The sequence below is a fragment of the Ailuropoda melanoleuca genome, chromosome 11, assembly GCF_002007445.2.
Source record: "Ailuropoda melanoleuca isolate Jingjing chromosome 11, ASM200744v2, whole genome shotgun sequence".
In the NCBI taxonomy this organism is placed as follows: domain Eukaryota; kingdom Metazoa; phylum Chordata; class Mammalia; order Carnivora; family Ursidae; genus Ailuropoda; species Ailuropoda melanoleuca.
In genome coordinates this window covers 26,532,497-26,604,585 of record NC_048228.1, presented here as the reverse complement: position 1 = coordinate 26,604,585, position 72,089 = coordinate 26,532,497, and the positions used below count along the sequence as shown (strand labels likewise).

Here is a 72,089-nt window from a genome sequence, read left to right as displayed (position 1 = left end):
GTGTTTTCATGTTGCTAATTAGCATCCTTTTATTTCAGCTTGAAGAATCTTTTCAGCATTTCTTGTAAGGCTTTCTAGTGGTGATGAACTCCCTTAGCTTTTGTTTGTTTGGGAAAGTCTTTCTCTCCCCTTCCTTTTTATTTTTTTAAGATTTTATTTTTAAGTAATGTCTACACTGAACATGGAGCTCAAATTTACAAGCCTGAGATCAAGAGTCACAAGCTCTACTGACTGAACCAGCCAGCTCCCCGCCCCCTTCATTTCTGAAGGACAGCTTTGCTGGGTAGAGGGCTCTTGGTTGGCAAGTTTGTTTTTACTCTTTCAGCACTTTGACTATATCATTCCACTCTCTTCTGGCTCATAAAGTTTCTGCTGAGAAAAATATGTATAGACTTATAGGGGTTCCCTTGTAAGTTACAAACTTTTTTATCTTGATACTTTTAAGATTCTTTCTTTGCTGTTTTGTTTGTTTGTTGTTTTTGTTTTTGCTTTGACAGTTTTATTATAATATGTCTTGGAGAGGATTTCTTTAGGTTGATTTTGTTTGGTGACCTATGAGCTTTATGAATTTGGATACCCAAAATCTCTCCCCAGATTTGTGTAGTTCTCAGACACTATTTCTTTAAGTAAGTTATCTTCTTTCTTCTATGTCTCTTCTGGGACTCCAATAATTCAGATTGTTTCTTTTGGTGGTATCCCATAGGTCATGTTAGATTTCTTTACTCTTTTTCATTCTTTTTGTTGTTGTTGTTGTTCTCCTCTGACTGGACAATCTCAAAGGTTCTGTTTTCTAATTCACATTTATTCTGCTGATCCATTGTTTTTGTTGATGCCCTCTCTTGCATTTTGCATTTCATTCATTGTATTCTTTATCTCCAGAATTTGTTTCTTTCCTTTTTATGATTTCTATCTCTTTGCTAAGTTTCTCACTTTGTTTGAGTATTGTTTCCTGATTTTGTTGAATAATCTTTCTGTGTTTTCTTGTAGCTCATTGAACTTACTTAAAACAACTACTGTCAATTATTTATCAGGTAAAATTGCAGATCTCCATATCTTTGGGGTTGGTTCCTAGAAGATCATTGTGATTCTTTGGTGGTGATGTGTTGCCTAGATTTTTCATTTTCCTTGAAGTCTTGTATTGTTGTCTTTGTATCTGAAACAGCAGTCACCTCCTCCAGTCTTTATTAACTGACTTTGGGAGAAAAATACCTTCCATCAGCTCTGTTAGGGATTCTTATGCTCTCTCAGACTCTCTATGGATATGCCTGCTCAAACTTCTTGCTACCTCTTGGAACAGAATTCTTAAGCATGTATGCCTTCTCTAGATCCTGTGATGTACCCAGGCCACATGCTGACAGCTTCCCTGTTGCTTTCCCAATGGCGAAGAAAAAACTCAATTTTGTGGTCTCTCTGGCCTGCAAATTTGGGCTGATTTTCTGTGTGTGCTCACTAGTTATCTGTCTAAGATCATTCTTGTTGCCACTGGGAGTATGCACAGAGAGCCAGCCATAGGGTGGCAGTGCTTGTGGGTGAGGCATGCAGAATGCTGGGGATGCTCATTGTACAGCTGGGGGATTCTGTGGGCAAAGCATTCCACTTGATGTTCTCTCATGATGCAGTTAGTAGAATTTATGTTTCTTTAAGGATCTTCAAGAGTATTACCTGCTGCTCTCCCACCCAAACCTGAATAGTCTGAATGGGGTAAGAGTCTTTTTGGCAGTATCCACACGGCTGGGGAAGCCTAGTACTCACTCATACACTCTTCGCCATGGGAGAAATCATGGGTTGAGAAGATTTCTCTTGGCACTGAGCACCTTGGGGGAGGGGTCATGTGAGTAAACAGTTCCTTATATACATCCAAACTTATATTTGGTGTGTCCAGCTGTGTGCTGGAACTTCTTTCCTGGAATCTGAACTTTCATAAAGGCTCTCTCATCTGTAGGTGACTGTTTAAAATAGTGTTTTCCAGGGGCTTCCAGATCATGGCCAAGAGGAGCTGGAGCTAGTTCACTGGCCACTTTGGTGTCCTCAGCTAAGACCAATGTCTATCTGACTATTATCCAATGTCAGGTATGTGAGACTTCTCCTACTTGCCTTGTTGTATGATGCTGGATCCCACAGATCCCACAAAGACACATTTATTCATGTATGGATGCCAAATTATTGTTGTTGAAGAGCATATTATGAAGGACATCTTATTCAGCCATGTAGCTAATATTACTCCCTTAATGACTCATTTAAAGTAATTTTCAAATAATAGGATGTCTTAGTCTGCTTGGGATACTACAACAAAATATCATAGACTAGGTAGTTCAAAGAACAGACAGGTATTTCTCTAACTTATGGAAGTTAGGAGGCTCAAAAGTAAGGTGCTTGTTGATTCAGTGACTGGTAACATATCTCTTCTTGGTTTGCAGTAGGCTGCCTTCTTGCCTTCTTACATGTTGGAGACAGGGAGAGTTTGGTGTCTTCCTCTTCTTTGAGGGCATGATTCCCACCACGGTGGTTTCACCCTCATGAGCTTATCTAAACCTAGTTACATCCCAAACGCCTCAGCTCCAAATTCCATCACTTTGCATATGAGGGCTTCAACATATGAATTTTGCAGCCACACAGACATTTAATCCATACCACAAGGAAAAAATATCACCCATCACCATACACTCATAATGCTTTCTAGAAGATAGTGTGGTTGTTGTTGTGGTGGTTGTTGTTTTCCCAGAGCACTTTGTTAGTCTATTTCATTCTAGACTTCGTCAGCACATGACAACTGCAAACTAAGGTCATCTGAATATGGAAAAGGGTTTAGCAGGGTTAGGATAAACAGAACAGGAGTCAGAAACTAAAATAGGTATTTTCATTAGAAGGTAGATGGCTGTGCTAGCAGATATACTCTTTCCTGCTCATGCTATTCTATGCTTTTCTTCCTTTGTCAGTACTGATATCTTATATATCAGTTACATGGTGCCACGCTAATGCTGTTTAACAAACCACTCCAAAATCCAGTGACTTAGAAGAATAATAGTCTGTTCTCATACATATAAGCAGGTCAGCTGAGGATCAATTAATCTAGATTGAATCCAGCTAGGTGGATTCAGTGTATCAGTCTGGTTGGGCTTGGTTCACTCAGTTAATTCTGGCTAACACGACATCAGGGACACTCTTCTGTGGAGATGGCAGATATACAAAGACAGCAAGTACAGAAATAATAATGCCCCTTCTGGTCTAGGCTCAGAATGGGCACACTGCCACTATTCTCCACATGTAATTAGATAACGCAAGCTACATGGCAAACATCAAATTCAAGGCAAAGGAAAGAGCGTCATCCTCCAGATAAGGTCATAGAAGAATATGGATTTAGAAAAGGATGAAAAACTCGAGACAAAATTTTGATCTACCACAGTCCACAGTCTGGCCACAATTACTCATTTGCAAACCCTCCCCCACGTGAAAACAAAACAACAAAAACCAAAACCAAAACACCCTTTTCCCAGAAACCTGTAAAAATCTTATGCCACATAATTCTAGTCTCAAAGTCCAGTATCTTGTAATCAACATGAGTCCAGATAAGGTCCTTTTAGATCTAGAAACCTGTGGGTTAAAATGGCCAGTTATTTCCCCTAAACACAACACACACCACTGGAACAGAGAAAGAATAATTGCAGTAAACCTTCCCATTTGAAAAGGGGAAGAGTGAAGAATGAGATATGGTAGACCTATGGTCTATAATAATTTTGAAATCTCATTGGGAAAATGTTGTTAGGCACCTCTCTTCTAGGGAAAGGTGTTGTCTTCGATAAAATTCCAATTCTGCTTCCAGGGAACAGTTCCCCAGACCATTATTCTCCTTGTTGCTCTACCCACTTGGCTATTCTTTCTCCAATTATCTTTTTTGGCCATTTCTAAAAAGAACTTTGTCTCAAATGCTCTTTAGGGAAGCTGAGCAGCTTTCTCAAACTCTTTCCTGGTTGTGGACAGTTGGGAATCCAGAGGTCTTGTTACATTTCCAGCAGGCCCAGTCCCCCTCAATCCTGGATTTCAGTACTTTTGCCAGTCAGATTTCTCAAAAATATTGGGAGTCTTTTTTTTTCAGTATATATCATGGGCCCAAAAAAAGCAGTCACAATTTTCTCTAATGTGCACTTCTCTTTCTATTCTTAATCTTGCAGACACTAGGCTCCTGTGGAACTATGCCTGTAAACTTCCATAACGTAACTATTTTCCCCAAAATACTTTTTTTCATAAAAAAATTGCTCCTGAGGGTAAAAACCAAAGTATTCTATCAAAAGTAAAATATTAACCCTCTAAAATATATGACCTGATTCTTTTGTATAATTCAAAATGTGTATGCTAAAAATTAAGCTCACCAGATTCATATAAAATTGTTATTAATGTTAGTGTTTTCTATGTCATAAATAAACAGTTGAAAAACTTCAGGCTCTTTTATCCGGAAAGCCTTTCTTCAGATGCCCCTTTCTATAGCTGAAGGAGCTCTATTAGGCACCTCCTTAATTCTCTCAGACATCTTAACAAAAGCGTGAAAGCCAGACTGTGATTCATTCCATGACTCAAGACTGTATACTAATATTGATTTAATTTTCTCTCCCATCCTATAGCTTAATCTGAGAATCCTTGACTGGCTGGAGAAGCTGAAGATGAGGAATAGTTTAATTTCCAAAGCCAGTAATCTCTGGATTTATAACATTTTGCTTACAAAATGGTAAATTCTTTTCTGATCTCATCTCTTTCTTGTAGAAATAGATTACAGTTGACTTTTGAACAACACAGGTTTGAACTGCAAGGGTCCACTCATAATGTAGATTTTTTAAAAATCAATACAGTACAGTACTGTAAATGTATTTTCTTTCCTTATGATTTCCTTAATAATATTTTCTTTTTTCTGGCTTACTTTATTGTAAGAATACAGCATATAATTTATATAACATACAAAATATGTGCCAATTGAGTGTTTATGTTATTGGTAAGGCTTCTGGTCAACAGTAGGTTATTATGAATTAAATTTGGGGGGAGTCAATAGTTATGGATTTTCAACTCTGCAGGGGGTCAGCACACCTATCCCCTGCATTGTTTGAAGGCCAACTATATATGCAGCTAAAAAAGACCAGCTCACACTTTTTTATATTTTGCTTAGAAACTATCTTGCCGAAGTCTACAAAATGGTGAGATACAATTTTTATTTTCCAAGTTATAACAGGTTTAAATTTTAACTAAATGTCTTGCTTCTTCACTATTTGTTATTATTTTTCCAGATATAAATCTTCAAATATATTTCAATTTCTTTACCACTTTCCCAACCTTCACCCACTGCTCAGTCCCAAATTCAATGGCACATACTTTATGTTTTAGTTATAGCAGCACCCCATTTCCAGTACCAAGTTTGTATCAGTTAGTTATTGCTACAATGAGGCTTCCAAACAAACAACCCAGATGCTCAGAGCTTAAAACAAAGTAATCATTTATTTTCAGAGATGTGAGTTTGATGATCTAGGTTGGGCTTGGCTGGGTGGCTCTTACATTAAGCTGCAAGTCCAGCTAAACCTTGTTCCTTATTCAGGTCTACTGCACATATGATCATTCCAAGACCCTGGCTGAAAGAATAATAGCTACTCCGGGGAAGCTTCTCTTATGATGGTGGCAGTGGCACAAATAGAAGAGTGAGACACTTGAGGCCCTGAAGGTCTACTCTTGGAATTGGCACTTTGTCACTTCTTTCCCCACATGCCATTGACCAAACATGTCCTATAGTTAAGCCTAAAGCCCAGTAACAAAGAATTATATACCACCTTTGATGAGACCATGCACAAATATCCATGCAGGGAAGGACTGGGGTTCAATATACCACATTTTGAGTGTCACAAATAGCTCTGATTGCCACCCTACACATAATCTCGGGAATTATAAGTGGTTCCAGCAGAAACAGCATTTGCTTCTTTATTCCTAAATCCTTAAAACTAGAATTATAATCAGTTGGTGCACCATTATTCTATAGCTTCTAGCTTAACCCTGGTGAATAAGTAAGTTATTATCAGTGCACTCTGAAAAGTATCTTTCATTTGCTACTCATTTTTGTGGTGGAAACTCTAATTTGGATGAACAAGATACTATGGGCTCATGATGAAAGATATCTCTCATTGTCACAACATTGGAACATTGGAACTGACACTAGACCCTCGAAATGCTCGTCTTATCTGCAGTCGCTTAGATGGAAGCTCTAATAAGTCTAGGTCACCCTCATAAATGCTCCCATATTTTGAGAGGATGAAGAACTCTATATTCCTATTGCTCTTGAAACTTCCACCAGCCTTGATCTGAGAGCCCTATTTACACCATTCATTGGAATGGCAACCTTGACAATCTTTGCCAAATGGCCTATGGAACCAATTTTCTCATCTTCCTCCTTAGTATTTGATAACTTTTGCTCTGCCATCTTGTACCAACGCCCAGAAACTCACAAAGAAATCACTGAAGTCATTCTAAATTTGGGGTATTGCTTAGCAATGTATTTTTGTGGACTTATGCAAGGTACAGTAATCTACACATCTATATCTTGGTCAACATGTTTATTTTACCATAAGATGGTTGCAAACGGGCTACTCAACTTGGAAATGTTGCAGTTTACAAGCAAGTCTTTCCTGGTCTAACTCTGTCACCATGGGTTTTGTTACTTAATCCAAATTATCTAATTTTTTTGGCTTAGAAGATAATTCAAATGATAAAAAGAAAATAATTAGAATAAATTAAACAAAAAATGTGTAAATCCTCTGTACTGAAAAGCACAAAAATTTGCTAAGAGAAAGCCACGAAGATGGAAATAAATGGAGAAATGTAAAAGATTTATAGACTGAAAGACTCAATATTTTTAAGATATCACTTCTCCCCAGATGGACTGATAATATTTGCTCTCTCTGCAATGTGGTATGTCTTCTTACTTTGTAAATAACATCTCTGATTTTCTCTAAACTGACGTGTTGGTAGTTTTTCAAATGAGCCACCAACTATGCTCCAGTAACAGAGATAATATCAAATTCAGCCATCTCTGAAAGGTTTTTTTTCTCATTTCTATCCCTACAGGGGGTAGTAATAGTAACCTACCTCATGGAATTTCTGTGAATTAAATTAAATGAAATAATGCAAGCTACTTAGCATAGTCCATGGCACATAATGAGAATTTAATAAATCTGTGTCATCTAACAGGGGAAAAAGAGTAATAGATGTAAATGTGTGACGGACACAAACAATGCTTTGGTGCCTCACATAAAATTGGCTGTGAATTTATTAAACAAGATCAGTTTCAGGGCCTCAGATATAGAAATTTTACCTATACAAATACAAAAAGAAAAAGAAAAAAAAGACTACTTTGGAGAAAAGTGAGCCACTTACCTATAGCATAAAGTTAGGATTCAATCCAGCAAGAAGAACTACTGTGACTGATACAGAATGAGGGATATATTTTAGAACTTACTGAACTGTGAGAACTGGTAATAACATCTATGAAAAGGTGTTGTCTCTGTGTCTGGTTGGACTGGCTGAAGTGTAGGATGTAAGCAGGGCATACATATAAGATAAAAACCTGGGCATGAAGTGGGTTGAAAGCAAAGGCAAATTGGAATCTGAAAGAATAAAGAGGAACCAACAAGACAAAGTGGAAACCACCCATAGCTTTCCTTTCTCTCATTTCATCTAAACCAATAATGATCGATGCTTATCTATATTCTGGGCAACATATCTGTAATACCATAACGGGGGTGCAAAGGAGCTACCTAACTTGAAAATTTTGCCACATGGTAACCTGCATATAAAGCTTGCACACTTGACTTCAGAATTGTATGTGTTCCTGGCCTGGGTCTCAGAAAAGCTGAAGGAGAACATCGAGCAAAAGTCAAAGGAGATGCAGACCCTGGAAATCAACAAAGTAAATCTGTACAGCAAAGACAACGTATGTAAATTGCAGCCGTTTGGGGTTTTGTGCTGACCTTCCGAGCATACTAGCTGACGTTTCATTTCCGCATAAATTTTCTTATGGCCAATCCTAACTTGAAACCATACAAGGAAGAGAATTCTGGGAAATACATTTCAACTTAGCTAAATTGTCATTTACAAAACCATCACAAATGGATAGAGATAGACTTCAATACTTTTCAGTAAGACATTTTTCATCCCCTATGGTAAATTATCATGTCTTGTTTTCATCACTGAATATTAAATCTTGTGACAAAGATTTAGGAATAAATGCTTTGCATGAGTTTGAGATATTAAGAACTATCATATATTGACAAATATAAAAGAGAAGTTAACTTCCATTTTATTATGTATCAGGCATATTTCTCAACACATTCCACATTATAATCCTCAGAACTGCATTGTAGATTTTTCTCAATGTCTTATGATTTTCATTTAAAAACCAGGCTTGGAGGTGATAAGTTCCAAAGAACCCAGAATACAGGCTGAAACTTGAATCTGAATGGGTCTTTAATATCCAGATCATGCATTTTGTACTGGATTACAGTGAGAAAAAAGAGGACACTGTGGTTGAAACGTTAAGAAAAAAAACATCGAGAATTTTCTACAAGCTTGGACAAGTTAGTGACAGGTATGTGGAAGCGATGATAATTAAATGGTTTTAAAATAACTCATTTTAAAAAGACATTCCACCTGAGAAGAGAAAGTTGAAAGGTAGAGTGGTCTTCACGTACATGAAAGAGTTTTACTTGTAGGATTGCATGGCTGTCAAAAAGGTGAAGACTCTGTGATTAACAGAAGATACCAACTCATATACGCAAAGGATAGAAGTTCTCTTAACGCAGGTAAAAGATACCTAGTTTACTACAAGCAGACAGCTATACAAGCCAGACAAAACACTGCCACACCCAGTCAGACAAGTCAACCCCCTGACTCAAGTCCCTGAAACAGCCTTTCTTCTTGCATACTACCTAATCTGAGTGAAGATTCCGTCACATCCTTCAAACAGACTGATTTGTCGTTCTCAAAGGTTTTGTAACCTCTGGCTGTTTTTAGGTGTTATCGCTATGTGCTTGACTCCTCACCAGGTTCAACGAGTTTGTAAAAACCTCGGCACATGTCTGAGTTAAATTTTTCCAGGCATAGCACATTCCTAGCTTGCCCAGGTTTCAGGCTTGCCCATGATCCATTCTGCTAGAAGAGTTTCCATATCCAAAAATGAGTGGGCAGAAAAGAGGAAATGATCTTAAACTCTCAAACTAGAGGTCTAATGTAGATATAAAAAGACATTTTATGATAGTGAGACTTCTAAGAGACGGGAATGAGGATTATAGAATCTATGACGTAAGTCTTTTTAAATAGAACAGGCCCTTTTCTCTCTGGTTTGCTTTAACTTCTCCAAATCCCTTCCAAAATTTTATTCATTTACTTATTTAATTACTCATTTCAAAGAAAGTTATTGAATGCTCACCATGTATAAGGTACTGTGTGGATGCCAAAAGCAGAAGACTTGACTAACTAGGTTTCAGGAAGAGAATATAACCCCTCCAGGTCGACACCAAATAAAAGTATTGATATTTGTTCCGTCAGAACGCATCTGTAATTTGATACTTCTGTTTCCTTTGTAAGCAACATACCTTTTCCCTATAAGAAAGTTTCATAAATTTATGTATAATTTCTTTGTTGCCTGCAAATGTGGATTCCATGTGCATTAAGACTTGGCTACCACGATGTTAAGTTTATCAGCAAATTGTTCATAGAAAAGGCATTTTCAACATTATGGGGACAATTCAGAAATTTCTTTTTCTCAGTAAATACCTCAAACACTTTGATTAGCAATCTGCTACTATTAATTTTTAAATTCTCTGCTCAAGCAAAACATAGCAGTCATGTTCTCACTACTCATTCTAGTAGTATGGAAATTTCCTGCTTTGAATTTTTCGCCATGAAATTTATAAATAGTTCCACACAGTTTATAACAATAACATCAAGAGCAACAACAACAAAAAAGCAATCTCTCAACTGCTTAAAGACAAATGCTTCTAATCATTTTAACTATTTTTTTTAGTATTTTCTTCCACACGCCTAAATATACATTGAAAAATTTCTTGATTTTACAGTTTTAGATATTATTTATTGACTTCTTACTCTGGAAGATGAAAATCTATCTCCTTTATATCACCTGCAACTTTTCTCTCCGCATGCACACACATCTCTCTTTACATCAGCTTCCTAATAACCATATAATAATTTTTGGTTGCAGTAATATTCAATTTTAACATTAAAGCTATGTAAATAGTATCATGGTTCAGCTGTATAATATTATAATGATCCTCTGTACATTCTTTTATAGCTACTTTCCCCCTTGTCTTCTTTCTTACTTTTCTTTCTCTGCATACTGCTCTCTTAATACGGATTTTAGTTTCTCACACCCCAGATCTGCCTCCTACTTCATTCACACCCTTCTGTTGGTAAACACAGATTCTTGTAACTTCCTAAGAGCAAATGGGAGGCAGGTTTCTTTAGATTTTGCATATCCAATGTTGTCTTTATAATTACACTTACATTTGATTGAGAATTCAACTGCATATGAGAATTCTATATATTCCCTTTTAAAATGATTTCCCTGGGGCGCCTGGGTGGCTCAGTCCGTTAAGCATCTGACTTCAGCTCAGGTCATGATCTCAGGGTCCTGGGATGGAGCCCCACATGGGACTCCACATTCAGTGGGGAGTCTGCTTGAGATTCTCTCTCTCCCTTCCCCTCCCCCAGCTCATGCCCTCTCTCTCTTTCCCAAATAAATAAAAATTTAAAAAATAAATAAAATAAAATAAAATAAATAAAATAAAATGATTTCCCTCAGGGTTTTGAAGGCATCTCTGCTTTCCCCCCCTAGTTTCCAGAGTTAGTTTTGAGAAGTCTGATGCTACTATGATTCCCAATCCTTTTATGAAATCTGCTTTTTGTTTTTTCTCATAGTTCTATTTTTATTTTATTTTATTATTATTATTTTTTTTTTTTGAGAGAGAGAGAGAGAAAGCACAGGAGTGAGGGAGAGGCAGAGGGAGGGAAGAAGGGAGAGAGAGAGAGAATCCCAGGCAGACTTCACGCTCAGCATGGAGCCAGATGCGGGGCTAGATCTCACCACCCTGAGATCACAACCTGAGCCAAAGTCAAGAGTTCAAAGCTTCACCGAATGAGTCACCCAGGTGCCCCTCCCATAAAGTTTTAGAATCATCTTTTTGGGACAGTTATGTGCCAAGACCTTCTTAACAGTTCCTTCCAATCTGAAAATTATCTCCTTAAATTCTAAAAAAATATTTTAAAATAATGTATTTGATAATCTTCTTAATTTTTTTTTCAGCTGTCTCTTTTTTAACCTCTATTTTTTGAATGTTTATCTTCTACAGTGAACTCCTAATTTTATTCTATATCTTTCCCATTTTGGGAGAGATTTGCTAAACTTCATAATTTAATCCTTTAGATGCTTTGTCCCTGTGGTTATTTCCAAGAGTAATCTTATGTTCTTCTCCCATTTAAAATAGCCTCCTCTTCTTATTTCAAGGGCACAGCATCTTCACTATTTATTGAACACCCCAATTACAAATTAAAAATTTCTACTCTCTGAACTGTTTCATGATTCTTCAAACCTTTTATGTCATTGACTTATTTGTGCTCTGTCTTCCACCTTATGAGAATTTTTTTGCCTTCATGTTTCTGGGGTGCTTGGTTTTCTGTTGACATTTCAGTTGGGGTGCTAAGAAGTTGCTTGGATGCTCTTCTTCCACCGCCTGGGCTTATTTACTGGTTCTCTGCAATGTAAGGCAATCAGCCTGGACCATTATGCTCAGTACTTCTAGCATATCTTCTACCAAAAGGAATGCTTCACTTTCCTATCTGGGAGATGTGGTCTTGCCACCCCTGTTCTCAGATTCAAGTAGGGAAGGAGTCTCATTCATAATGTAGATTTTAATCTCACTGTTTTCAGCACAAGACTCTCCACCTTTTTAGTATAGACTCATTCAAGGATTAAACCTTTGTTTCTCAACCACTGCAGAGGATGTTACATGACCTGGCTTCTAGGGTTGGAAATGCAAAGTATACTATAACGCTTATAGCAGAACCATGCCTTTCCACATAATTGCAAGGTATTTTTAAGTAGAACTGCAATTGACTTGATCTCCAAACTGGGGAAATAATGTCCTTGAACAGCTCAGCATGGGCAATTCCAAGTTCTTATAAAAGAACATATAAGATAGTTGCTAAATTCATATAAAATAACATCAGTAAAATTTAGAATTATATAATGCAATGAACATCAAGTCACAAAAATACCAAATTTTTTACAAATTACCCTAAATCCCTCATAATGATTTCCAGTTCTATTTCTATGATCTCTGTGGTCCTACATCATCCTGCAATCCTACTCAGTTCCCATAATCTCACTGGTTTTAGAGCTTTGAACTTCATTCTTTCCTGCTAAATCCTTTGGTGTCCCTCCCAGATATTGCTTTTCCTTAATCCCCAGGAGATGCCAGCTCTCCCTTTCTCTCATAATTTCCATCTTAATGAGGACATGTTTCTTCATTCTCTATCAGTATCATATTTATTGATATGCTTAAGAAAGAAAAATCTAATAGTGCTCCTAGAAATAGAGGACAGAAATCCCTCTCAATTTCAAGACAGGACAATATTTAAAACAGATTCACTGCATCTTCCCTTTCTGGTGAGGTTAGGTATGTTTTGTGAAAATATAAAATTCCCTTTCCTTGGAAGTCTTCAAGCAGAGAGTTGGGCCAAGCATTAAGCTATCTCTCCTCCTGAAATCTCTACCCTAGAGTTGGGTGGCTGATCCAATTAATGGTCCAGAGTACATAACGTAGGTAACTGCCAATCTACACCATGGCTTCTGGTATTCTTTCAGGCCATTTCAAGTGCCCACTTAAGAAAGACCCTGAGTTCAAATCCTGTGTAGAGAAAAACTTATAAATATATTAAAGAGGATGGGTTGGGAAAGAAAATAAGTAGACTCTGTCTCTGTCTCTCTCTCTCTTTCACACACCCCCCTGCCTTTGGCAGTTAAAAATCTGACCAAATGCTTCTTAGTAGCTCCTAGTTGCTATGAGGGTGTAAAGGAAGATCGCTGATCTCTAAGGTAACAAGGGGCCAAGTCAAATAAAGCCTATAGGTTAAAGTCAACAGTTTTACATTAAAGGGAAATGGTATCCTGCACTGGCTCTGAAGTACAGGTGTCCATAATCTCTGTGCCCAACAGCCGTAACTGAACAGGTTGTGTTTAGCGCATCGCAGTTCAAAACTCTCAGCCAAACTCTCAATTTGTTCTCCCAATAAAGCTTGCTTGGAATTATATAAGTAAATGTTTCAAATACAAGAGAAACTGAGACAGAAAAGACAAGAAGTCTTTGAGAAAGATACTTCTGTTTGTATCTGGGCTGGTGGGTGAAGGCCAGGAGTCAGGGTCATGCTTTTCCCTGATGTGTATTTTATTTTATTTCATTTTAATTATTTTATTTCATTTTATTATTTTATTTATTTTAAGAGAGAGAGAGCATGCATGCGGGAGGGGAAGGGGGAAGGGGAAAAAGAGGGAGAGAGAGAGAATGAGAGAGAGAGAGAAAGAATATCCCAGGCAGGCTCCGCACCCAACATGGAGCCTAACGTGGGGCTTGATCTCACGACCCTGAGATCATGACCTGAGCCAAAATCAAGAGTCATATGCTTAAACAACTGAGCCACCCAGGCACCCCCCTGATGTGTCTTTAAATAGAACTAGGGCCCTGACGCTGAATATTTCAGATGTTAGGGTCTATGGTAGTTTCCTTTCAACAACGTGTTTCTGACGATGCAGGGTACAAACACAAATAATATATTATTCTGCACATGTATGTATTTCCTTCCTTCTCTCTTGCCACCTCATTCATCCTTTCCATCTTTCCAATCTACGTCCCACTCAATGCCACATCTCCCATGGAGGAAACACAGTTCCTAGTGAGAAAGTGCAGGATTTAAAATCAGAAGACTTACGACTCCTCAGCTTTTATCTCTTAACAGCTGTGAAAATGAACCCCTGTGAGCCTAATTCCGACTCTGTAAAATGGGAATAATCGCCATGCCATCTGAACATCAGGGCTGAAGATCAAATATGACATTCATGAAAGCATTGTGCATGATAAAGTGTTATTAATAGTCTTCAGAGTTTGAAGGAAACAAGGATTTATAGGCGTATGAATGGCAAAAGTACCAACTTGACCTCACCAAGGTACAGAGATGTCTTTGTTTAAGCTCGTTTTTTAAAATACAAACTTTAGGTTGGATTTTCTACCAATTTTGATAGAATGTGGAAAATGTCAGTCCCAGTGATACTTAATACTAACCAAATTTGGTAATGTCACAATAGCAAATAGTAGGAAGATGAATTTTAATTACCAATTCTTTCCTCCAATTCATCAAAAAGAATATTATGACAGCCAATGTTTCTTGAGTGCTTACTATATTCTAGGCAGTGTTCTAAGTGACTTATGTGTATCATCTCATTAAGCCATTATAATAGCCCTAAGAGGTACTGTTTCCACTTTACTGATGGAGAAACTGAAGCACAAAAAAGCAATTACTCACCTCATGGAGAAGCAACAGTGTCGGGGCTGGAACACAGACATCAGCCCCCAGAGTCTGGATTCATAACAAGTGGACCATACGACCTCCCCGTTTGCCTGGGCCCTGCATCCTGAGCGCATAGTTAATCAGGGGAAAGTCGCAACGAGAAGATGCTAAGACATGATTTAGTCTAGCCTCCCTCAGGTGGAGAAACGGAGGCCGTCTCTTACAACATTGCTGAGAGCTTGTCACCCGGCCTCTGTCACGCTGACATGTTCAGAATTCAGCTGGTCAGCCTGAGCCAGCTCTGGGTGGTATCAAAACAAGGTGAAGGAGGTTTCCTGGCAACTAGAACAGCAACCTTGGCCTAACAGCCCCGGCCCTCAATTTTTCTTTCCCTCAATTCCCTCATCCATGTCCTTCTTTCCTTTCCCAAGTATCTGCCTCCTGCCTTCCACGAGATAAATAAAAAGAATTAAAGCTTGTTTTCTGAGGCCCGAAAGAAGTTACCTTTAGAATTTGATATTCTCTGGTTCCTTAGAATTCCCCTCCCCCACTCCGTCTTAAACAGATGTAGGTCGCTTGTTTTCAAAAAGTAAGTGAAAATTCCGTCCCTTTCTGTTGCATTATCACTTTGGAAAACGTGGGCATACCCTTTGAGAAGAGCTGCTCTGTGAAACTCGGGTCAAGGGTCCCGATTCCAAGTTCCACCTTCGCCTGGGGGACCGGGACCCCACTTCCCCGGGCTACCCGGAGGCGGCAGGTGAGTGACGATGCAGTCAAGCATCAAGGACAAAGAGGCACCTTGCTCCTGACGCTGGTTTTCTCCCAGGTGAAATGAGAAATCAAACGCTCTCCTCTCCCTGCAGCACTGTCCTCTCTGAGCAGGACATTAAGTGCCCGCACGAGCCTGGCGCTCAGGGGTGGCGAGCTGGGCCCTGCCAGCCGGGCTCCGGGGCCGGGCCGGGTGGGGGAGGGGCCCAGGTGGGGGAGGGGCGGCGTGCGGTCCGCCCGCCGCGGAGGAAAAGCTTGCGGAGGTGGGGGCGGGGCGGGCCCAGCCTGGAAGCGGCGGCCGCAGACAATCCAGAGCCCGTCCTAGGTTTTCAGGATTTCCTTCGGACGCAGGGCTCTGTTTCTTTTTAAAATATGCGGCCATTTTCTAAGGTCATCGGCTCACAGGCGACGTGTGCGTGTATCCCTGATGATGTCCTGGTCACCGTGTGTAGCTGCTTACCCAAAGTGCTCAATTATGGTTTAACAAAACCCTGTTAACGTTAGCACATGAATCCTGGGGCTTTATAGGCCCTTTAATGACGACTCTGTATGAAGGCACTCATATTCGTGAGAATCAGCAGAAATGAAAAGATACGCGGCTTTGTTTACTGGGAAATTTGATAATTCCTGAATGACAGTTTTCTGAAACAAGCCATGAGGAAGGACGGGAGTTACGTATTAGAAATTGGTTTAAAATGTGGTAACAGTAATGTTATAAGCTGTCTCTGCAGAAATGAACTCTGAAATACCACGCGCACATACAGCAAGAAAAGGGCAGGGTGGTAACAGTGGAAGATTTTAATTACCTGCGCAAAGGACAGGATTACATCAGGTGGAGAAGCAGGGCTGGAGCTGGTGCAAAGCTGCTTTCTCATTTAATGTGTACCTCAATCCGAAAGGGGACAAAAGAGGGCCACAGTTAGGATTAAATAATACTTAGGACTCAAAGAAAGGAGAGAATAAGGAAAGCAGTGATTAAATCTCATTACGCGTATGATTTAATCCCAAATAGAAGCTAGAGGTGTTTAGAGACAACACGGAAATTTAGGAAGACAGAAAATAAAATACAGCATGTAATCATTAATTCAAAAAGAGACAAGCCACTGAATTAAGGTCAAGGTACATTGCAAGGAAGTGGTTTTTAAAAACATAGCATCACCCAGAATGCCAGTCCCACTAATAAGTGGTAAATTTGTTTAGCATTTTACAAGATCAAAGTGGAAAAGTAATGTCTCTAGAATGATGCCGCAAAGAAAAGTCTCCCCCTCCGTTTTTCAAGATCCAGAATTTTTAAAGGAATAGAAAATCAAATCCTCTCTACGTTGGAAGGGAACTCTAAAAGGACCCAGGGGAGAAAAAGAGGCAAAGAAATTACCAAATCAGAGGACAAACCTCTTTTTTGACATTAAAAGCACACAACCCAGCAAGGCATCCGTAGGGCCATTAAGGGGATGAGTGGGAAGCCAGTGACAGATGAGGCTGCCGTTGCTGAGAGCCTGAATGAATTCTCTGCCTGCGTATTTACGAAAGAAGCTGAAGGTCACGTCCCGGAAACCGGGATACATTTTCTTGAGGGGAAAAGTGAAATGTTAAAAGGATTTTATGATCACACGAGAGCAGATAGTTGGGCAATTATAACTATTAAAAGTTGACAGGGCACAAGACCCAGATTAAGTATGTCACAGAAATCTGAAAGAAGTGCAGAGGAAACAGGAAATGCCTTCAGCAGCGTTTCTCAGAAGGAGAGTGGAGAATCAGTGGAGCTGGGGACTCCTCTAGGACTAGTGTTTAAAAGAAATCCTCGGCATCTTTAGCAATCTAGCCACCAACAGCTGAGTCACGGTTGAAAAGTGGGTAGTGTCAATCCTCGTTTTGCAGTCTGCGGAAATACATAATCTAGTGAAGAGTTAACACTAGCTTGATAAATCACAAATAATAGGCATTTTCACAGAAAGAGGGCATTTAGGCACCATTCCACACGGGCCACAAAGGATGTAAGCACTGCTTCCAAATTTCTGAAGTTCCTTATGATACTGAGTTTCCTCTGTACTCCAGCTGCGTTAAATGAGGTCGTATAAAAGGAAACCAGAGTAAATCCGAACTACCCTTAGACCCAGGGAACGTGTGTATTGTGATATGGAAAGGAAGGACTGTGGGAACTACTGCCATTGCTGCTGTCCTCATCACCATCGTCGTCAGGCCGACTCTTAAACACGCACTTGTCTAGGAGACACTTCAGCAAGGGAGCAGGCTGCTGGGGGTGCCTTTCTCTCCCCGTTGCAGGGTCTGGATTTCACACTGGTTCATCTTGTCCTTTTCCGTCATTATGTTACCAACTATCATGTCAGCATATTACTTTTAAAAACCAAAATAAAAATGTTCCACTTCTGAGGCTGTGCTTAGAGTAGATAACTGCTCCATCCACCAGCCTCCGGCTGTGTTTTGATGAACCAATAAAAATAGTCACAGCACTGTGGAGTTAAAATCTGAAGGAAAAATGGCATTACTTAATGTTCATTAATCACTTACAAACTGTATTTTCTTTTTCTTCCATCTTTCCTTCCTCCCTTCTTTCCTTCCTTCCTTGCTATGTCTCTTCTTACCTGCAAATATTTAATACATTTCCTTACCAAACTGTAAGATTTAACAGTAAGGCATGCAAACATGTATTATTGCCCTCGAATAATTCCCAGTGTTGTGGCAATATCAACAGTGTGATGGCAGTGAAAATAGCACAAAGCCCAGGGTACCCAGAACCACTTAAGGAAGTATGTAAGTATGTAATTAGCACTGGGTGTTACACGCAACTGTGATATATATATATAGCAAGATATATATATATAAACAAATATGACATTATTTGTACATTATACAAACTTATTATCTAAAATGATTTTTTTAAGACTTTATTTTTAAGTAAGCCCCAGGCTACTCAAGGAGAAGGTGGGGTGGAGAAGAAAGCTATAGGTGTTAACCAAGTGAAGGAGACTGTGAGAGAGGATATGGTAAACATGAAGAGTGTATTTACAGGGGCTGGGAGGGGAAATAACACAGTGAACTACAAAATGACACGACTAGAGTATTCTCTCATCTGTATTTTTATATTTCTTTTCTACCAAACGCTATTATACCAACTACCTTTCTTATTGAACTGAAGATCTTGTATCTTCTTAGAAAGAAAAGAACAAAAGCAGGAAACAGAACAAAGTGAGAGCTGGCTGATAAAGAAAAAATATACAATAAAAGTGCTCATAAATTTCAGAAATATATGCACTTCAGTTTAACCTTTTAATTAAGGACCTGGAAAGCCATAATATAAAAGTGAAATTTCTGTGGCTTACCAATAAATGAAAGAAAGAAAGAAAGAAAGAGAAAAAGAAAGAAAGAAAGAAGAAAAAGAAAGAAAGAAAGAAAAGAAAGAAAGAAAGAAAGAAAGAAAGAAAGAAAGAAAGAAAAAGAAAGAAAAAGAAAGAAAGAAAGAAAAGAAAGAAAAAGAGAAAGATGGTGAAGAGAGGTAGCAATATTGACATGTTTCATAGCATCAGGCTCTCTAGACCTAAAGGAGCAGGAAATAGTTCATGCAAGAAAGAGGACTAGCTGGGGCCAGCTATCATAACATTGAATAAAAGAGTGACAGCAGAAAATATGGGACCAGAGTCACCATGGGGGCCATCGTAGGAAGGTCAACATGAAAATAATGCTTCCTAATTTTTCTTAACAAACATCACATTAGATTCAGGTGTAGAATTTAGTGATTCGTCAGTTATGTATGACACTTAGTGCTCATCACAAGTGCCCTCCTTAATCCGCATCACCCGTTTTTACCCCATCCCCCACCCACTTCCCCTGCAGCAACCCTCAGTTTGTTCTCTATAGTTAAGAGTCTGTTTCTTGGTTTGCCTGGTTTTTTTTCCTCCCCTCTGTTCCTTTGTTGCCGTTGTTTTTAATTCCACATATGAGTGAAATCATAATCTGTTAGAAACTAGTGAAATCATTCTTGCAAAGTACTCAACATCACCCCCTTCTAGTTCTAAAGCTCTGTGAGACTTGAGACCTGAATACACAGCCATTGTTCTTCATGGAGCGCCTACAGCAGAGTCCTGCCAGGAAGCTGGCTTTGCACCATCAGCTTGAACTACCTTTCTTTCTTTCTTTTTCTTTTCCTTTTTTCTTTTTCTTTTCTTTCTTTCTTTCTTTCTTTCTTTCTTTCTTTCTTTCTTTCTTTCTTCTTTCTTTCTTTCTTTCTTTCTCTTTCTTCCTTTCATCGATTTTATTTATTTATTTTGAGAGAGAGTGAGAGCTTGAGTGGAGGGAGGGGCAGAGGGAGAGGGAGAGAAAAATCTCAAGCAGATTCCACACCCAGCATGGAGATCCATGTGGGGTTCTATCCCACGACCCTGAGATCATGACCTGAGCCGAAATAAAAAATCAGAAGCTCAAGCAAATGAGCCACCCAGGCACCCTAGCTTTAACTTTCTTACCATCTTCACCTGAATGGATAGCGGAGTCACTGTGCTTACTCACATTCCTCAATCTTAGCGGGCATCAGCAAGCAGGATTCTCAGAAAATGGGAACTCTCTTCAGTACCCCCAAGTCTCCTTTTTGCTTCCTGCTTCCACATCTTCGTTTTATCTGGTTTCCTTCTAACCATGTATCAAGCCCTGCATCTTGGAGAAACGCCTCTAATCACTTCTGTACAGCACATAATGTGCCAACTCTACCTGGGTTACTTCCTATTAAGTAAGTCATCACTAATCGTAGAAGACAAATCTTTATCCCTAAGTAAGGGGAATTTAAAAGCACAGGGGCGCCTGGGTGGCACAGCGGTTAAGCGCCTGCCTTCGGCTCAGGGCATGATCCCGGCGTTATGGGATCGAGCCCCACATCAGGCTCCTCCACTATGAGCCTGCTTCTTCCTCTCCCACTCCCCCTGCTTTGTGTTCCCTCTCTCGCTGGCTGTCTCTATCTCTGTTGAATAAATAAATAAAATCTTTAAAAAATAAATAAATTAATTAATAAAAATAAAAGCACAGTAAGCAAGATGAAAGAAATTTGTCTGGAAGGACCGGGAAGGGGCTGCTATGGGACTTATCAGAGGCCCTGTAAATATGACATTAAAAATATCGAATATCCATCACCACACTGCTGCAATGCTAGAGTCCTGCAGAAACTGGCCAATATTTTTTTTTTAGTTGCTAGATCATAGACTGTCCATGTTTATAAATCAAAATACATGAAAGCAACTTATTTCATCTACCTGACTCAGAAAGTAGGCTCCCTACTGAAAAGAAAAAAAAAATGTTTGCATGCCACCTATGTTATTTCTCTGCTGGTTTGATTTCAAACCAGAGGTGGGTTATACCAAATAATACTACATTTTTAGAAATCATATGCACTAAATGATTAATTAATTGACGAGTTGCAAATAAAAATAGGATCTACGAGTCACTTTAATTCTCAGACAGGTAATCGAGGAAAAAAATATCAATTGATCAATACATATAAGTGATTAAGAACACTGAGCTGATTTCAGCAAATTGGAGCTCGGGTCAAAGACTACCTTTGACTTGCTTTCTGACCTTTGGCAAATCAATCAAAATTCATCTTTACTCACATGCTACACCTTTAAAAATGAAGACTTTTATTTTTAAATCTCCCTATCCGCCCAAACAATTGCTGAAACTTAGGAGATGAACCTTAAAAACAAGTACCATATGATGGGCATTACTTTAAAGTAATGCTATACATGGCAGAGCCCTATAAATATTTGTGAAAGAAAGGAACATTTCCGGAAAAAATACTTGGATAAATTAAGAAATTGTCTCTCCTGGAAGGAATGGAAGCCTAAAGCCAAAATACAAGAGTGAAAATGTTTGAGATATTGACACATATCTAGGCATGGTTTCTGAAAGAAAAGTTTCCATTAACTGTTGTCAACATCCTGTTCATGTCTCTCCCTTGTTTGCAGCCCTGGTTGCATCGCTGCTGATGTTAAGGCAAAAGCCAGAATGATGCTTTAGTAGGTGTATGTTTGTTCTGTCAAAAGAATGGTTTTCCATCAAGTAGCACACGCTTTGATCATTCCGAAATCTCTACACATTTAATGCACACTTTCTTTCCAGACACATTTTAGTCTGATTTTCTCAAGCAACAATTTTTAGATATTGAATCCTATGTGTAAATTGTAAAAAAAAAAAAAAAAAGTAATTTTTTAAAAGACAAAAAGTAATTAAATAAAAGATGCTTTATAAGTATTTCAAAAATAATTTTATAAATTCTCCATAATTTTTAGCATCTGGATATACATAGTCCACCTCCAACCTCCAGCGCCAAGTGTCAATTGTGTCTAGGAATATTCATCCCTATGCAATTTACAGGTATTTCTGAATTCAAAAAATATTAGAGAAATGATTTATAACCATATTCCTAAAAATAGCTAGGAATAGTCAGAGAAATGTTTTTTTAAAAGTCCAGATTTGAGATTAAGCCTGTTCATATGGACAAAAACTGAATTTTAATAGCCCTCCCCCTTCCCCACAAAGATCATTTGGGTTGGCTGCTATTCTACTTTAAACATTATTTTAATTTGCATGTGGTATTTTCATAAAAGTACCTTTGGAATTAACCAAGCATAGTTGCCACTATAATATACTTGAAAATGTATAGAATATATGCTCAATCATCTGTGTTTGGCTATACTACCTATGATTACTCTGTAAGGTTCCATGGTACTGATGTTGTCAACCCCAAATTTAAAAAGTTATATCAAATTTTCCAAACTCTATCACATTAGATAATGTCTAAAGTCCTTACAAATATACCACCACATGGGAAGTTTTCACATTTGTCCAGTTTTAGAAAGACCCCAGTGTGAGGAAAGCCCAAGGAAGAGGCTAATGTAAGTTGTAGGAATAATGGTACACTTCCTGCCCTTGATCTAGGTCTCTATCTGACAGATCAGAGTTCTCTTAGATTGACCCTGTAAGGGCAGCAGGACTAGCCACTGATCTTGAAAACAAGGTGGAGAATGCCATTAGATAATATTTATTAATGTGGGAAGTCATTTAAATGCATTGTTAAAATGGAAGAGGCAAATTATAAAATAGTATGCACAGCAATTCATCATTTTTCTGAGCAAGGAATAATAAAAAAATTTTAAGTACCTATAAGCGTGGCTGAGTAAAGATTATCTCTAAGTGATGGAGTTATTAAGATTTTTGCTTTATATGTAATTTTTAATATTACTACAACAAACATTATTCTGTCAGAAATGGTATTTGTAACTTTAAAAATAAAATTTTTGTTCTCTCCTCTGAGATACTCCTTTAACATGCAAATTTGATATTTAGATGTAAATTTCCCTTCATGTTTCATGTGTATTTATTTGTAATGTATAGATTACATAAATAAATATATCTAGTAACTAAGGACAGATTTATATGTATATAAAATTAGCTGTATCTTTTAACCTAACTATTCAATAGCAACCAATTTTGCTGAGACCCTTAAGTTAATATTATAACATGCTAATAATAGGGATATACTTTTGACTTTTTTAACTAATAAGCTCATCTAAAACTAATAGTTACTGGTTTGTTTCTCCAATTATATGCAGAGATTCTTAGAATCATAAAATTGTTTGGGACTGAAAGAGATCATTCAGCGTAACCCATTAATTTTACAGATAAGGGTGCTGAGGTTCAAAGAGACTAAGAAATGACCCAAGGTCACTTATTTAGTTCACTGCAGCCACGTTTTCTGATGTTGAGTCCATTTAAGGTCATAGTGTATACAAAAGAGCCAGAGAAAATTTACTTTTTCCCTCTGAAATTGTTTGCTTTACTTTATTTGAAATTCTGAAGTTGTCTTTATTTAATTTTAAAGTACTTAGTTTATCCCTTTAAAATGTGTCTTTTAATCTTAATAAATTGCTTCAAAGGAAACCACATTGAAGGCACTCCTGGTTGTAAAAATGTATATGAAATATAAAGCTATGGCTTTAAAAAAAGTTTTGATCTTATGCTCTGATCCCATTTTGCTGATTTGTTGAATTTTCAAAAGCAAGAGCAGTTTTAAAGATTTCAATTTAAAGGTCAAGTGGTGTAAATGCATGTGTCTGACAGTCTTACATATGAATGGTTCAAAAATAACTTAGTGTTACACACACAAACACACACACATACATATAGTTACAACCATACATTTAGCTCATTTTATAATAAGTGATATGGAGTATGATAATCTATTTTAACTGTTTTACATGAGGAATAACTTGAAACATTGATCACATCTAGGAAGCAATGTGGTATAATGGAAGGGCTTTGGAGTCTTAAACACGTGGAATTCCAATTCACCCATCAATGTTCAGACTTTGAGGTAAATTGTCCAACTTCTCTTAGTCTGTTTCCTTATCTGAAAGTAGGATTTAGATCTACCTAGAAGTATTTTTGAATGATAAGAAATCTTACGTAAAGCACCTAGATTATTGAAGGACACATAGAAAACATTCAATACATTCATTGCACCTTATTTTTAACTTAAAGTTTATATAAAGAATGCATGAGCAATATTCTTTTTGAATGCCAATTAATCTATAATTTCTTTCCATTTATACTCATTTGATTATTCACCAATATGATGACAGGTTACAGTCTCATTTTATTCCACAGCTCAGCAGACCAGGAAAGAGTAGATTCCAAGGAAGACCTGCTCTTCTTGGGGGGGGGGGGCGCGGGGATTGGAAGCTTCCAAAAAGGGTATGCTATATATTTTATATTTAAGAAGTTCAATCATCTTCTTCCATGTGCAGAGATAGCCAGATTGTGAATGATTCCAAAAAATATCAAATGTATAAGTTTTCTTAGAAATTTGTTAGTCATCAGACTTCACATGAATGCACAATACATATTGGTGAGGATACAGGTGTGAACCGTTTTTATCTCTGAAGAAGTGTGAATAGCAAACTAAGGAAGACACAACAGCTATCCCCGATTATTTAAATGACTGTCCAGGGGCACCTGGGGGGCTCAGTCGGTTAAGTGTCTGCCTTCAGCTCAGGCCATGATCCCAGCGTCCCAGGATCGAGCCCAGTGTAGGGCTCCCTGCTCCATGGGGAGTTCTTCTCCTTCAACCTCTCCTCCTTCCTCTGCTCTCTCTCTCTCTCAAATAAATTAAAAATAAATAAATAATCTTTAAAAAAGTAAATAAATGGCTGTCATGTTGTAGCAGCCAGGTTGCCAGCAACAGAAAAGGACTTTGAATGACTTAAGCAGAAAGCAAATTGTGGAGACTGTACTGGGTAACTAACAAAACCACTGGTAAGGCTACAGAACCAGGCCTGGACACCAGACATGAACAAGGAAGGCTTAGTAGCAGCCAGGATCCCATCCCAAATTATCCCACAAAACCAGTCCAATGAGCACCCACTACTGGACATGGGACCCCACAGCTTGTACTGCTATCACCCCAGCTCTGAGCCCTGAACACTGCGCTTCTCTCCTGCAGGCCACCCTTAGAAACATAGCCCTGCAGCTGCAACCAGGCCACTGCTTGCTTCTCCACTGCACGCTCTGTGGTCCCCCCTTTCTCAGTCACTAGCACCAGATTTAAAGATGAGCTAAGGGAGACGGGGAATAAATATTTCTGCCTTTGCCTCTCCCTTAGCCCCACCCCCCTTCACAAATCAGTGAATTCTGTAAATACGGGAAGGGTCCAAATGTTGGCAGCCAAGGAAATATACAAAATAATCCACTACGTAAGTGGAAGGGGGAGGAGAGTTTTTCTGTGTCTCTACAACAGAGAGTAGGACTAGGAAGTTACATGTGGGGTGGGGGGGAAAGGGAGGAGTTGGGGCTTGCAGATTTAAATGTGACAAGAAATAACACAAAATAAAATTATTAAAGAATGAAATAATAACTAGAAAGGTGGGAACTCCATGCTACTAATGGAGTTCAAGTCAGAGCTATGTGGTCATCAGAAAAGAGTGCTGTTAAAAAAAAAAAAATCCACAGTGGCTGTCAAAATTCTTATGATTCTATCCTTCTGATGAGATTAGGATTCTGACTCAGGTTATGTTTTTTGTCTGTTTCTACCCTATCTTAGGTCATGGTTGATTGCAAGTATCTCCAGGGGCCTGGGACAGCCAGAGCTCCCACCTTCCTGTGCGTCACCAGCCAAACTTAGTGAACTCCCAGCCGATCCAGGGAGCTGAACAAATAGCATCTTTTATGTCCACTGTGACGTGGATATGACCAAGAAACTGATTCCAAGGACATAAAGGTCACAATTTTTACAAACTTAACAATATATATTTCTGTGGGATATATCTCTATCTAGCTATATGAAATATACATATGTATGATATGTGTCATGTGATCCATGTGATATATAATATACATGTCATATTTCCTATGTAAAAGTAAAGGTGATAGTGGGGTAAATCTGCAAGCAGACAGTATAGATTATAGATAATAACAATAAAGCTAATAGATCACTTGCTAACATTTACACAAAAAGTGTAATCAGACCCCTTTTAGATGCAATTAGTATTTGCAAGTCTTCATAATTACTTATGCTTCTGAATTTGGTTATTAATAATAATGGCACTATCATAATAATATAGTTATTGCACTGTTAAGTGCTTCAGCACTATTTTAAGTGTGTAAATATATCATCTAATTTAATCATCACAGCAACACAATAAGTTTTTTATCCTCATTAACAGATGAAGACATAGCCTTGAAGCTGTGACCCATGCTGTCCAGCTTTGCAGAGCCAGCTCAAGATGGAGTCCGCGATGGAGTGTCTGACTCCAGCATCCCTGCTCTCCGCGATGCCCACCAGCTACCTTGCTCTTGTGCATCTTTTCTGATCACCATGCCCTAGGCTTTCTGGCATTGCTTCTCGACCACCAACAGCTGCTCTATTTCTTGATGTATAACTTCAGTACGTGCTCAAGGCACTTATGTTGTCCACCTGCTTTCATCCACCCAGCAGGTAAGTATGCAGTTTACAGCTATCATTTCTCTCTTAGCGCAGATCCCTCCCAATAGAAAACAGTGCAACGAGCCTCCCTTTAACAGTGAGAGAGCAGCGGCCTCCAGATCCTCTTGGTTGGATGTCCCCCATATTCTGCATAACCCACAGAAAATGCACATACGACCTCTCAGGAAGCTGCTGGGGCATCAAAGTTGAACTTGAGAAATCCATAGGGGGGAGGTTTCAGAGGAATCTGATGTTTAGCACCAGAAGATGGAACGCTTAGCAATAGCACACAATTTTGCACAAACTAGTTGCACTCACAGCAGTTTCAAAATTACTCCTGTCAAACACCATAGGGCCCACGAGTAAGGCAAACATAGCTGAAGACGGCATCCCCTTCCACCCAATGCAAAAATCCACTTCACAACACCCATGACGGATGATTCTTTACTTCTGCCTAAGCACTTTGGGGAATGGAGAAATCTGGTCTATCTTATAGTGAATGAAGAGCTCCCTGTTACTGCTGGCATTAAGTTTTTCAGGCCTAGAAATCTGGATTTATCAGGTCACCAGGGAGATCCAGAAAATAGAACCATATGACTGCTATTCTGGGCACTATCTTTCATTAGCAAGGTATCTGGAAACTAAATGAATAATCAGAAGGATGCTTTCTAAACTTAGAATAATAGGAAATAAAATTATATACTATTATGAAATTTTCCCCTCAAGTCATGAACTAAGCTTCATAAATTATTTCTGTCCAGCTACAGAGAGAACATTTCTAATAACGGAGGTACAAGGTCTTTCTCTCTCACCCTTCCTGAGAAAATGCTGAATAAATTCAGTCTGATATCTCAAATAACCAGTTTTTATCAGCCACCAAATCCATAATCTCACGCCAAACACAATCTTACCAGAGTTATAAAGAATGTGCTGGTGCTCAGGGGCACTGGCACATTGAAAACCCAGCGGCGCCTGTCTTTTCCAGACTGGCACTGATAGTAGGAGATGCTGGGACAAAACCAGCCTCCTTAGTAGCAAAAGGGGTAGGATCCAGAATGCCAAAGATTAGAGGCATCACTTAGCTTCAGAAGCAAAGTGGACAGAATTACTTTCAATAGCAGCAAGATCAGAAGGGCAGCACCAGAGATGGGAGGGAGGGATAGGGCAGGGCAGCTGCTAATTTTCAGGAATTTACTGAGGTGGTTCATAGAATATGTTTTTAGAGGTAAGGAAGATAAGCCACTAATAAGAGAGCTGCTTAAAAAGAGATTAAGAATGAATGAGCAGAAGCCTGAGATCAGTGGTCCTCACTCAAAGTCACCACCCCTTACAGTTTCCAGATTCAAACCAGTTCTAAGACCAAAAACTTGTAACCAAGGGAGAGGTAAGATCTTCATGAAGAAGGACCCTGAAACTATAGCGTGTATTCAGAAGTGTTTTCTCTTTCCTTCTTTTTATTTTTTTAAGATTTTATTTATTTATTTATTTATTTGAGAGAGAGTGTGAGAGAGAGACAGAGAGAGAAGGAGCAGGATAGAGGGAGAGGGAGAAGACGACTCCCCGCTGAGCAGGGAACCAGACCCGCGGAGCTCGATCCTGGAACTCCAGGATCATGACCTGAGACAAAAGCAGACACTTAACTGACTGAGCCACCCAGGTGCCCCTTCTTTTCCTTCTTAAAGGGGTCTATGGTCATTTACTCAAGTAACCATGCACAAAGGAAAGAGCATGAACTTGTCTCATGAAGGCATGTTGTGTGGGTACAAGCAACACATGGATTGCTGTTGCACTAGAGCCCCTACTTGACAATAACCCCAAAGACAGCAATGAGGACATCCTTCCAAAGAACAGCTCTTCCAGCTTTATGTCCGGTCACCTACTTTGAGTGAAAAGAAAATTTGCCTGAGGTTACAGCCTCATGGACAGAGGTGACTGATTTAGCTTGCAGGTTGGAACCATAGAAGGGGAAATTCTGCAGTCAGGAACAGGCACTTCAGGGAAGCAAGCACGTTCATGTGCCTGGACCTATGGTTAAAAGCGAAACATGTCAGGAGCTCTGCATCACACATTAATGCTCATAAAAAGCCCACTAAAGGAGAGACCTGAAATAAATAAGGCATAGGATGATTTGGCCAGTAGATGTCAGCCAGCCTCTCTCCTTGGCCATAGAAGAGGCTTATGAATAGAGTAGGAGTAAGCATGTGGGAGAGATGGGCCCAAGGGCACAGATTGCTTCTCGCAAAGGCTGATGTAGCTACTGCTGTTTATAAGGATCCAACCTGCCAGTGACAGAATTCAATGCTGAATTCCCCAGGCGACACCAAACAGAGATCTGGTGGCATGTACATTACATTAGGCCCTTTATATCCTAGAAAGGGCAATGTTCCATCATGACCTTGCTTAACGTGTTATCTGGGAAAGAGTTTTTCTTCCTGCCTAGAGTGCCACACAACCAGCACTTTCCAAGGGCTCACAAAGTGTCTGAGCAATTGACATGGGATCTCTCCAAATGTTGTCTTAAACTGAGGGACTCATTTTACGGCAAAGCAAGTATGGCAACGGACATATAACCATGAGATCCACTGCCCCTAATCGCATACTACAACATTCGGAAGGTGCCATTCTGATAAAGTGTTGTAATGTGTAAAGTGTAAACTGTAAAGTGTCTCCAGAAATCTTATCTGAGGCACAGCTTGGAGGTGACAGAATGAGATGGAATTCTTCAAGATGTGGTACGTACCTCACACCAGTGGTCATTATGTGGTATCACATACCCAATATATAGACTATTTAGGTCTAGGAAACAAGGAGGAGAAGTAGGAGTGGTCCTGTTTACCATTCTCCTTACCTGTTTAGGAAATCTGTGCTTTCTGTCTCTTCACCTTTATGCTCTGTAGGTCTGGAGTTCTGGGTTCCAAAGGGAGGGATGCTTCCACAAGGGACTCAGTAAGAGCCCCCTGGACTTTATGCTGTAGCTATCATCTTAACGCTCTGGGCTCCTTGTGCCAGTAAACCAGTAAGAAAAGAAAAGACAATCTGTGGCAGGCATAACCCATCCTGAGCATCATGAAGAAACAGGACTGATCTTATATAATAGGGGTAGGAAGTAATACATCTGACGCTCAAGTCATTCATCCATTAACATGCCCATGCCCAGTAATAATCTGAGAAGGTAACTGGAGCTCAGACCCCCTCATGGCAACCTAACAGGCAAGCTGCTTAGACCAGCAAGATGAGGAAGATGATGGGTATCAGTCCTAGCTAGACTCAGGACCAATGGTGCAGTGAGAACCACAGTTTTTTCTATTTACACTTCTTATAAGTTTTCCCAGAAATTGTGACTGACCAGAAAATTTTGGAGAAGCTGTGGCTGGATTGAGTAGACCTAATTGAGAAGCAAGTGAATTTGAGTGCTTCAATAGGTAGACTATCGTAAATACCATTGGTGACCCACTCTTCCACCAGCCACCCCTCCCACCCCAGACGTGATACATCCTGATAGCTTCTGTGAGTGTTAGCTAATAACAGCTCACAGCCGTCCCTTTATTCAGCTGTCCCTTTATTCACCGAATGGTGTTTGGTCAAACAGAAGCTACCACATCAAGCAGCTAGGGCCAACATAGAGGAGGGCAGAATAAGAGTTTTTCTCATGTAGCGTGTAGTGTTGAAAAGTGCTTTCAATGAAGAGGTTACAATGTGAGCGGGGGTGCAGAGGAGAGAGATCAGACTGAGTTCCTGAGTGACTGGAGCAGCAGCTCTCACTTCATTGCAGAGTCACGCTGATATGTGGGGTGGCATGATGTGAGGAACTTGTTACTAATAATATTAATGTGCCGAGGTGCGTGACTGATTCACATACTGAAATAAATTAGAGAACATTCAAAGCTCTCACTCCAATAATGCCAGTACCTCATTCCATGCTGGTATCTTCTGTGCAGTAAAGACTTTAGCCTGGCCCAAAGAGAAGCCAGACTCTGGTGCCTGCCTCATAGGAAGTAACTCTACATATTTGGAATTTCCCATGTGATGGGCGTGTCTTTGTTATTCATGGTGGACCCCTTCAACCACACCTGACGACAGATTATGCTAATGAGGTGACTCCTGGTAGACCCCTAAGGCCATGTGATAGTAGGCCACCTTCTGGGAAAATGGGGGTGGTTGAAAATAGAGTTCAATTATGTGGGCAATCAGTCAAACAATCATGTTTATATTATGAAGTCTCAATAAAAACTCCAAAGATTGGGAGAGCTTTCCAGGTTAGCAGTACGTCTTGTGTATTATCACACATTGAGGCCAGGGGGATGACACAGGCATGCATCCTGAAGACAATGGAAGCTTTGCATTTGCATTTGAATCCTCCCTACGTGTTTTTCCCTTTGACTGGTTCTAATTGACATCCTTTCCCTAGAATAAGCCGTGGCTTGAATAGAAAAGGTTTCAGTGAGTTCCTTAATTCTTCAAGTGAATTATCAAACCTGAGGGTAGGTTTGGGAGGGTTGGTCTCGTGTGGACTCTCCCCCTCTGACTTTGTAGTTAGACCCTAAGTCCTTGCAGTCAGCATCAAAAGGCTTGGGCAGACCTGCAATCCGGAGCACTGTCCCTTTAATGCCAGAGTTGGGCTAACGGTCGATACTTTCTTGACTGGAACAGTAAAGTCAACGGGTGCCACCTGGTAATTATACCTAACCGTGGGTCATGCATGAGCCTGCCAGCCATCCTGTGTGTCCTGCCGAAGGAGGATGTGTGTGGGTAGATGTGGTAGAAGATGAGGTCACCAAAGTAGGTATTGTCTAAACCAGTAATTCTTATTTTATATAGTAGTTTTTGAAATGGACAGTCACATGGTCTGGTAAAAATCTATAATCTAGAAAAATCCTGATAGTTCACTGCAAATAACACACTATTTGCAATCAGAGCCTTATGTTGCTCTTTCTAGCTATATGGGTTTTAGCTTCTTGTTTAGTCACTGACTTTCAGTTTCTTTATATATGGAATGAGAACAAAATAAGGAATAACTTGGAGAATTATGAAGTTTGAATGGAAAATGCACAGCATAGGAAAGTACTTTATAAGCCTTAAAATGTTAATGATGTTAGTAAATAAGAAGGGTTTTGTTTCTTTTCTCCCATCAAACATTATGTGACTCAAAAATTTATTTATCCTTCTTCGTACTTAGTTTCCTTGTCTGTAAATGATGAGATCACTTCCACTTCTCAGAGTTCATCTAAAGACAGATACTTTCATTATGATCTTTCTTTTGTATATCAAAATCCTGATGTGTTTTGTGTCTTTTAAAAAAAATAACTTCCTTCCAAACCCAATGTTCCTGATAGAGAGAAGCAATCAAAATGAAAAATTGATCATTGGGTTTATAACTCTCTATTTGCCAAGATAAGCATCATAATTTTGGCCAAAAACATGCTCAATAGTGAGAGATATATGTCGCCTAAGGGAGTGAAAAGTAATATAAAAATTTGCCAAGCAAGAACTTTCCAATTAACTATCAGTGGAAATATTAATTAACAAATTATATTCATATAATAATTATATAATTTCACACATCATTGGTTGTATTTTAAAGAAATGTAAGTAATGAAATTGATGCGATTTCAGTTCCTTGTTTCCTTAATTTCTTCATGGGAGCCAAATTGTTGCACTTTTCAGGGAAATACGGGTCGTGGTGGAGAGTGTCTATAATTGGTCATTAGTGATTCTGAGAAAAAGATAGACTCATTCTTCCACTTAGCAACTCTTATATTTATTGTAGCTGAATACTATTTTGAGATAAAGCAATTTTTCCCTCTAATTTCACCTTTTCTTTCTCCTAATCCAAACAGGTGAGACACTACTTATTGCAGTGAGGACTGTGTGTGACAGAGTGGAAAGCAGCAAAGAGTGGCTTTCTGCAAAAAATAATTCTTTGCTTTTGTTTCCCAAACCTAAAGCCCAGGAGAAAAAAGGGGAGTTATGGGTAGAGGTAGATATTTTTAAGAAACTTAAAAAGAGAAAAACTCTTTCAAACCTAAAAGGGATTCTTCATGTTGGGAGGAGGTAGGGGGCAAGCGAGGTCTGTTGTCCTGGACTGGCCAGGGCCTGGGGGAGCTTCCTGGCTGTACCCTTGTGACAGCAAGGCCCAGAGGGCAATAGCTGTGGGTAATCAGGGGTCTCTAGCCTTTTCCCAAGAGTCTTGTTCCCCAAGCAGAGAAGCAGCAAAAGTTGGAACTGAATGGCCCAGGTGGGCAAGAAAATGGATGTTTGTGTGATAAACTGCAAAATCATATACAAGATTAGAAGATTCCCCCACAAACCTCACTGTGTATAAGTTTGATACAACCACAGGCAAGCCCCAAAGTTATTGCTACAGGGACTAAGTATCATACCAGACCAGCAGGAATGGAATTTGAAGTATTTTTTATTTTATTTATTTATTTATTTTTTTTTTTTTTAAGATTTTATTTTTATTTATTTGACAGAGAGACACAGCCAGCAAGAGAGAGAACACAGGCAGGGGGAGTGGGAGAGGAAGAAGCAGGCTCCCAGTGGAGGAGACCGACGTGGGGCTTGATCCAGGACTCTGGGATCACGCCCTGGGCCGAAGGCAGACGCTCAATGACTGAGCCACCCAGGCGCCCCTGAAGTATTTTGTAAATGTTAACAAACAAGAGATGCAGTATTTCTAGTAAACCTGGGTATATACTCAATGTAAAATATAAAAGTGCTTAACTTTAACAATTTTAGAAGTAAAATTGGCACTTAACTATTGTTTAGATTATACCTATTACCAAAGAGATGATGAAACCAAGAGCATCCTATTTAATCAATCAATTTGAAACTCCAAATATTTGTCCAGACCAAATCTGTGGGAAAAAAAGATCTTATTGACTAACTTTTAAATTTCCTATTTTTTCCTATCATCACTTATTTTCTAATATATAAAAGATATTGAAATTATTGAAATCTGAGCAGCCATAGAGAGAAGATACAGAAGCCAAAGACCTGGAGAATGAGCAATTTAGATGGCCCCTGGGTAAATAAAAATTAATTGGTAGATTAAATGTTGAATCAAAGGTTACTATTGGGTGGCAATTGTTTTTGTGCTTTTACTTTTTCCATATGCAGATGTACATTGATATGTATTATACAGATTTATATTTTCTCAGCCACTTAATGGAAAAATCACCTTCGTGTGCATTTTCTTCAGTGTTTTTACAGGTACATGCCTATCAACTCTTCCAGAAAACATTAAGGCAGTCACAGCCAGTCTGCCAGTCCTATGACCTAGAAAGATTCTATTTTTTTAGCTTGAAGCTTCAAAGAAGAGATAGATGTTAAAATAGAAAGTGAATTTCCAAACTGGTTTGAATACTAATCTGAGATGACCTGTCTTTCTTTTTTCCTCTGTAGACCATATTCCTCATTTTTAAATGTTTTCTTTACTTTTCATCCCTTTCTTGTTTATTGTATCCCAGCTACCTGCCAGACACTATATACGTTCTAGGGATACAAATCTGGAAAAACCAGAGTTCTTTGAGTGCCTGCCCTTGAAGAACTCAAGTAGGGAGTTCTTCACTAGGGAGTAGGCAAAACTATGTAAACAACTCATTTTAGAGACTTGGCACAATCTGGTAAGTGATATAATAGAAATATGTTTAAAGTGCTGGGGGGCCCCAGAGGCATGTTCACTACTGCCCAGAAGAATGGGAGGCAAGGATGCATCAGAAAGGGGTATAAGAACTTGCATTAACAACAAAGCAAGGACATGGACATAAAGATGCCCATAATTCAGGGGATGGTGATGAAACAGGACATTTGTGTGAGACAGAGAAAGCAGGCAGAAAGGCAGATGAATGAGACAATATGAGGTGTGAAAGATGGGAGATCAGGTCCAAAATTACTTTAAGCTTCATTTCTAACATTTACTTCTCACTCTGTCTCCATATATTGAAGCAGTTGACACAGTCCAGATAAAGGAGAATGACGAGTTTGAAATTATTTGAACCAACCCATACTTCCTCGATTAGCATTTTAGGAAGTCTGGCAAGGCAGACACAAAATTTTCCTTAGACCTTCTTTAGTATTAATGTGGAAAAGCATCATACTCTCAAAGCCTGGTCACTACTGAAAATGACTCATTTATAAAATCTTAACCAATTTTTGTTTTGATATGGTGTTTTGATTTCCATTGTTACCTCACACACATATCCCCACCTCCATAATCTAAGTCATCCTTACTTCAAATATCATGGCTAAAATGACTTTGGAAAGAATTTGCTGATGTAAGAGTCTCTTGCCTTTCATTTTATACTATAACTGTTAGAAAAGACTAATAGTTATATGTCTGCCTTGTGTCAGAAATTTGTTACACAGGCCTGTGTGTGCACACGTGTGTGAGAGTACGACACCATACTTTCTTGTATTTTTCGTTTCATCATACTTGTATTCATTCTTCGTTACTACTGAGTTGCAAGCTCTGTGAAGACAATAGTCTTGTTTTATATTTGGGTCAGTTCCAAGGTGCCCAGAGCAGTACTGAACAGACTTAGGGCATTCAGAATGTGTTTGCTGACTACTTGATACTTACCCATCTGTCCTGCCTTTTTTGTTTGTTTGTTTAACAAATGAATATAAGCAGAGTCAAGTAAATTTAATTTACAGGTTTGTTCTAGCAGTTTTTCTGTTTACTTATTATTGCTTTTATTTTTCTTATTTCTCCACACCACCCCATCTCCCAAGAATATACACTTTAGAAATACAAGCTGAGAGAGATGTGCAGGTAGAGGTATAAAAATGTATATAAGTGAAATTCTGAGTTCCTATTCCTCTGTCTGGAAAAAGTCAAATAGCCTTACTTTACTTATTTATGCACATACAAACTCAAAGTTCACATAAAGGAAAAATGTACTGGTCTTTTCACATTCTCATTGGGACGTGAAAACCTAAAGAAATCCCCCACAACACTCAGCAAATTTGTCGTGCCTGGCCTGGTTTGCAGTGTTATTAAGTGCTTTACCCTTTCTGAGTGCTTTGCAATAATTTATAAATCACTTTTTACAAAATCCTGAGGGAAAGGGAAGAAGTACTATGGTTATTTTTTTTTTTTAATTGCCAAACAAGAAAGGAAGAAAGAAGGTAGGAAGAGAAGGAAACAAGTTTATGGTGTTTACTACCTTCCCTCATGTTTTTCTTTTCTGGTTTTACTTTCCTCCCTCGGTTCATGACTTTTGAGAATATCAGTGCATATTGATGTAAAACTATGTGCAGGGAAAGAAGAGTCACCAGTATGGCTCCCACTGCTGTATGGCACGGGTTTGAGAGCAGCACACCTAACTGTAGCCTTCGAAGCCATGCAGCTCAGAGGCCTAGACTCGGCTGTGAAGTCTCACATCCCACCTCTGCATTCTTCAGTTCAGGGCCTCTTATATTTGCTATTCTTGGGAACAATCGTGCTCTTTCCTGGCTGATGCTCCTTTCACTTCCCACTGAAGCAGCTCCAGCTCTGTCACCTGCCCTCTGCGCAGCTCAGCAGAGTGCCGAGGAACACTTCGGGGAGCTCTGTATTCCTTCCCTGCACCCTTCTTCTGCTTTCGATCCAGATTCCCTCTTAGATGATTCCCTGGCCTACTCCCTCCTCATTAACTCTTCCTGGATTCTCCAGTCCCTTTGTTCTTCCTGCTTTCTCTCTGAGAACACCGATTTCTGAAAAGCTTACACAAGACTTCACCCTAACCCTCACGCATCCATGACATGACTCCATGCTTGAGAGGTTCTCGTGGTCTTTTATAGACGTGTAAAATACTAACGCCCTAATTGGCCGTTTTTCCTCGTTAACAGGCTTTCCTTTATCTGACATTATTCCACCATTCAAACGTACAGTTGATGTGCTGACCTGATGTCTACCCTTCTGTTTCAGGGTACGAAGAATTATGAGTTTAAGTATCAGGTTTTCTTTGATAAAGAGAAGCATCATTTCTTGCTAACTAATCCCAATGAGAATTTGTATTTGACGGGGGAGGATCTCAGGAAACGAAGGAGGACGGTGATCGTAGAGTGGACTCACTTCCTACACTCAGTGTCAGACACTTATACAGGATGCAGGATTTACTTCTTTCTTTTTCTCCCTTGTAGACAGTTGCACTCAGAATATGAAAAAAAACCTCTTTTATGCCTGAGCTTAGGTCTAGATCAAGGAATAAATCACCACAGACTCTGCAGTTTTCTAGGGCCTCATGGTGCCACTGGGCATGGCTGGGTCATGTCATTTGGCTTCTATTTTATGAATCAGTGAACAGTCTCAGACGGTGGTACAACTTGCAGCTCAAATTAGCACTTTGTCCTCATCCTTCCCCACCTGCTAAACTATATCCTTGTTGAATCACCCTTAATTTTGAAATTTATTCATGCATAGGCATTCTTTCAACAACATATTGTCAATACTGTGGTAGGTTGAATTTGTGGTCCTAATTCTTTATTATGCATCCTCATTGTTTTCATGTCCTCATGGTGAGAGAAGTAGGTTTTTAGACCCACTGACTTTGGGCTTGGCCATGTGTCTTGCTTTGGACGATAGAATATAGGTCTCAGGACTTAAGTAGGGCCTTGAATTGTGCTATTCTTTTGCCATTGCTGTGAAAAAGAATAACCCCTGTCCCTCCATCTAGTGGGTCTCAGAATATGGTATATGGTACAGAAGTGCCCCAGTCAACCCCCAGACCTGCAGACTAAGGCAGCACTCTCCCAGCTGATCCCAGATGCATGAATAAAAAAATAAATATGGATTATTACAACCATTGGGGTTTGGGGTGGTTTATTATGCAGCGCAACATAATTTTCTCACTGGCTGACTGATTAATATAGGCGCTAAGCAAGGGACATGAGCCAAAAAATCAGATAAAGGGTTTTTAACCTCCTCAGGTTCATAGTTTATTAGCAAAGATAGATGTATAAACAAAAAAACTTATAGCAATAACATACATTTTACAAACAGGTATGAAGAAGTGTGTGGGATCTCAGAGTTGAGAACATTCTGTCTTGACAAGTTGAAGGAAAACTGTCCATAGAAGCAAAAACATTGGAACATTTGAATAAAGAGGGGAGAGAAATAGTGAGGATATTTTAGGTAAGAGAATATAGGTAAGACAGGACACCACTGGTTAAATTAGGCTTCTATAGATGACCAAAGGGACCTTATCAGAGCTCTATTAAGGGGTGCTCTTAAACATTGATCTATAAATGGTGCTGAAATTGGGCAAGTGTTCATAAGAAATGGAGGGCCAGTTAACAAGAAGGAGAGAGTCCTTGTAAAACTGGGAAAATAGAAATTGATCTCATTGCCTCCAATGTAGACAGGGACCTCAAGTGCGGCAAATAAATCCTTGCAACGTTGACCTTATTGACCTTGGCTGTACTGAATACATGTTGAACAACCGTTTGAAGATTATCAGTTTGAAGGACTGCCAAATCGTTTGGTAAAGAGGAACACAAAGTCTTGGTCTGGCCTTGGCCCTTAGAGATTATATAACTCAACTTTTTCATCTCAGAGATGGGACAGCTAAGACTTAGAAGATCAAAATTTACCCAAAATAAAAATGCAAAAGCCAGAAACTTGGTCCAATTTAGCACTCCCGATCTCTTTTCACCATACTATTCTTCCTGCCTTATATTTGCCACAGCATGCAAAAATGGGAAAGTCTGAGCTGAGAGAAGGATTATAGTTGGAGTTAAGAATATGTATCACTTAAGAAAGAAGTAGGAGACTTAAGAGAATATTCCATGCATAGACACGTCTACAGAATCATGGCATCTTTTATAGGAATGTTGGTTATTTAGATGGAGCTACAGATGAAGACCTTCAGAACGTCACTGCCCAAGAGTTTGGGGAAGAAGCGTATGTTAGGGGTAGAAAGGGATGGGCTAGACATTGATAGGTACAGCTCCTAAGGAATGCATCTAACTGAGAAGGTACAGCTGGGCTAACGTCTTGGCCAAGTTCTAACAGTAGTAGGCAGTAGGATGACTTCTAGTCAGATACAAGTGAAAAAGAAAACCAAACAAAATAAAAGGACAACAACTTGGAAATACTAACTTTCGAGAGAATCCAGAAGCTACAAAGGCATTACTCTGTGCTCTTCTCCTCTTAAGAACATCCAGTATCTTCTATAAGGTTAAATATTTTAGTAAAACAATCAGAGCCCTCTTCCATAGCAGGATAGAATATTATCTATTCCTTTAGATGATTTAGATTAAAAAAAACTAGGAGCAGAGAACAGGTTTTTCCCAAACCATAAAATTCCCAGTGGTACATATTATAGTGAGATATATTTCATAAACAACCCATTAATATTAACTGGGGGTAAAGTGACCCCAAGATGCAACATTGCCCTCCTGTTGCTGTGGCTGCTTTACTTCATATTGTCATAAGGTAGATTCCCAACATTTACCATACATGTCTAGTGGAGCTGTTACAGTTTCTCAACTCTAATCTCTAAATGAAAGCTGGAAGTTTAATTAAGTCAGGTTTCAACTGAAATGCATGTAACATTGTATATCAACTATACTCAAAAAAAAAGAAAAAAAGAACAAAAGAAAAAGAAAGAAAGAAAAAAGGAAAAGAAAAAAAGGTCTAATTCATTCCAAGGGGAATGACCTTAGCTTTGTGTGAATTAAATAAAAATAGAAAATTATGAAGAACTGCTATCAATACCCTAGAATGTTGACTTCAAAAAAATGTTCTCTTTACAGAACATAAAGGTCAAGTGAAACATTTACTATGACAAAAAGTGGAGGCAAGTAGGAGTATTTAAAAAATAGGTATTGATCACAAGCATTGTCCACAGATCCAGAAATATCTCTAAGACTAAGGAGCTGCTGTGGGTTCCTGATAAGCCTAGGGTACCCAATAGATAGGCTGCTATATTTTAAACCCATTTATCCCTGAAACAACCACAGACAGATTCATTCACAGCTTCCTTTGGTCCCTTAGCTCTGGCCTCCACGCTCTACTCTTACTCCCTTCATCACCCTGCATTCCCAATGATTGCTTTGTTTCCCTTGCTCCAAGCCCTTCGCATTCCAATCCAACCACTTTCTCAGGAATTTTGAATCTATATTTTTAATATTTCCCTCACCCAGTCTCTTCTTTCCATTCTCATTGCCTATATCTCAGTGTGGGTCCTAATAATTTCTCTTTTGTTTTATTACAAGGGCTTCCTAACTAAAGTCTCCGTTTACACTAACTCATTTAAAATACTGTTAAAATATTTCTAAATAACGCACTTCTCTGATCACGTCATTTCTTCCTCTTCCCTCAGATTTCCCACTGTGTCTTCTTTATGTTCCACGGCCTAATACTGAAAGCATTAAGGCTCTCACTGATCTCACTCTCAAGCGTATTTCTCACTTACTCTCTTCGTATAACCATAAGATAAGCTGAACTTAACCATTAGGTTGTTATTTGTCAGGATATAAAGTCAGAAGTTAGAGATTGTTGTTAATTTTGGTCCTTCTGTTAAATGTGTTCTTCCCATCTTTTTTATATACCCAGATACTAGTAATTCCTTAGGACCCAAATCATTTACTTTATAAATGCTTTCCACAACTGGAAATAACTTCCACCCCAAAATTCAACAATGTTTCTCCATGCTTCTGTGTCATTTGTTTTGGCTTATTAAATGTATCTCTCCTACTAGACAGTACGCTCCTAAGAGGAGACCTGTTTCAAATGAACATTGTATTTCTTAGACAAAATACTCCAGTGCCAATAATGTAGCAGGAATTCAATAAGAGATTGCTTAAGGTAAAAATGAATAATCATGGCTAACCTTTATATTTTTTTAGAAGAGTGGGTACTCACTGTTGCATGGAAGTGTGGCTTTGTTCTCCATTTTTTTTAAATAAAAAAACTAAAGCTCAAAGTGGTTACATAACTTGTCTAAAGGCACCCAGTAAATGGCAAGACTACATTCTCAAATTTATACTTCAAACATAGACCTCTCCCTCAATTCCAATTCCATATACCCAATTGGCTTCTCCACATTTCCTTGTAGGTGTTTTATACTCTTCTCTTGTTACAACTCTAATACCTGTCCCTTATAGCCCGTTCTCTTCAATTTGGTCTAGACTATCATGACATTATATCCAGACAACTGAATTTGCTTAATAACTGACTCCCTTACTCCATACTTTTTTTTTATTCAATTGGTCCTACATTTATCTTTCTAAATCACCACCCGTAATACTGTCACCATCTTGCTCCAGTATTTTCAATGGCTTTCTACTGACTATGAAAATAAGCCCCATCTTCTTTGTCTGGCAACCAACAAATTAGTCCAAACATTCTCCAACTTGTAGCCTCCACACCAAACAAACTAGTCTCTTCATGGCATTTGAACATACCATGTGTATTTTTGTCCCTTTTCAGGAATTATACACAAGGTCCTACTGCAATGAAACACACTTCTTATTCCTATCTACTTGTCAAAGCCTAAAGTGACCATACAGTTTATCTTCCAAACTGGGACTCTATATCAAGTCTCATCTTTCCAAAAAATTTTCGGACTCCTTGGCCTTAAGTAATCACTTTCTTTTTTTAGAGCAATTTTGTGTCATAGCAAAGCAAACAAAAGTCAGAATTCTAAGACAAAGAGCTGAATCTCAACTCCTCTACTTATGAACTGTGTGATCATGAGCAGGTCACTTAAATTCTTAGGGATTCTCTCCTCATTTGTAAATGGGGTTATTGTTGTCATTTCTTTTCTTCCCTGTATTAGGGTAATACACCTACATCCTTTGCCTTGCAACTTTGTAGTGCCTTCCACTGCGGGTGGAATACACTTCTTTTTCCCATTGACATTGACCTTGGCCATGTGTCTTGATTTAGCTGATGGAAGATTAAAAGATATGACATGAGCAAATGCTTTCAATGTGCTTTCATGGTTGCATTTGCCCTTGTGCTCCTATGGTCCACTTTAAGGACAGCATGCCCCAGGAAGACATTACTTCTCTGTGCCGGCCTCAGAATGACATATTTGTGTAGAACTAAACCTAACTAGAGGCCTGGAATCAAACATGACCCCCCTCAAAGCCAAGCAAACCCAGACAGGATCAGGAAACCAAAACCCACCTGCAGGTCGAAGGTCAAGAGAAAAATGTTTGTAGCTGCAAACCACTAAGATTTAGGGGTTGTTACATAGCCTTGTTCCAGCCCAAACGGATTGATGTAATCATCTTATCTACTTTGTGAAGCTCAAATAATTTATTTATGTGAAAATGATTTTAGAAATTGCAAATCACAATTAAAGGTTATTTATGATCATTGCTACTTGGTATTATGAATTAATTTTATGTGCATATTTGCATCTCCATGTTTAAATCACAAAATATTAAAGATCATTATAATATAATTATATAACTATCTAAGAAACAACTACATATTACATAAGAATAATAACCTTGTAAGAAGTATATAAGAAGTGTAATTATTTCACATATTTGCCAAAATGTACTGCGTAGCACCTCACATGTACGGGGTGCTGGGGAAGTGCTGTACTACTGTCATGCTCCTTCTCCTGAGTACAGCGTCTCTGTGGTTGTGCTTTTTGATCTCCACTTTACGACATTTTCATGAGGCAGCGTAAGGTTTTCTTAAAAGAATGGATTATCAAATCAAACAGATGGATTTGGAAATAGCCTCAAACTCTCATTATTTATGGCACCTTGGGCAAGTTGCTTAAACCCTCAAAGCTGTAAGTTATTTGCTTATAAACCAAATAATAATAACAATGGCAATAATAATAATAGCCCCTTCTAAATTAATTTAAATTCATTAAAGTAAATCATTTAGCACAGTGATTGTCACAATTTAAAGTATCCAATAAATAGTAGCTTTTATTATATTATCCTTATACTAAGTGTTCCTTTCTATTCTCCAGAAATTTCTAAGCTGAATTCTAAGACAATTCTACATTCTCCAGGCAAGTATAATTCTCTTTATGATCTTTTAAACAAACACACAGATGCACACACACACACACACACACACACACACACGTACCCCTCTTACCCACAGGATTTTCCATAATTAGGTTGAGGGAAGGTGACAGGAAAAAGTCATCATGAAGGTCCTGTGTTCTCTCTTTGCTCTGTGGCCTTGTTCAATGTTTCCAATGCCCTAAAATAATTCACATCTCTATTTACCTGACTAATGCTTCATCAATCTTCAGACTTCTCCTTAGAGGGCACTGCCACGTCTGGGTTAGGCACATCCTTCATAAAAGAGCTTTCACGAAACCCTAGTTGAGGGCACCTAAACAAGGAACTGAAATTGCTTTTTGACTTGTCAATCTTCCCAATAGTATGATAAGGTCTCTGAAGGCATAGGTTATGTTCGTTACTCTTCACCAGCCCCTAGCTTGGTCTTGACATATATTAAGTACTTAAAGATGAAAGAGAAAAAAAAGAAAGTAAGGATGGGAAGAAAGGATGGAGAGACAGAGACAGACTAAGAGAAGGAAGGAGGAAAGAAAGGAAAGTTTATTTTTATTTTCTTTCCTCCCAGAAAAGAATGTTCACAGAATAAGATAGTTACTATAATACCATCAAAACTCATTTACTGGGGGCGCCTGGGTGGCACAGCGGTTAAGCGCCTGCCTTCGGCTCAGGGCGTGATCCCTGCGTTATGGGATCGAGCCCCACATCAGGCTCCTCCGCTAGGAGCCTGCTTCTTCCTCTCCCACTCCCCCTGCTTGTGTTCCCTCTCTCACTGGCTGTCTCTATCTCTGTCAAATAAATAAATAAAATCTTAAAAAAAAAAACAACTCATTTTCTGTCCAAATCTACATTTTGCTTCAAATCACATGTCAGTGTGTTCTCTTCCTCTCATCAGAGTAATAGGATATTTATTTTAAAATGCCAACTCATCATAAAACCTATTTGACTCAAAATGGAACAAATGGACTAAGGTAGATTTACTGAAATCCCTATTCTTCTCCTGCTTCTTCTTTTTAAAAAAAGCTCTGATCTGTTAAAAAACCTCTAACAAGAGACAAATATAGAACATTTATCACACCCACTTTTTAAAATTAAGAGCAAGAAACTTTAAGCATCATTCATTTAAAATACCTGTGCTTCATATCTATGGAAAGGAAGTAGGGATGAGACTAGATCTGGTGAGCAATGGGGGGAAAAGATCAAAATAGAGCAATAGAAAAAGAAAATACAAAGGGGAGAAGAAATAGAAGAAGAGGCAACGTTTGTTCAAAGCTCTTCAGCTGTTTGCATCCTGTGAATCTTCCTCTCTGAGCATGGATAAGAAAAAGATCCAACTGATTCGAAAGGGTTCTCTGATACTAAGAAGCAGGACTAGAGTGATATTCCTCTGAAATTGGATGAAATCTAGTTGAAATTAACATATGGTCATCAAATCAGCAATTCATCATCTTTGGCTAAAGGAATAATAGATCAGATGTTAATCAATAACATCGAGTAACAGATTTCATTTTTCTTAAGTAGACAAACGTTACATGATTCTTCTGTGCTGCCTTTCTGCTCTAATATTTTTTAATAACCACCTTCAAAACTCAAAGAATTCAAAGAAGGAGGGGCAAAAACAATTGGGAGAAAAGATCTCAGCAACTTTAACTGGCCACATAGGCCATAAAAATGTATTTGCCTGAGGCAGAACCATCCAGTGTCTTGGCCACAAAATCACAGAAAATCACTAGTGTTGCTGTGTTAATGTACATTAATTTCTACTATATAGATGTGCTCAGCTCTCCTGATATACTTACTTTTCCGTTGTGTGCCTGGAAAACAGAAGTCTTTCAATAAATGTTAGCAGATGAAAAAACTAAGTTTGACTGAATGATCTGTTGATTTATCATTAGGGCCAGGGCGGTTGCTGAATCCGCAACGTGCACTCAAAGTTGATTCCTCTTGAAGGAGTGAAACTTAATGAAGACAGCCTCCCAGAGGAGGAGAGGCCGTTCTAGCCCCCACCTGCCTGCTAAGCCACTCACCTGAACCCATGCTACAGCATCCCTTGCCAAGTGGATGGGGAAGGACCAACATACGGATGGCTGCCTGGACGCATCACGGGATTGGATTCCCACCACGGCCCATTGTTATATTTATTGCTGACAATGTAATTAATTGGCTGACTCCTTGTTTTTAAATTGGTCACCCTCCATGGACAGCTGGGCTGGGGGTTGTACTAACCGTGCCTCTGACGGGAGTGAGCTCCACAGGCCAGCTCTGCAGCAGAGCCTCGGTGACGTCAGGTGCCTCTCTCTCCCCGGGGCCATTAACAGGCTTCCTCATGCCCGGGAAACACACAGCATTTTTTTCTGAGTGTTTCTCTTTCTGAAGTATAATCCAATGAAAAAAAAATTATTTCTCAGTTTCCTTTTCCAGTGAGAATTTCTTAATATAAACTGAAATATCACCTTTAATAATCACTGTAGAAAAAGACTGCAAGAACTCCATTAGGTATCACCCAAATTGGCAAATTAAAAGGGAAGCTAGAGGTCATGTGGGGGCATCAAAAAGCTGTTTTAACTCATCTCTGAGTCCAGCAATTGAGTATGTATTTTTATTTCTATACCACGAAGAATGATCTTTATTTTGTTTACAGAATGGGGAGGATTAGTTAAATAACATCTGCCAAGTATTTTATATTAAAGAATTCTAAAGGTCTTTTTACAGTGAGAATGCCTCATATGTGAAGCACAGCTTTCCCGGGTAGTGGCACAAGACTGGATTCAGGGCACAAGCACCAACCTTCCTACTGGTCTCACGCCCCTTCCTTCACCTGTAAGACAGGAGTCAGTGCATCTCACTGATCAGACGTCTACCTGACTGAGTAACCTTGGGAAAGTCATGAGACAGCTCTGTTTCTTGAGGTTTGATTTACAGAATCAGAAGACGAACACAGTGAATCTCTAAAATTCTGGGACTTTACCTGGATATTGAGGCAAGTAAAAATTTTAATATATTTTCAAATTAATAAAATACATGTGAATATACAATGTAAGGGACATGCATTAACTAAAAATGTAGATAATTCTTGACTTCTTTTTACTATCACAAATATCAGTGTCCATGGTTTGACAGTTTGCTTATGAAAAGGTCTCTAACATGTTCCTTTTTCTGGTTTGCTAATTTTCCATTCTGTATTCCAAGGCAGGCCAATAGATTGCAATGAAATCAGGTTAAACATTGATCTTCCGCCCTGACATTGCATTAACTTTTCTAATAAACATCTTCACTGTGTCAACCAGCACTGTGTTTACATATTGAGCCCAGGAGCCAATTGTCTTGCTTCCTTTAGATGCTTTTGAATTCCACAAGGAATCTTATCTGGAAGACTAGAATCATGCATCTGCCATGCCTTTCAATTTTGTATTTCAGATTAACTGCTCCTTTTCCTTCACATTCTTAAGGCTTTCTAAGAAATTTCCTTCCCAATTCACTTGGTAAGTGCCTGCTCCGGCTGTTATTCTTTAATGAATTCATGTCTTTTCTCTTATTTTTCCCATGCCTCCCATGTTATCTGGAGTCAGGATTCTGAGCTCTGACCTCCCTCCTTGTCCTGCTGCCTGAGGAGAATGGAAGGCAGACACTCAGACTTCAAATATTCTAGATCCAGCTTTGGCTGGGATGAGGCTAGGGTTGGGGTGGAAATAAGCACTGCATTTTTTTTTTTTTTACAGCTTTCTGAAAATTAACTATTTCTCTTCAGATTCAGGGACTTAGTGAAAGTATGAACCGGGAGATGTGCCCTAAAGATCCCTGATTAAATACTCTATTTTTTAAATTTTATGAGAATATTTGTTTAGGAATTAGTTTTCATAACTTCAAATTGAGCCAATGCTGCTTGCTTCGCTAAAGCCACAGCCTAAGGCAGCTACCAGAGAAGGCTGGGGACACATCGCTCCATGAAGGGTAGCAAAGCCTTTGTTTCTGAGTGATTTCCTCTCTCTCCAAATGTCAAAGAAAAACATCATAAAGTATGGGACTGAGTCTCCAAAGGACATTTAATACCTCATTCTTGGAGATATGGCCTAGTATTTAAGGGTTATAATTACTTGTCAGGCCATAAAAGGTACTCCATGATTTCCCCCAATTTTAGCAAGAGTATGTAAGGACATCTGCCAAAATCTTGAATGGCTCACAAAGCATCCTATCCACACATGCTGAACCAAAAAATCAATCACGAAACAGAACAGCTATAGTGAAAGATTCATTAGACTAATTCCCACCATCAGCTAAGAGATATTGTATTACATACTTAACAAACATCTCACTGTGTGTTCCTTATAACAGCTCTATCAGGTACGTGTTGTTATTCCTACTTCATGAGCAGGAAAAAAAGAAGTTCGATAAACTAAGTAACTTCTCCAAAATTGCACATTTACCACATTTACCAGAATTGCAGTGCAAATCTGCTGGACTTCAAAAGCTCTTTGCCATTCCGTGCTACGCAGAATAGCTGCACCAGCCGAGAGCAGTAGAGAATAGGGATGTGGACACAATGGGAGCCTTCCCATAGCATCCCATATACGCAGAGGCTCTTCCTTCCAAAGGAATTTGACCCTGCCCTGATAATACCTTGTGTAGACTTTATCAATACTTCCAATTCATTGTACTGGGATTTAAAGTTTCATAGTTAGAAAGAAAGACTAAAACAGGATGGATTTCTAAGTAGTGGCTCTCCCATTTTACTATCCTGCCTTGAACAAGTTACTGAATATCTCTCATCCTATTTTTTTCCACCTCTTAATCCCCTTCACCTATTTTGCAGATTCCCCCACCTACCTCCTCTCTGTCAACCACCAGTTTATTTTCTGTATTTAAGACTCTGTTTTTCTGTTTATTTATTTATTTATTTTTAGATTTCACATATAAGTGGAATCCTATGGTATTTGTCTTTCTCTGTCTGACTTATTTCACTTAGTATAATACCCTATAGGTCCATCTATATCATTGCAAATGACAATATCTCATTCTTTTCTGTGACTAATATTCCATTACACACACACACACACACACACACACACACACACACACACCCCACATCTTCTTTATCTATATTCATCTACTGATAGATACTTGGCTGCTTACATATATTGTCTATTGTCAATAATGCAACAAACACAGGGTGCATTTATCTTTTTGAATTAATGTTTTCATTTTCTTTGGATATATACCCATATTGGAATTACTGAATCATCTGATATTTCTATGTTTTAATTTTTTGAGTAATCTTCATACTGTTTTCCATAGTGGTTGTACCAACAATTCTTCTCATTCTCACCAGCACTTGTTACTTCTTGTCTTCTTGGTACTAGCCATTTTGAAGTGACACTTCAGTGTGGTTTTGATTTGTGTCTCACTCTAATTTTTTTATCTACAAATAAGGATAAACTATTTCCAATATATGAATTTTCAAAAGGATAATAAAATCAGAGAACTTTAGAATAATCCTTTGTACATATAGGCACTTAGAAAACTTTGCCTCTTTTTCTCCTCCCTTCTCCTTGTGTATCAATCTTGCTCAATGTACTATGGTCTTTTCAGAGCAGAGACCATAAAATATCACATGCACATCTCTAGACAAAATGCTTAACACATAGTTGCCACTTAATGACCTAAAATGATTGGAAGACATTGAGAAATATTTTGTTTGCAATTCTAAGATGTGTTGTAAGCTTTGGGTTTCACAACATATGTTTACTGTTTTTTTTTTTTTAATATGCATTTTTTTTTAACATGTTATAGTCAGCCTCCTAGGCTCACTAGAAGAGGGCTTTTCTGGCTTTCTTTAGATCTCAGGCCAAGAGAATTAGAACACCCCATAAAATAACAGGCTTTTTGGACAAAGGGCATGCTTCTGCTAATTGGTTGATTTTGCATTTCACAAATAATTTTATATGTTTATTAATTTATATTACATCATTCATTCACTAAATAAATATCCATTAACGTCTATACTATCCTAGTTATTAAATATAAACAGTACAAATATCTATATTTTTATAGTCAATATAGTATGTATAGCTTATAACTATATTTTTATAATTTAGTGACATGAGACAAATGTATAAACAAATTAAATTAAAATTGAGTGTGATAACTCCCCCAACATATATGAAAAAGGATTATGAGCACAAAGAGGACATGGTAACATGCTAAAACTGTTTCACTTCCGTTACTGAAAGTGACATTTTTTAGCCACAATTACATTCCATTTTCTTTCCCCTCCCACAATATTTTTCAGGAAACTTTTGATTTTTAAAATAACTTATATTTAAGATTTTTTGTTTCTTTTTGCTCTCTTTTTAAAAACATTAAATTTTAAAGGAAACTTTGACTTTTATGAACTCACTAAATGCTTCTATTTTTTTTCCACATTAAGTACAGAAAGGCACTATAAAGAGGCTGTCTTCACCTTTACTTTCAAATACATGAAATGAAAAATGTCTGTGTCCCTTAAGAAGCTGTTTTGTTTAACCAGCATAAATACGTTAGCCAGGCATTTATCTTAGAGTTCATTTGTCCTCCTCAGACTAATATGCTTACGTCCATACTGACTTCTGTTTATCAGTTTCACAACTGGTCAACTGTTTCCATTACATATGTTTTGATTATATACTCTGCATAGCAACCTACCCCAAAATGTAGTGACCTAACATTCCCTCACCGTTCTGTAAGTTGACTGGACTCAGCTGGGTGGTTTATCTGTTCCACATGATGTCAACTAGGTCTGTAGTCATCTGAGGGCTTGCCTGGGCTACAACATCCAAAGTGGCTCCCTCACACGGCTGGCAGCTCTTGCGAGCTGTTGGCAGACGGAACTACTAGCAAGCAGGTCTCCTAAATTTTCGTCCATAGGATCTCTCTACGTGGCTAGTTACTCAGAAAGTGAATTATTTCAAGATAAAGAAGCAGAAGTTGATGGTCTCTTAACGCCTCTTCTTGGTTGCACTCTTGTTGATCAAAGGCCAGCCCAGGTACAAAGAAAGGAGAAACAAATGCTCCTTTTGATAGGAAATTGACGTGAAATGTGGTTCATAAAGAGGAGAAATTGGTGGTCATCTTTCAAGATTGACTATAAAATATAAATATTACTTAACTTCTTTCTTCTTCACAAATGATTCCCTTCTCCACTTTACTTCTGTACATTTTCCTTCAACATAAGGATTTAAAAGCAGTGATCTCTTTCTCTGTGCTAACCTAAACTTAAGTTGACTGTGTTTGGTTTTTATCTTTGATGAATGTATCATATGATACTGAAGACTTTATATTATCTGTTAGACATTTCGTTCTAATCACTAACTCCTTCTTTTTCTCTTTGGAATTAAAGAGAAGCTCTCAGACCTGAAATATGCCCAAGGCTGGAATGGGGCAGTTAGGAAGTGGGTAGTGAAATTTTCTTGCAAATATTACTTTTCTCTTTCAGTTCATAATATATTTTGAACTCTCAAAAATAAATAAAAAATCATTTATTACATGTCTATCATAGTCTTAATTTTATAAACAAATATCCGAACTACCAAAATATTTAGCTAAGTAAAACAATTACATGCAATATTAATGCACAGGGATTGGGGGGAAGGAATATGTTCTGGATGTCCCTTATCTTGCATTGTTTACAAAAGAATACTGATAAAGACTCAAGGTAACTCAAGCATGAACTTCATTGGAGTAATCCGGAAAACAAGATTCATAAAAAATTCTACCATGATAATCAGTTAAAATAATTTAAAAAGGAAAGAACATATTTCATATTTTATAGGAAGAAAGACATTATTTTCATAGAGAAACATCTTTCCATAGAGAAGCTTTCTGAAGCCTGAGAATCTCTGGGAGGTGAGAATATGCAATATTCCAGATTAGAACTAAAGATTTCAGGATGGAGGATGACCTCATATGGCCTTATTGTCAAGTAATATGTAAAAACAAATCTTACAACTACAAATTCACATTAATCATGGGAAATTTTAACAAATGAAATTATACATTACTGATGGATCTCTTTGGAAAACTTGTTGAATTTTCATGCCATTTTTTCATTTATTAGACAGCAGCATATTGGGTCATTAATTGTAATACAACAAGTAGCATTTCTATTGTGTAAGTTCTTCCATGGGTAAATTAGACCTGAATATTCTTTAAATGGAAAATATTCTATGTTAGCATATTGATGCAACATGGTGTGTGTTGAACTCAACATATTAACATTACTAGAGTAGTAATTATGCTTACAATTTTGTTACAAGTAGATAAGAAAATGTATATTATTTTTTGTTTTTAGACATGCAACCCATGTAATAAGACAGTGTTGATGGTAACTACGGACTACTCAGCATTGATTTCTTGTTGGCTTCAAGGAGGAGAATCTAGAAGGAGCTCAAAACTGAAACCCAGGAGATAAGAAGGCAGTACTATGAAAGGAAAGAACTTGATTTGATAAGACTGGTCATTCAGCATTTGCTGTTACTAGACCATTTCAGTAGAGAGATTATGCTATTGGTGAGAACCAGTATGGCATAATAATTAAGAGCACTGGATCTGAAGTAAGACTGCCAAATTATTTACTAACTCTTAATGCTTCTTTGAATGTAAGATGGCAATGAATATAGTGCTTATCTCATATTGTATATAATATAAAGTATATCAGCAAATATTGCTAAAATATTTGGGCTTTTAAAATAGCAATTGTAGAAACATAAATGGTTCTATATAACATATCATTTAAAAAAATTTAAAAAATCTTGAAAGAAGCTGGGGGTGGTAGTGGGGGGGGATATTTCCTACAGGGGACAAGGATAAGAAATATAGTAAATCTCTTTAGAAACCATGCAAGCAAAAAGGGAAGTGGAGTGAAAAAATTTAAGTATTGAAAGAAAAATTAACCAACCTAAAATTCTATATCCAGTAAAATTATTCTACAAAAGTGAAGTGAAATAACAACATTCTCAGAGGGAAATCTGAGGGAATTCTTCTCTGACAGAAGAATAGTGCTTATCTCATATTGTATGAGAAACAGGGAATTGACATGTACTGGAAGATATGTTAAAAAATGTTCTTCAAGAGAAAGAAAATGATACAGACAATAATCTCAACTCTACATAAAGAAAGGATGAATGTCAGAGAAGGAAGAAATTAAAGGTAAAATAATGTTTTTATTTTTGTTATTTGTAACTGATTTATAAAAAATCTTTGTTAAAGTAAGAATAATAATATAACAACAGGGGCGCCTGGGTGGCACAGCGGTTAGGCGTCTGCCTTCAACTCAGGGCGTGATCCCGGCGTTATGGGATCGAGCCCCACATCAGGCTCCTCCGCTATGAGTCTGCTTCTTCCTCTCCCACTCCCCCTGCTTGTGTTCCCTCTCTCGCTGGCTGTCTCTATCTCTGTCGAATAAATAAATAAACTCTTTAAAAATAATAATAATATAACAACAATTTGGACAATTATAGCCTATGAATAAATAAAATTAATGGCCACAATGTTACAAGGAATGAGAGGTATAGTGTAAGTTATTACACTATACTTGAAGCCATACAATGCTATTTGGAGGTGGAATTAAGTTGGTTAAAAACCAATTGCAATTGGTTACAAACTCTGTGGCAACCACTCAAAAATTCTAAAAGAAGTACAATAGATATGCTCATAGGGGAGAGAAAATAAAATCATATAAAAGCTCAATTAAGATTAAAAGGCAGAAAAAAAGAGAAAAAAAGAATGAAGGCAACAAATAAAAAGTAGTTCCAATCATGACAAATATTCACCCAGTTGTATTAATGTTACTTTAAATGTTGATGGCCTAAGAACACCAATTAAAAGAGAGAGATTGTCAGAATATATGTAAAAAGCATGGAAACCCATCTGTATATTGTTACTGGAAACACACTTTAAGTATAAGAACCCATATGAGTTCAAGGTAAAGGGCTAAGAATAATATATCATGCTAACACTAATCAAAAGGAAGTTGGTGTCTCTATTTCAGACAAAGCAGATCTTAGGACAAGGATAATAATCAGGGATAGAGAGGAGCACTACATAATGATAAATAGGTCAATCTCTGACAAGACATAACAATCTTTAATGTGAATGCACCTAACAACAGAACATCAAAATACATGAGGGAAAACAAATAGAACTGAAAGGAGAAATAGACAAATCCACTGTTAGAGTTGGAGACTTCAACACCCCTCTTTCAGTAAGATAGATCCCGCAGGCAGAAAATCAATAAGGATACAGTTGATTTGAACAGCACTATCAGTCGACTTGATCCAACTGACATTATAGAATATTCCACTCAACACGAGCAGAATACACATTTTTGTCAAGCACATATGGAACGTCATTAAGACGGACCATATTTCTAGGCCATGAAATACACCTTCATAAATTTAAAAGAATAAAAATTGTACAAAATATGTTCTCAGATGACAATAAAATTATATTATAAATCCATAATAAGAAAAACATCAAGTATTCTGAGATTAAACATACTACTAAATAACAAATTGGTCAGAAATAAGTCTCTAGAGGCATTAAATATATTTTGAACTAAATGAAAATACAACTTATCAAAATTTGTGGGATTCAGTTAAAGCATGTTTAAAGGGAAATTTATAGCGTGAAATGCATGTATCAGAAAATCAGAATGGTCTAAAGTCAATAATATATGCTTCCACCTTAGGAAACCAGGGAAAGAGAGAAATTTAGCCTAAGGCAAGCAGAAGAGAAGAAACAATAAATAAAAACAGAAACTGGGATGCTTGGGTGACTCAGTCATTAAGCATCTGCCTTCAGTTCAGGTCATGATCCCAGGGTCCTGGGATCAAGCCCCACATCAGGCTCCCTGCCCAGTGGGAAGCCTGCTTCTCCCTCTCCCACTCCCCCAGCTTGTGTTCCCTCTCTCGCTGTCTCTCTCTCTCTGTCAAATAAATAAATAAAATCTTAAAATAAAAAATAAAAAAAGAAACTATTGAATATAAAAGGAAACATTAGATAAAACCAATGAACCCAAAATCTGATTCTTTGAAAAGATTAATAAAGCTGATAAAACTCTAACCAGGCTAACCAAGAAGGTGGGGGGTGGGAAGAAGATGCACAGTATCAATATTAAAAGTGAAAAAGAAGTCATCACTATTGATCTCATGGACAATAAAGGCATAACAAAGGAATACTATGAAATGTGTGTATGAAAAATTCTATGCACACAAATTTAATAATGAAATGAACAAATTCCTTGCAAGACACACTACCAAAACCCACATAAGGAGAAACAAATGAGTATTTCTATGCCTATTAAATAAACTGAATAGATAATTGCCTTTCAAAAAAAAAAAACCACACCTGTCCTAGATTATTTCAGTGGCGAATTCTAATAAACATTTAAGGGAAAAAAATGATACCAATTCTCAACAATCTTTTCAAGAAAAGAGAGAGTGAACATTTCTTAAATCATTCTATGAGGCCAACATTTGCCCAATGCTAAAACTAGATAAAGACATCACAAGAAGGGAAAACTATGTATCAATATCTCTCATGAACATAGACGCCAAAATCCTTAGCAAAATATTAGAAAACTAAATCCAATAATGTATAAAAATAATTATATACCATGACAAAATGGGATTTATTTCAGGTATGTAAGGATAGTTAAACATTAAAAAATCAATCAGCACAATCCACTACACCAATAGGCTTAAGAAGAAAAATCATATGATTACATTAATTGTTGCAGAAAAATCATTTGACAAAATCTAACACCAATTCATGAAAAACACCCTCACCAAACTGGAAATAGAGGGGAGCTTCCTTAATTTGATAAAGAACATTTACAGAAATACTAGCATCATACTTATGGTTGAGATCTAGATGCCTTCCCCCTGAGATCAGGAATAAGACAAAGATGCCCTTTCTCACCACTCCTATTCAGCATCATAGTGGAAATCCTAGCTATTATAATAAGATAAGAAAATGAAATAAAGATATACCTTTTTTTTTTAAAGATATACCTTTTGAACAGGAAGAAATAAAATTGTCTTTGTTCACAGATGGCATGATTGTCTATATAAAAAATGTCCAAGAACTGACAAAAAATTATTAAAATTAATGAGTATAGAAAGGTCACAGAATGCAAGGCCAATATACAAAGTTGCTTTTCTCTATACAACAATGAACATTTGAAACTATATATAGTATAAAGCATTGAAAAGTATATATATTATATATATAGAAGGTACTAATTACTAACATCAGAAACAGAAAGATGGATTTACAGATCTTATTTAAAAAATAAGAGGATAATATAAACAACTTTGTGTAAATAAGTTTTCTTAATTCAGAGAAAAATTCAAGAAAAAATAGCTATTTTTCAAAACAGACAAAAAAGGAATTAGAAAATCAATTCAACAAATTGAAATGGGAACTAAAATCTTCCAAAAAATTTCAAAGAAATGTAAGAACCAGACAATTTCATAGTGATTTCTTCCAAACATTTCAAGAAAAATAACAACCATCTATACACACTAGTCCAGAGAAACAAAACCAAAAGCAAAACATAAGTAACTGTTCTCAATCACTTTTCAAGGCCCATTAAAGCTCGAAACCAAATGGTTAGTTCATTATAAATTTACAAGCTAATATCTTTCATAAACATAACATACAACCTGAAAAAACCTGAGCAATTCAAATTCAAACATCTATTAAAAGAATATTATATTATAACAAAGTTGCATTTATTCCAAAAAGCAAGGTTGCTTTAATATTCTAAAATTAAAATAATTCACCATGTTAACAGAATAAAGAAGAAATATCATATGATGAACTCAATAGATACAAAACAAACCACAAACATTTGAAATAATTAAGCACCACAATTAAAATATCACAGCAAACTATAATTAGAAGAAAATTTATTTATATGATACAGGGTATTTATAAGATAATATCTACAGCAAGTCTCATACTAATCCTGTCATGTTTAAAGCTATCCTCTTAAGACTGGGAATGAGATAAGGTATATTCTATACCATCTTATATTCATAATCTTACTGAAGGTCCCGACTAGTACAGGAAAGACAAAAAAAAAAAAAAAAAAAAAAAAAAGAAAAAGAAAAAAGGAAGGGAGGGAGAAGGGAAAGAAAGAAAATGTTTAAGAGTAGAAAATGAAGAAATAAAACTAATTCAGTTTATATATAATAATATATAAAAATCCAATAGTATATATAGCTTAATTATTAAAATCAGTAAGAGACTTTAGGAATGTCTTTGTACAGAAGAACAATTTAAAGAAAATTAAAGACATTTATATGTACCAGCAGTCAGAAAATAAAACTAAAAACATTTAAAATAACATCAAAAAATCAAATACGTAGGAAATATAACAAAATACATGAAGTTATCAACACATAACCCAATAAAATATTGTGAGAAATACTAAAAAACTTAACATAATCAGAGGTTATGCCAAATATTTGATTGTAAGGCTCAGTATTTATAGATTTCAAATTTTCTGCAAGTTGATTTATCTGTTTAATGAACTTCTGCACAAATTCCAGCAGGTACCCTGCTTTTGTAAAGTGGACAATCAGGATTTAACACTAATGGGAATGTAGCCAAAATAATTGTGAAGAAGAATGAAGTCTGAAGATTTCATTGCTACATTGGTAAAAGGTACATGGTATTGGCACTTGGATAACAAAACAAGAAAGCAAAATAGAAAGTCCAGACATAGATTCATTTATGCCAACACTTGACTTAGGACAAATATGATCCAGTGCTGTAAAGAAAGGATGAGCTTTCCAATAAATAATTCTGGGTTAATTGTATATTTAGAAGAAAAAAAAATGAGTCTTAACACATAATTCACACCACCACACAAAGACCACTTTCTGGTGGATTGCAGATATAAATTTATGTGAGAGAAAACATAGCTTCTAGAAGGTAACATATGAGAATACCATCATGATGCACTGGCAGCCACAGATCTCCTCAGAACACAGACATACTAACCACCAGGAAAATTACTGACAAATTATATTACATTAAAATTTTATGGATTGCATAAAATTATTTTTAAATACATAAAATAAAACATTAAAATTAAAAAAAATCCAATTCATCAAAGACAGTATTTATCCAAAGGCAACCCAATAAGAAGAAAATATTTGCCATACATGTAACTGATAAAAGATTGTATTCAGAATATTTAAAACACCTTACAAACTAATAAGAAAAAAAAACATGATAAAAAAGCAAGCCTTAAAGGGTCATCTCATTAAGTAAGATATCGAAATGACTACTGAACACATGAGAAGGTATTTTACCTTATTAGTCACCAGAAAAATGCCGGTTAAAACCGCAAATATTATTGCTAATATTCTGTTTGTGGTGTGGGTAGTTATTTCAAATGTGTGTTCATTTTTGTGAAAGTCCATCAAGGTGTACATTTGTGATTTGTGTACTTTTGTATCAATTTCAATAGAAGTGTTTATTTATATAAGGGATAAATGAGTGTAATAATTAGGAGTATTTGGCCGCTAGATGTGGGAAAAAAAGCTGATTGGTACTTAACCTCATATTTTTTTTAATAATAATTTTTTATTATGTTATGTTAGTCTCCATACAGTACATCCTTAGTTTTTGATGCAATGTTCCCTGATTCATTATTTGCATATAGCGCCGAGAGCACCATGCAATACGTGCCCTCCTTACTACCCATCTAGGCCGGTGATGGGTATTAACCTCATATTTTCCATGCTATTTCCTTTTCTCATTCTTTCTCTTTTCTTTTCTCTTTAACACATAATTTATAGTGGAAGGGTTCAGTAGACATGTCAGTGATGGCATGAGGATCGGGTAGGATTGGAGACAGAAGCAGCAGAATGCATGCACCTGGGTGGTTCAGTCGGTTAAGCATCTGCCTTCACTTAGGTCATGATCCTGGGGTCCTGGGATGGAGCCCAGCGATGTGCTCCTTGCTCAGCAGGGAGCCCGCTTCTCCTTCTCCTCCCTGCTCGTGCTCTCTCTCTTGCTATCTCTGTCTCTCTCTCTAACAAATAAAATCTTAAGGAAAAAAAAAAAGCAGCAGAATGGAGTTTCCATCCCCTCTGAATCCATTGCCTCTTGTTTTAATTTTATGTCCCTTCTGTATAATACCAGAGCAGAAGGCGCTGGAGCATTGTAGATAGGAACTTAAAGTAGAAAGACCAAATTTTCCTTTGATTCTACCCAAACTTGACCAATTATTCTTGCTGCTTGATGAACACTGGGAAAGTTAAGAAGCAGGATTTTGGTTTGGTAAAGCACAGTCTGTTATAGGATCCATTGCTGTAAAGGGGAAGGGTTAGAAAATACCTGGCAGAGACAATGAGTGAAAAAAAAGAAACACCTATGAACATATCTGGGCTGTACGTGATGGAAGCAGGATAGCCCAACATGAAGATCACCCACTTTGGGGATAGACTTCTGTTTGAATTTGATATCCATTTACAGTGTGACTTTGCTCAAATTATTTATTCTCCCCTAAGCCTCATTTTCTCATCTGTAGTATGTATAAAATATCTATGCCTATTTCATAAGATTATTGTGATGATTAAATAAACATTATTCACATAAAATGCTTAACGTATATATAATGGAATATTACTCAACCATAGAAAAAAATGAAATCTTGCCATTTGCAACGATGTGGATGGAGCTAGAGAGTGTAATACTAAGTGAAAAAAGTCCATCAAAGAAAGACAAATACCACGTGATTTCACTCATATGTCGAATTTAAGAAATGAAACGGATAAACATGGGGGGGGAGAGAGGAAAACCAAGAACAGACCCTTAACTATAGAGTACAAACTGATGGTTATCGGGGGAGGGGGGGCGGTGTGGCGGGATGTGTGTGTGTGAAATAAGTGATGCGGGATAAGGAGGGTCCTTGTGATGAGCACTGGGTGTTGTATGAAATTGTTGAATCACTAAACTGTTCACCTGAAACGAATATTACATTGTATGTTAACTAACTGCAATTTAAATAAAAACTTTAAAAAAGACCCATTTAAGTTAACAGCAAGGCCAACAATATCTTGCTGGTTAATGAGAACCCTCAATTTCACCTAACAGGGGTCCCTTCAGCTTGTATATTCACTAGGTTCATAAAATATAACCTGTTCCTGGTAATCAGCAATAAGACATTTTCACTAATGGTAACTAACATTTCATCCCTTTACATCAGAGGCTCTATGAAAAGCCCGATCCCTGGCATTTTGACATCGCTGCATATGCTGTAGTATTTCTTCTATCGACTTAAAGTTTTTTGGCAACTGTAAATTGTACTGAGCACCTGTTATCTACCAGGTACCACCATATTAAGCTCTAATAATTCAGAATTAAAAGACAGATCTGGTGGTCTCTGGTAAGACAAACTAAGACAGACATAAGACATTGTCTGATGTTCTCTGGTAGGAGATGAACGCAATGTTGAATGATAATGTCTTAGACAAAAGTCAAAGAAATCAGAGAAGCATACAAGAAGAATATCCAAACCAAACCAGCTGACTTGGGCAGAAGCATGACAAGGAAGGATGCCTGGAGAATGTGATGGTCAGGCTGTGTTAATAGATCAGCAGGAATTAGCCAAGTTAGAAGAGGGGAAGTAATTTTCAGGAGCTTATGTGGAGACAGAGTGGTAGGAGAGAACGTGTTGCATTTAGGGAAATGCAAGTGTTTCTACAAGGCCACCTACTTGCATTTTGAACGACTGATGCTTAGATTTTTTTTAATTTAATATATACATACAAATTATTTTGTGTCCATTTGTAGAGTTAAAACTGCATATGCTTTTATTGACCCATTATCAATAAAAAAGAGAGTTGATAGTACATACATGATTTCTAAGATCTACTAAATTCCATTGTGAACAGGAAATGGAATGTTTTTAAGCCTTACTCTTGCATTATGCCTGGTAACCATGACTCTAATCCGCTGAGATATCCTAGGAGGCCAGGCAAGGAGTATTTATATTGCACTTTAGGAAATGCAACAATTAGCTCTTAGTCCCAGTCTGCCAGAGTGGGATCATATAAAACTTTTAATTCTGTCTTTCAGAAAAATGATAAGGTTGGAAGAGAGGGTCAAGGAGCAGATGTAGGGACAAATTATTTCTGTAATTATCTTGTTCTGTGACTCTGTATTTGATGCATTTTCATTAAGAACGTAAAAGCAATTTAACTCTGGGAAAGTTTGAATGATGTTAGGTACAAAAACTATAGACTACAGTCTATTTTATCCTATGCATTCAAGGATTATGTGAAACCCACCCAGGAAATTATAAATCTTATTCTATTTAAACAGCATTCAGCTGGAGTAATAGTTACCTGTTTTTCATATCTGAGCATCTGAATCCTAACTACAATTTCTAATGTAAGTCCACCTGATTTAAAGAACTCTTTATAAATACCTACTTTTCAGACCCTTTTTTCAGGATTTATAAAAAAAATAATCCTCAAATTACACAAGAATTAATAATTTCACATGAAATGCATACTACAAAAACTATGTACAATTTTATTAAGAGTGGTATATTTTCAAAAAGTATTTGGTTAAATTTTCAAAAGCTACAAGCGGTATGCAAAGTGATTCTAGTGTTAACCTTCACGGCACTCACATTAGGGAACTAGGCTTGTCTGAATGTTTTGAGTCTATATGCATGTGTCACGCCATATTGAATGGTACCAAATTTCAGTCTCTGGCAGAAAGTACTCAAACTCCAGATTTCACTAAGAGTATTTCTATAGTTCGATAGTTCTTGCCTGGTCCACATAATGCTGAAATTTAAGGTGTACCTTATTTCAGTATGCTCTGTCAAGGGCCAGCTATGGCTGCTTATTTCTCAGGGAAGACACCTCCTGTGCATTTTCTAATCCGTGTTACGGTGTTGTGTGTGTGTTCACATAAGCACCTGAATTTTTGGCCGAGAGATGGCTTCAGATCGGCAATATGCACCTGAAAACAGCTTCTTGCTGTGAATATTTTGGATTCTATTGAAGATGTTCTTTCACTACCCTCTCCTCTCATCCCAAACCCTACCATTGTACTAGTTCAATGTTTTAACATTTAAACTTTTACACCCATATGAGCTCTGTATTTACTAATTGAAGACAAAGCAGTTAAATACCATATCTCACAAAAAATTATATAAGTTGATAATTTGTAATTTACAAAGTTGCTCAAATTAGAATAAAATAGGTAAGTTATAAAGCAACGATGTCATTTTGTATACTTTACTTTAGCAACTTGGAGATGAATATGCCTGAAATGCATTTTAAGGATTTTGATTTTTTATAATTTGATTAGCAAAATTTGTGACCCATATTATTCTTACCCCAACCTACTATTGAACTATCAAAATATCTTTCCTACCTGATCACACAATCTACTGAGGTCATATGGAGACAATGGCTTTTTTGTGAAGTTGTAGACAGAGAAAGGAAGATGCTTACTTGCTTTATTTTGTTTTAATATGAAAAGGGAGCCATTTAACACAAGTCCCTCCAACCTAGTAAAAATAATTTACATTATTTACTTTTATTGCCTTCATCAATAGATCCGAATTGTATTTCTGTTTAGCCCTTTATTTTTCTTATTCACTTTCACCTACCTGATCCTGCCTTTACTTATTTCATTAAGCTGTTAAAAATTACCTTATTTCTCTATGCTTACAAGACTTCTAAGGACATCTAACTGACAACTGTATAGTGTCAAATCCGATCGTTCCTAGGAAATACAATGAACATTTCTGTCTGTATTCAAACAATTTAAAGTTATGTTCAATGATAGCTCTTATCTATACAAATCATGGAATTCATCACTTGAAGACCTTCTGAAAAATGCAAATGTGTTAATAGTTTACCTCTATTTTTCTATAATTTTGTTTTGGGGGGAGGATATATTTCATCCTGCTTAAATCCCATACACCTGGACATAAACCAGAATAAAGTAAAGGAGTAGATATAAATCTAGATAGCTGCTCTTTCAGTCCAGAGTGAGAGGCTACTTCCATGTCTCTTCAGGCAAGGAGCAAGAGCTATTCCATGAACATTCATCCATAGTCACTCTCCCACCCTAAACATGAAATATTAAGGTGGGTTCTAAACGATCAGAACAAGTCTATATTTTGCTTTGAAATCATGAAATTTGCCATTTTATAGCTACAGTAGTCATCAGTACAACTGAGCAGAACTTTGAGAAGGATGGCACAAAACATTTTAAAAATCACTTTCTAATCTATATTAAATTCTCTGAGAATACTTATGAATAAACAAGAAGTAACTTTTCCTTCATTTCTCAAGAACTGGCTCATGAGGAAAGATAAAATAAATACAGATGTGGAATATCCTAAAAACTAAGTCTAAAAAGTCATCTGAAAATGAGGATTCTCTGGCCAAAAAACAATGAATAAATCACCTTCCTGGTAATATAATTGTCACTTTAGTTTCTTTAACTCTTGAGAGCTTCTTAACAGGATACTTTATTCATTTTTCTTGTATCTTAATTTTCTATGACTAGTCTTCTTTCTTATTCCAGCTCCAACAAGTTTATAGAACAAATAGTAAAAATCTTAGAGTAAGTGTTTGAAGCAAGGATCTCCCTACTCTAGAGGCCAAGTCTGTCTCACCAATTCTGGAATTACTGATGCCAGATCTGCTCTTTTTCTCAATCCCAGCACTTGGTTTTTCTGATCCTACACACAGGCATGGGACAACCCAGCCTGCTTTGTTCAAGTTTGTCCACACCTGTGCTAATAGCCACTCGTCAGGCTGAGGGGTATAGTACATGCTGGATCAGGTTTTGAAGAAGGACGTCGTGTGGGAACCGGAGGTTGGCCTGAGCAAATCAAGCATGGAATTCCGAGGCCCTGTGTAGTAAAATGTTTTCAAGAAAGCAGTGCTCAAGGTCTGGCTAAGCACATCCCCTTGGCCTTGTGGACTTCAAACTCCACATACGGTCCGCAGATAGCCAGGGCGACAGCCTCTGAGCGCAGGGCTCAGAGCTGGGCCCCAGTTCTCCAGGTCAAAAGGTATTATTGTGGAGAAGCCTACTGGATACATGTGAGAGAATAATTGATATTATAAATAGAATGGTTCCCAGATATGAAGAGGGCAATACCAGGCCCTTATTTAATTATAAATGTGGAGTTGGAAAGGCAAATATGTGTTTTATAAGCAATTATAAACTGAAGAAAAAATTTAATAAGGGAGCCAAAGAAGGAAGTTCTTTGAGAACTCTAAGCTAGTATACACTCATTCTATAAATATTTTTACAGAATCTATTACAGACCAAATATGGTACTAGGTGCTAGGAATATATCAATGAATGGATAGGACAAAGTTTCTGACCTCATTCAGTTTATGTTCTAGTGGAAAGGACAAATATTTAAAATGTATTTAAAAAGTAATCATGTGTATAATCAAAGTAATTACAAATATTAGTAAGTTTGATAAATAATATAATCAGTGGAATAAATATTCCAGGCAGGGATAAGCAGGTACCAAGATTCTGTGGTAGGAAATGACTTCTCAGGTTAACATTAAGGGATGATGTTTGGAGGCAAAGTATTCAACACCTTGTAGACCATGGTAAGGATTGGGATTTTATTCTGGGAGAAGTAAGAATTCATTAAAGCATTTTTGGTTGAAGATTTTCAAGATGTGATTTAAATTTTTGAAAGACTGCTTTGGCTGCTATGTGGAGAGAGGCAAGGGTGGCAGCAGGGAGACAGGAGGCTATAATAGAATCCATGAGAAATAAGAGTTAAGAATGTCATCACAGAGCCTAGAGTGCAACAATATATTCAAAATAGCATGTTTTTCTATGTTACCATTTGAATATCAGATTCAAAAAATCCCTATGAACATATGGAATTCTGTTTCTGCACTGTTTGTGCAGGTAAAAGATAGATGTGGGAGGAAAGTCCAAGTACAAGTCAGCCTTCTTTTTAAACATTGGCAGTTTGGCTTGTCAGCTGGAGAAGTAACAATACGAAATTGGTAGGAGTAAATGAGTTGAGTGGGTTTAAATCAAGCCTCCATGTAAAGAGTTCTTAGAATTGCACTTTTAATTCCACCTTAAAAGGCTGTTTTGGGATACAGATTTCAGCCACATAAACAGATAAGGCTAGGATGAAAAGAAGAACAGGACATGAAGTCAAATGTGCGAGTTATTTCAGGTCTAGCTGATCCTGATGGTGACCCTTACTCTTTTACTGTCCATGCCCCCCCTTCCACCCCATCTTTTTTACCCGACTTCCTGCCATTGACGTGAATCTGTCCTGCTGCCTGGTCTAGCCTGGTCCAGTCTGGTCTAGCCTGGTCTAGCCTGGTCCAGTCTGGTCTAGCCTGGTCTAGCCTGGTCCAGTCTGGTCTAGCCTGCTAGCCTGGTCCAGTCTGGTCTAGCCTGGTCTAGCCTGGTCCAGTCTGGTCTAGCCTGGTCTAGCCTGGTCCAGTCTGGTCTAGCCTGGTCTAGCCTGGTCCAGTCTGGTCTAGCCTGGTCTAGCCTGGTCCAGTCTGGTCTAGCCTGGTCTAGCCTGGTCCAGTCTGGTCTAGCCTGGTCTAGCCTGGTCCAGTCTGGTCTAGCCTGGTCTAGCCTGGTCCAGTCTGGTCTAGCCTGGTCTAGCCTGGTCCAGTCTGGTCTAGCCTGGTCTAGCCTGGTCCAGTCTGGTCTAGCCTGGTCTAGCCTGGTCCAGTCTGGTCTAGCCTGGTCTAGCCTGGTCCAGTCTGGTCTAGCCTGGTCTAGCCTGGTCCAGTCTGGTCTAGCCTGGTCTAGCCTGGTCCAGTCTGGTCTAGCCTGGTCTAGCCTGGTCCAGTCTGGTCTAGCCTGGTCTAGCCTGGTCCAGTCTGGTCTAGCCTGGTCTAGCCTGGTCCAGTCTGGTCTAGCCTGGTCTAGCCTGGTCCAGTCTGGTCTAGCCTGGTCTAGCCTGGTCCAGTCTGGTCTAGCCTGGTCTAGCCTGGTCCAGTCTGGTCTAGCCTGGTCTAGCCTGGTCCAGTCTGGTCTAGCCTGGTCTAGCCTGGTCCAGTCTGGTCTAGCCTGGTCTAGCCTGGTCCAGTCTGGTCTAGCCTGGTCTAGCCTGGTCCAGTCTGGTCTAGCCTGGTCTAGCCTGGTCCAGTTCTGGTCTAGCCTGGTCTAGCCTGGTCCAGTCTGGTCTAGCCTGGTCTAGCCTGGTCCAGTCTGGTCTAGCCTGGTCTAGCCAGGTCCAGTCTGGCTCACTGCTTCAACTGCACTGGACTCCAGATATTTGCAAAGCACTGTTGCTCTTCCATGAAATCCGCACCAGGACATTGGCTTTGACCTTTGACTGAAATGCAGATACTTCTGTTAAACTGGAGAGAGTTTGTGAATGAAGCATGGGTAACAAACCACAAGCAGCCTCGTTTGAGCAAAGCCTCCCGGTAGCTTTCACAGCTCTAGAAAGCTGTCGGCTTCAACCAAGTGTGCTACCACATGTACAAAAAGTAATGCTACAGCTGCTATTCGAGAGTGTGACAGTGAAACATATACTAGCTCCAGTCACTGAGAAAAATAATTATTAAAGTGTACACCATAGCCACCGTGGACAGCATTATGTAGTATGGGGGATGCAACAGTAAACGATCTGGTGTCTGCTCTCATCCCGTATGCCCTGAGAACATGGCCTCATTAATTCCAGAAGCCCCATTAAAAAGCTGGCTGTGCTCCGCAACCTTGTTTTCTCACCCATTAACCACAGCGCCCTGACCACAAGATGGCCTTTTTCATGTAGGATTACATGACACCACTCTGACTTTCCTAAACATAGCTCACATAGTATAATAAGAAACAACTGGCTTTGGCCAAAAGAAACTCAGCTGCCACCAGCCTAAGTCATACTCCTTCTTGTCACCAGGGACTTACTATCTAGCTGGGGAACAAAAATATGTGCTTACATGAAATAATCACTGAGTAATTCTAGGCAACATAAAAGTAAGATCTCTTTGTCCGTTGATTGAGGCTATGAAAAGGACGTCTCAAGTGAACTCTTATTCTTGCTAGCCTTATCATACACTGCTAGTGAGGTTTAAACATTTCAAAAACCGTTTCATTCTTTAGGTCAGGTCTCTTGTTTTTCTCTTGAGGAAAGTAGAAAGATGCTTCTAGTAAAGCCCTCAAGACAGCTGTAGACAGGAACTCCTTTACTCACTGTGCTGCTCTTCCAAAAACAACCCTGATTTGCTGTAGATAAGTGGACACAGGCAGCTGGCCTCAGTAGTAAAACTTTGAAATTAGATATGATCATTGTCAACAAATCTATTTTGGCAAATGAACTTCTAATATGATCCCCCCACCAAGAGAAATGATACAGATGTAAACAGAGGTATGTATGGATATAGAAACTGTGTCTACCAAATGCAAAGCTCTGATGCTCCATCAGTGAACAGAAGAGGCATACTTCCTGGCCATTCCTTGAGGGGAAATGGTCATTAAATAAACACACAATTAATTATATAATGACTATCACCTGCTTGAAGAAGAAATATAAGTGCTTTGAAAATGTATAACAATGCTTTGATCTAGTCTTGAGGACCTGAATTAGCTGTCATGATTCCATTTCAGCCCTAATCCATTAACTTCTCATCACTTACTTGGAAGTGTTCTGGGCTTCCAGCTAGCCAACAGCTCCTATAGCTTCCTCACTGGCCACAGAAAAGTTCCGCTAGTTTTCTGTAGGACTTTCAGACTACCTTCTGGAAAACTCTGTGAGACCAGTCACCGGGGGGAATATAATTAGAACCATAGTCCCCGTACCCCATGTTATTAGTTTACCCAGCTCAGCAGAACCAGCCACACCTCCCAAGTCATCCATCATGATGAGGACACTTCTCCCTTACATGGCTCTGTACATGCCCTACTGTCCTCCATCCACATCACTCTAAATCCTTGCCTTGTGCCTTCTGGGACGCATTCTCTCTTATCATCTAATCCCTGTATCTTCAGCCTCTGCTCAGCATCCTCAATACCTTTGTCCTCTCACTGAAGCTTGATCCTCCCCAAGGTCACAACTTTCCCTGAAGCCTTTTTAAATGATGGCTCTTTTCTCTCCAACACGTTATGTCTTGATGCCGTTTGCTCTTCATTGCTGATTCATGTATGCCCTCTGATAAAAGCAGGCTTACACACACACACACACACACACACACACACTGAAAACTACTCCTATCAGTTTCTACTACAAGCTGATAGCCTTTATATAATGATTAGTGACAGGCATGGATGTGACATAACCTTCACAATAACATATTCCTAACCCTGTTTTACAGATCCATTCGGAGATACTGGGATGTTAAGTTAGTTGTCCACAGTCAGCTAGAAAATATTAGAGCCAGGATTTGAACCCTGACAGTCCAGCTCTCAGAGTCCATCCTCTTAATTACGTCATACTGCCTCCCACTACTTGGTGCCATTGTCCTCAGTCATCCCAGCCACTGCCTCTTCTTCAGGGAAGATTTTAGCCCTAAAATCACTGATTTTTTCCTCCTTCTATCATTAGTCCTATCATCAATCTTGGTGACTTCAATAGACATGGGGAAGATCCCTTTAATACCAAAGCCTCGTAGCTCCTTGATGCCATCCCCTCCACCATCGACTCTTGAGTGCCCACTAGATCTTGTCATTACCAATAATGGCTCCTTCTTCCAAATCTCCCCCAGTGTGGGCACCACCTCTCAGCTTTCCACTTCAAATCTCCAGGACCTCTACTCCTACAAGTTTTCTGACATACCATGTCCTTATTTTCTCCTTGCTCACTGGGATCCCCTGCATCATTCTTACAATCAATCCCTTGCATGCACCTTCTATTTCTTCTCCCCTTCATGCTTCAGCCTTTCTTGCCTGATACAGCTCTAATCCACAATGAATCCAGTTCTTCACCCACGCTGACTGGCCTGTGCAGCTGAATTTGAAAAACGCAGTCAGATTTACTTTAAATTTGTAAAGGCAACCTCAGCACCCCCTAGAAACTCTGTATTTTGCTAATCAGTTCTCTTTCCCAGTTCAGGGTAACAATTTTACCCACTCTCCTCCCTCCACAAACCTGAGGTATCACCTATTTAACCCTGCATAGGTGATCATCTTGCCTCTTGTTTCCTGGACAATAAGAATCCATAAAAAGAGACCATCCTTATCCTCCCACCTTCAAACCTCCAACTAACTGCGTTCACACTCATATACTCTGCCTCCCATCCCTTCTAAAGGGATGGCAATCTAAGGCCACTTTCAACCACATTTTTTTCTTTTATGATATAATTCTTAGTACCATTTACAAACCAACTATATATACTGAAAATTTAAACAAAATAAAACCAAGTGAACCTATATCCAATGTTTTGTTTATTTGTTTGTTTAATTTTCAGCTTATCTACTGTTTTTCTCTTGGGGACTATCCCAGTAGTTTTATTCTCCCCAAAGTAACTACGCACCTATCAACACGATTGATTACAGAAATAAGTAATAGATATAGTATCTTCACTTTGTGATTGGATTCCCGTAAGGCATTCTGCATTTCTCAGCATATTGAGCTTTTAAATTATTAATCATGTACATGACCCAAAACCACATCCATAACATACAACATATAATATAGAGAGAGCAAAGCATACCCTGGTGTCCAATCTTTCTGGTGACAATATAAACCAGAAGAAGAAACGAGCCATTTGTACATGTGACCTAAGATGAAAAGATGAAAACAACATTTAAAAAATAAAGGGAACTTAAGCAAACTTTTATGCATATACCTTCCGCATCGTTTGGTATGATCAATCACAAATATATTTCCTTAATTTCCCATCCCATTCTTACAAAAAGAGGTATCAGTTGAGTTGTTCCAGAATGATAGTTATGGCTGTTTAAGTTAATATTAACATCAGCTTTATAGTTTAGTATTCAAATATAACACTTGCTTCAAAAATTCAATTATTACACCCTTGTGAAAGTATGAGAGAGGTAGATCAGACCCCTTGATTACTTAGGTTGTAAAACTTGGTATTGTTTATTATTTTCCCTTTCTACCTCTGATCTCCTCAATTGACTGGAGCCCTGGTGATGCAGGGCACGCTGTCCTTAGGAAGCTTACAAGAAACTTATAGTCTACTTGGGGAGAAAGGACACATACATAAAAGCTTGGATAAGGCCTGAGTGTATAACTTAGTGTATATTTATACTAAGTGAGAAATGTGTGCATTCCAAACTGAGAGATCTGGCATGAATTACCTGTGTATAATCAGTTATCAAACTTCTTTTCCTTCATTCTTCAAAAGAACTTCTACGTAAATCTTAATCTTGTTTTTAATTGTCTAACTACCCATGTCTTGATGTCATCGTTCACACAGGGATTACTACAACAGCTTCCTAGCAAGCCTCTTTATCCTCCAATTCATGCTACATTTCACTGCCAATATACACCTCCCTAAGCATTGCTTTTTTTTTTTTAATGTTCATAGAATCTTCGTAGTAACCCCAAATTGGCATTGCTTTTGCTACTCCCTGCTTGAAAATGTTGCAGCTCTCCCTACTTCAAAACTTGTGTAGTCTTAACTATTTTGCTTGACTTTTAAGACATGTCAGAATCTGGTCACATCCTTATTTCCTGGGAGACCCCCACTCCTCAGTCTAATCAGGTCAGTATCCTCACAGTGAAACTATGGAAATCCATTGTTTCTGAGCCCTCACAACTCTTCCCTCACTGAAGCAGTTTTTTTCACCTCTCTGCCTCTGAAATTTTAGCCTATCCTTCAAGCACCAGCTAGGACCCAATATCTCCATGTTACCTTTTCTACTGTATTTCTTTGTCCCCTCTCTTCCATGCTTCTGTGACACCCATGGCATGTATCACATAGAACAGCACCTGCCCGCTGAATTTATGCAAAAGCTGATTCTTTCCAATTATTAACTCCTAGAAATCAGGAACAGCATTTTTACAGATTCTACAGCACCTGTACAGTCATGAATACATGGTTGGAATTTATTAGATAGATAACTAGTGTGTTTATGATCTCTCTCTTTGCTGGTTCATATTTTCTAAAAAGAAATATATACCTAAATAAGTTAGTAAAATAAATTACATGTGTGGGTATGTAGTATAGATTTATAGCTTTTATTTAAGGGATATTTCTGGAACTTTAAAAAGAATCTAACAAGCACTTAAAATGACACTTCTCTTTTTCTTTCCATACTGTGAATCTGAGCAATATCCTGGGTTTAGTACCAGAAGTAAAAGCTAAGGAAGATATTATGTGGCCTCTGGATAATGGAGAATGTACTGCCCTGAAAACTTATGATTTACTTTGCATCTTGGACCAGCCAGGTAAGGTTTCTCTAACATAGTGCCTAGTACAATCCTGGGGATGTAAGTGCTCAATAATTTCTTGTTCATTGATTGAATTTCTGATAATTAACGGAAGGGAAGAGTCCACATCTGAAATATGCTCATACTATCTTCAGGATTTAGATCTAGGTAGTATTTCCTAGGGCAATCCCTCATTCTAACTTCAAGAAGTGATTTAATTAATGGGAAGCTAATATTCTAATTACCCATTTTTAGATTTTACTATTATCTTGAGAGGTAGCAGGCCAAGTTCCTTGCTGCTGTACTTCGAGTAATTTTTTTGGATGGCAAAAATTTTTAGAGCTAGAAACAGTTTTAGAAATCATGTATCCTAACCCATTCACTCTTTAGATGAGGATACAGACCCAGAGTAAACATAGATCAGGTCATTGAGGGAAGGCAAGGCAAGAATCAAGCTCTCTTAATCCAGGAACTACCTTATCTCCACTTACATAATAAAGGATGGCAAAATACCATCAAATCCTGGGGCTGAATAGAACTTACAGATGGTTCATTATTCTTTGCTTTAACACTTCCAGTAATTGGCAAACAGCTCTTTCTACAATGGAAGTCCTCTAAAAATTAGAAATGTTCTTTGAAAGAGTCATTCTCAGTCTTTTTTTTTTTTTTTACTTTTTTTTTAATGTTATGTTAGTCACCATAGAGTACGTCATTAGTTTTTGATGTAATGTTCCCTGATTCATTATTTGCGTATAATATTGAAGCGAAATCTGCCTTCACACAACTCTGGATTCTAGCTTAGCCTTGGCTTTTTAAAGAATAACACCCATCCACCATCTCTTCCATGGGGCAGATATTTCCAAACAAGGCATGTGACCAGAAAGTTTCCCTCTCCCTGAGTCCTTCCAAACTTTCTTCTTATGGTATCGCCTCCTTCTGTTTTGACAATAATCTTAGAATTCCGCCTTGGATGTGTTAGAATGCTTTCAGTTAAAGGTGATTAAAAAAAAAACCAAACACCACCTCAATTTGGCTTAAAGAGTAACTAAAGCCTCCAGCTCCAGGGCATTTAGGCATAGTTTGGTCTGAGCTTTGAGTCCATTTTCCTTTGGTTTGCTGTTCTCTGCCTTTATCTCTGCATTCCTCTCTCCCCAAACTGACTTCCCTCATAGTTGTTGGATGCCTGCCAGCAGCAATTAGTGCTGCCTGATGCCTCATTCAGCAGGAGAGGCAAGTTGCTTCCCATTAACTGCTGGGAGAAAGAAAACACTGAGATTTACATCAATTGGCCACCCCTGAACCAATCCCTAAATGCCGCACCCTGATAAGCTTTGGCCTAGATTAATTAAACCAATTATACTGAAAGGGAAGATGGAATTTTCCTGAGAAGCCTTAGCTAGGCATAGCCTACCCTTGAGGCTGAGGTAAAGTCACGTCCAGTCAAACCTTATTGCTAGTATCAACAAGGCAGATGGAATAGGCACTGAGGAAATAAGCGTATCTTCTATTATGCCTATAACTATATGTGATACTCAGGATGGGTCTGACTAGACTTTAAGTTCAGTGAAGTATTAGGAATCAGTCTTATTGTCACTTCCCCCATTTTGGAAAGTGTTCCTCTATTAATGCCATCTTAGGTTGAATTCACTTTTTTATTATTTTTTAATTTTTATTTTTTTAAAGATTTTATTTATTTATTTGACAGAGAGAGAGACAGCCAGTGAGAGAGGGAACACAGGCAGGGGGGGGTGGGAGAGGAAGAAGCAGGCTCATAGCGGAGGAGCCTGATGTGGGGCTCGATCCCAGGACTCTGGGATCACGCCCTGAGCCAAAGGCAGACGCTTAACGACTGAGCCACCCAGGCGCCCCTCACTTTTTTATTTTTTAAAGCAAGTATAACTTCTGGAATTTGTGGTTAACAAAAGGACTGTTTTATCTTTTAATTTTTAATTTTTTTATTTTTAAAAGATTTTATTTATTTGATTATTTATTTATCTATTTGAGAGAGAGAGAGCACAAGCAGGGGAGAGAGAAGGAGAAGCAGACTCCCCGCTGAGCATGGAGCCCTGACAGGCTTGTCGTGGAGATCCCAGGACCCTGAGATCATGGCCTGAGCCAAAGGCAGACTCTTAACCAACTGAGCCACCCAGGTCTCCAATTTTTAATTTTTAAAAATTTTGCTTTGCATTGCTTTGAGATGAACTTCCACAAACTCTAAGATAACTGATTTTAAAAGCCAAAACTTTCCGTGCATTTCTATTGCTAAATCTCTATTTATGCCTTCTTCTGTTTTCTAAAACATTTTAAATTTTGTTTCTATCAGTCAGTATATTAGCTTATTTCTTCAAGACTGATGTCTCTTCACCCGGATTAGAT

The 72,089-nt window shown here is 38.1% G+C and overlaps 1 long non-coding RNA gene across 2 annotated transcripts; it reads left to right on the top strand.

Annotated features, from left to right (window-relative positions):
* Nucleotides 1-25,477: 25,477 nt before the first annotated feature.
* On the top strand, nucleotides 25,478-45,271 carry LOC117804393. 2 transcript variants are annotated; one of them, XR_004628766.1, is made up of 3 exons: nucleotides 25,478-25,648; nucleotides 26,094-26,365; nucleotides 44,233-45,271. It is a non-coding gene; the product is annotated as an uncharacterized LOC117804393 (long non-coding RNA). The 2 variants fall into 2 exon arrangements; XR_004628765.1 differs by lacking the exon at nucleotides 44,233-45,271 and adding an exon at nucleotides 42,280-42,852.
* The last annotated feature ends 26,818 nt before the right edge of the window (nucleotides 45,272-72,089 follow it).